The following is a 72,089-nucleotide window of genomic DNA, read 5'->3' as shown; positions in this document are numbered from 1 at the left end:
AGTAAGGTGTCACAGGTAAGTCTACAAACAGAATAGCAGTCCATAGATATCTTTCTAGAACTATATGTTTCGAACAATGTGTTTTCTATTTTTTGGTGTATAGTTTACTGACTGCTTGATAGTGTATATCATTTTGATCACTTTGTCTATGATTTTAGAGCAGTGTTTGATTTTGAACACAGGTAAAACTGTTTTGAGGTGAAAGCTTCATTTTGCAAGAGGAGTCAGAGGTTTTGTAAATAGTGCTTGAAGATGAGGTTTTGTGTTTAATGTTTTCAGAAAATGGAGCAAGGTTTCAGAAATTGTGTTTTAGCAATTTATTGAGAAAAACTGTAATACAAAATGAAATCGGAATAGTCTGAATAAATAATAATTCTCTATTCATTTCCCATATGCCCTTCCAGTGACATTCCAATACCATGACCATTCCAATTGAAGTTTTTTGCTATTTTTAGTTTTTTTTTATCCAGAGTAAAAGTTGTTATTATTTCATAAGGTATTGTGACGTGTAACATGATTTCTCTAAAATCATAATCTCTAAAAAAAACAAATTTGTTTTGAAGAGGCTCTTAAGAAGACTGCACAGATCAATTGGCAAGAAACTGAGAGGGAACTCTCAAAATAGTCTGGGACAAGAGATGGAGGAGGACAGTGTCTGGAATGCACAAATGACTGTCTGCAGTGTAAGCTGTACTGATGAATGTATAGTTGCTACTTCTTCTAACTGTCCCCAATTTTTTTCCTGTTCAAATGTTCAAAGCTTTCAGTAAAGACTGGGTCAAATACAGGTTCAAAATATGTATTTTAACTATTTTAACAATTAGGTATATAACTTTAAAGAGATTCTCTTTAATCTGACATAAATCTGCTTCTTTAATATTATATTTCAGAATATAGCATAATATGATTGGTAATTTCAATAAAATTGAAATTTGAAAAGATTTCAATCTCACTGTGTGCTCTAATGCTTTAAAACTTGTTTGTGTGGTGTTGCTACTCATTTAGATGGAACCCAGATGATCCCTAGATGGGCCAAATGATTCCTAGTTGGGCCCCACCTATAAAGCCCGGTGAAATTCTGCATAAAACCTAAATGAGTAAGTTGATGGGGCCAACATGGAACCCGTGGACGAACCCACTTATAGCCCGTATTTCAGCCCATAGTTCCCTTGTAGTACCCACAAAAAAACTAAAGCTGGGACCAAGATGGGTATTGTGCATGTTGCCCAGTTGGGGCCCACCTGTTTATAAGTGCCATCCTATATGCAATCCATGTGGGCAGTTGGCATGGGGCCATTATGTAACCCGTGGACAATCCCATACAGAGCCCATTTCAAACCCACATGGGCCCCGCCCCACACAGCGGCAATCCTAGCTCAGCCCCAGGGTTTTTCCTGGCTCAAAACAAGACAGAGGTGGTAAAATCCTGATCATGTATGTATTTTAATAATAAGATAATTGAATTAGTATTTTTCGTACCATCATATACTGTGTTTCCCACAGTATGTTTGTGAAATTTTTTTACATTTTAAAGGTAAATTCATTAATCTGGTGCATTTTGAGTCTCCCGAATCTGCTGTTGAAAATAAATAATCCACCCGCCAACCGCCCGAACCTATGATATTCTTTGATTTAGATATCTGCATCTGATCATCACATTACAATTATTCAAATGATCAGTGTTAAGCATGATAATATGGTAACATACTGTATCACACTGAAGTAGGCTGCTTTAAAATGAACATTTATTTAAAATAAAAGTTCTTCTTTTGGCAAAATTAAATTTCCTTAATAGTCTAAACAGAGGTTTTACTCCCTTCAAACTTTAATTCACCTTTGGCTAAGCCCCGCCCTCCTTAGTTACTGTTGCTACGTCCGACAACTTCATCTGGGCAACACGGTGGCGGTAACGTTAGTCACCTTAAAAACTACCACAACAGCGTGTCTGTAACATTAATGTTAGGTGTTTGTATCTTGAATAACAAAGTTAGCTAACATCCAGCCGCTAGTCAAAACATACAATCCTGACTTACGTGATAACTAAACTATCACTAAGCTTGCTTGCTAGCACCTTGATTCTTCATTAATTAGGGTAGAGAACCGAAATCATAACCTAAAACAGCATAAAGCTGTCTAACTAGTATAACCTCACAGTAAGGTTAAAAGCAAAATTTACCACAAAAGTGTACTTGTTGATCCTTGAGGGGTTTAGCTGACTGTGAGGACGTCCACACAGTTTAATCCAAAGACGACACTTGTCAGGATTTTACTTCGGTTTTGGGAAGGGAAAAAAACGAACACCCCCCTCCAACCTCTCTGGGAAATGCATATCTGTGTTACAAATGCCCCAGGCACAACGTTTAACCATATTTTTGATAAAACTACGACGGTAATAGCCTGCCGAGACCAAAAATATGAGACGCCTGTGTTAAAGTCAATGGAGCACTGTGAAAAAGTGTCGGACCTCTGTGGGAGCTCGTTCTTGGCTGCACTGTGATTGGTCAATCTACATTCTAGGGTGTGGCTTAGCCAAAGGCGAATTGTCAATGTTTCATTACACCACTGTTGGAAAACATTCATTTACCTTTATAAAGGACATTTTTCCCCTAATTTTATTAAATGTATGCTCCATCTTTCATTTCAAATTCTTAAATTTGATCAATACATTCAATTAGAATAATAAGACACAATATGGCTTTTACCAATCAAATTAAATCATTAACATTGAAAAATTACAACTGTATTAAATGAGATTATGAGATTGTTTTAAATATTTTTTGAATATACAAATAAGAAATGTTGAAAAGAATGATACTTTGAAACTAAACCACCAGTAGTTGGCGGGAGGCGACCTTCTTAATGAATGAGTCATTCATTCAAACGATTCGTTCAAACGGCTGATTTATTCAGAATGGTCAGTTCAAAACGCTGAATCATTCAGTAATGAAACACGGCTGAGTGTTCCTGTGAGATGCGTTATGGTTCTGCTGTGATCTTTGTTTGGAACTATTTTCGCTGCTGAAAAAGAACAAAAACAGTCATTGGGTCTAAAATGTAAGTGACTTAATTTTAACTATTTGTTTATTGAACTGTTGTGAAATTAGTGTCTGGTTTACAGTCATGATGGTATTCAGGAAAACAGCACTCTGGTCATGTGATGTTTCTTAACTGTATAGGCTAATATGGTATAATAAATGTGCAAGCCTCAACAGCGCAACTGTTACGGTAAGTAGACTACATTAGGTAGGCCTATATATTATTTATATTATTGATATAATATAAATATATATTATTGATAACTGCTGTGAAAGTCATCTTGTGTCTGTGTCTTCTTATTTTTCACTTTAAGTATATAAAATACATAAAAGTTTGCCTGATTATTTCTGTCACTGTCAGTCTAACATTTATGACCTAAAACAGCTGTCAAATATGAAATGTTTAGTTTAGCTACTTACATCTTATCTCACACTTGAGCATAAACTACTGAAGCGTCGAGTCACGCTACTAAAATTTGCGCTCTGCAAGCGTCTGTGAACATAAAGCTAAAGCCCCCCTAAAAAGGGCCTAGTGACGCCCATGGCCCCACATACAAATGTCGGCGGGGTTAAGCTGGGACCGAGATGGGTCTTGTGCATGTTGCCCACTTGGGTCTGGGCAATTAACATGGGGCCATTATGGAACCTGCGGACAATCCCATACAGAGCCCATTTCAAACCCACATGGGCCCAACATACAAATATTGGCAGCTGGGACCGAAATGGGTCTTGTGCATGTGCAATCCTACATGAAATTCATCTGGGCAATTAACATGGGGCCATAATGTAACGGTAACCTGCGGAAAATCATACAAGGGGTCCATTTTCCAGCCCATTTCATACCCATTTGGGCCCCACATACAAATGTTGGCTGATGTCATTAGTCCAAGTAAAGACCTTATTCTGAACATAAAACATTTTCTTATTTGTGGTGAGAAACTTAACTGTTTACAATACATGAAAAGGTGCTTTGTTTTTAATATGACATATTGTTTAGATATGTCTCTCATGGATGGTTTTGGAAAGTGGTTTAGGAAGAACATGCTATAACCAGTTCATGCTTGTGGTTTTGTTTGTCAAACGCCACGCTTCTGAAACGAAACCATAGGGAGTTTATTTTCAGCACTCTATGGGAAATGTCAGCGTTTTCTTTCTGATGAGTGGGCAAAACCAGATACACAAGACCACAGACAGAATATCAATATTAAAGTTTAAGTACATCAAGTAAACAATGATGATTTGCCAATCTAACCAAAAATAATTCATAATACTGATTTAAACAATAATTGTATTGTTTAGATGAACAATTGTGTCACAAAACAGGACGTTTTAATCTGAGATTCTACAATGTTATGTAAATCGTTCACATAGCAAACCTAATTCATATACCATCTATCTATAAAAACAAAATTACTTCAATAGTTGCTAGACTGCAATCTTCCATCTATCCATTCTCTAGACATCTTGTAATTTGTGGGGTCCGCATGTTGGAGAATATCTCAGTATCTCAGGTTAAAGACAGGGAAATCTCCTGAATGGATGTCAGTACATCACAGAGTTTAGACTGCCATCTTGTGGTTGTTAATATTTCACAAAGCCAAGATCAAACCCCTTAGGCTTTTAATTATTGTGATATTTACTGTTGGGATAATACTGTCACCTAGAGGTTATAAATAAAAATTATACAGGCTCTTGTCTCAAACACCATAAAAATCTGGACTGCACAACCTGTCACTCATATGAGATCACATCAAAAGCAAGCCACAATGATCCAATCAATTCCCAATGGACAAAATCAAGTCAATGTACGTCACAATAGGGAAGAAAAGAATATCGTTATCAGTTTAAAAATGCTGTAAAAGTATTATGGTGAATGGGACACTTTTTGCCATTGAGATGACTGGAAAAATGGAAAAAGTGTCCCAATCAACCTGAATTCACTTTCTCTCTCTCTATATATATATATATTATTTATTTATTTATTACTTACGTGACAAACTAGTAAAGTTCCAACTCATATGAAAAAGGTAAAAAGGGTTATTTTGCAGTTTGGTTTATTTATTTCCTTTGCCTTTTCATCAAGTTGTTTGTGGTTTTAAAATCAAATGCTCTCCCCTGCACACCTCTTGTCTATTATAGGGTCTGTGCCAAACTGATATCTGTAAAAATTTATTCTGGGACCTGGAATGGATTTAATCCAGTGATCAAAGTTTTTTTTTTTTTTTATTGTTCATGTGTTTTTCTGTCATAGACCTTAGTCAGGACAGCACTATATTTAATTTGAAAATAAGGCTGTGATGGATAGAAGTACAGTGTGTTCAATGGATCGAACTGTTGTTTAACAACATATATTATTCAGCTGACAAAACAAAACCAAAACCAAAAGTTAGTTAAATATACAAAAACTCCATTAAAACAGTTCTGAAAGTTCTGATTTTTGAAAATTACACATGATCTAGGAACTTTATAGTGTGGGCCATTGTAAAGACTAAAGGCGGGCATATAGCCTACACTGTGCGATTTTCGTCCGATTTTGAGCCGAATTCTGACTCGTGCGACTCTTTTTCGGGTCGGGCCGATTTTCAGCTTTGTCATGCGTCGTTTGTCGTGCAGTGTTCGTGCAGTGTAGGGTAGACGGAGTACAGTTGAGACACTTTTTGCGTTTTGATTTTTCACACAAAAATAGATACTGAAAATAAGTGAATTTCCACGTACATGACATGCCACATGACATTTAATTAGCTTATAGACTAAGATATTATCAATCAATAATACCCACAAGTAGTTTATATTTTCCACAATTAGCTCATAAAAATAAGGTGCTTTTTGTCTCAACCTTGTCTCAACTGTACCCATATGTGGTACAGTTGAGACACCCATTTCTAATGATATAAAGGTAACTAACAATTCATTTTAAATATAAAAAATAAAGACAAATAAAGAAAATAACAGTTGGGCAACATTTTTGTTTATTCAACCATTTATATTCATTCATTTTATTTAAATTAGCACTGGTTAAAATTTATAAAGCAGGAAGAAGATATTAAACCATATTTATTAATAATACACAGTTTAAATATCACAAATATCAAACTTTATTTTCATTTGCGTCCTATGCTAATTACGGCGCTTAACCTGTTATCACAACACTGAACAACTACACAGTGTGTTTCCTAATAGAACTATATCGGGGACCAGTTGGTACACGTGTGTCTCAACTATCCCCCGCTGACCACCTCGCACATTTCTCTAGATTTTGCAATTACCTTGCATGACACAATAGACAATACCATGAAATATGCCATTTTTTAGGGCACAGAATAACGTTTGTGGTAATACCAGTTACGTTTAACAGTCATACAGGGATAATAAGCTATTCATTGTGGAGAGTGCATGGTGAAGTGAATGTGAAGGTGAAGTCCTACTTTAGAAAAAAAAAACTCTTCCTGATATTTTCGGATCGGAGATGCGTCCACTGTTCAAATTTCCCACAAACAAAGATGACACTAATACGCATGTGCACAGCAAAAATCATAACTTGTGCTTGCTGCGAACGCAAGTTATTTAAGATGTCTCAACTGTACCTATGTCTCAACTGTACACAGTCTATACAGGGGGAAACGAGAGGCGATTAACCTCTCCCGACCGGCAAAAAAAAAGAGGGAGATCTTTAAGTTTTGTAGTTCAAACTAGCTACAAATTATTGTTGCTTACCTGCAGTTCGTGTTGCAAAATTGATTAACCGTTACCCACTTCTTCCAAGCCATCTGCGATGTAGCCTACATGTAGCCTACTTTGCCTCTTTTATTAATTTGTTAAACAATGTTTTTGAAATAAAGCTGTTTGTGTTCGGACATAAATGGTTAATAATTAATTATATAGGCTACCTATAATTCATTGTAATCGACCTAAATGTTTAAGACTATTTTCAATGAGGAGTAAGCTCCTGTGTGATATTTTATTATCCTCACAGCGCGTTGGTTCTCTTACGAGAGTTCTCTCGTACTGCGTCTTAGCTAAGACGCTGCGGGAAAAGTCTCTTTTCACGAATATTGAAGCAAAAAATTATCCTTAATTTTAATATTTGTAAAACGCATTTGCAGCAGTATGCAGCCATAGGCAAGACGGCTCGTTTGCTCATTGGCTGTTCTACTAGCAAATGCATAAGCCTATCGAGCGCAGGCTGATGCAACATCAGACCAATGAGGCCACTTCCCGCCGACGCGGGCGTGGCCTAGCCCTATAAAGGTAGCTCGAAAAGGCTGACTCACTTGATTTTTCATCTCTTCAGCGAAGCTCTCACATCGCTGGATCTCGAGTAGAAGCAAGCGTCGTCTGAGTGCAAGCACCTCAGCGGGACGAGCCATCTGAAGTCGCTGGCCTTCGCCGCCTTCCACTGCCGTATCTGCTGCGCTTTCGGCGCTCATATCCTTTTCTGTTCCTCTGTGTGTGTGTGTGTGTTCGCCCCGCGACACACACTCGTAAAAGAGCTCGCGTCTTTTTAAAGATGCCTTCCTGCGGCTCGTGCCGAGCCCCACTCAGCGAGGGAGACCGTCATGTCATCTGTGTCTCCTGCCTGGGTGAAGATCATGCAGCGCTCGCGCTCGCTGACGGCGGCTGCTCTCACTGCGAGCTTATGCCTATGGTGACTCTGAGGACTCGCCTGGCAGTATTCTCCGAGCCTGCACTCCCCGCCGCGTTGCCGCGCCGTAAAAAGCGCCGCTCCCAGCGGATTCCGGAGCCCTCTACAGCCCGACCGAGCTCGCCGGAGCGCCCGCTCGCTTCGCCGGCCTCGCCTGAATCACTTCCTGATGCTCAGCGCCCGCAGTCTGCCGCCGCTTCATCAGAGGAAGTCGATTTCAAAGCCGTGTCGGGGGATGAGGACACGTGCTCTCTGTTAGCTTCGGGCAGCGGCGATTGGTCGAGCTCTGAGGATCTCGCGCTCGCTGCTCGTAAGCCTAATAGACGAGCTAACATCGAGAAGGAGTTGATGCGAGTGCTCTCGCTGGCCGCGACGAGTCTCGGCCTCGAGTGGTCTGCACCAGCACCTCCCTCTCGTACCCGGCTGGATGGTAGCTTCCTTCCCGGTGAGCATGCTTCTCCTGAGTCTAAGCCCGCCCCCTTTCTTCCTGAGCTTCATGAAGAAGTGGCAAAGGCCTGGAACGCTCCCTTCTCAGCACGAACTCGTTCGTCTGTTTCTCCAGCATTCTCCGCCCTGGACGATGCTAAAAACAGAGGCTACCAGTCACTTCCGCCGGTGGAACAGGCGATAGTGACGCACCTTTGCCCGCCCTCTGCTGGACGGCGGACGAAACCAGTGTTGCCATCCAAAGCCTGCCGCACGACGTCATCGCTGCTCGCGCGAATCTTTTCCGCTGCTGGGCAGGCTGCGTCTGCACTACACACCATGGCCACGCTGCAGATTTTCCAGGGAGATCTCCTCCGTAAACTGGACGAGATGGGACCTGATGCAATCTGCCTCGCGGATTTGAGAAGCGCTTCGGATCTCACCCTTCGCGCTACTAAGTCTGCCGCTCAAGCTATGGGACGTGTTATGGCTTCCGCCACTGTGGCTGAAAGACATCTTTGGCTGACGTTTTCAGACATGGCCGAGTCTGAGCGCACCGCGTTCCTCGACGCCCCGCTGAATCCCGCTGGCCTCTTCGGATCCTCTGTCAATGAGTTCATAGAGAGATTCGAAGAGGACCAGAAAGCGTCGCAAGCCTTTAAGCACTTCTTGCCGAAGCGCTCCAGTTCTGCAGCGAGTCGTGCTAAGCCGACCCAGTGGAGCTCTCAGCCACAGCCCCCTCCTCCTGCTGCGTCATCACGACAGCAACGCAGCGCGAGACCTCGCTCTCGCTCTACCAGCCGTCGCCCCGCGCCGCGTGGTCCACGGCAGAGGATTGTGGTGAAACCGGAAGCCCCGAACACATCCTAGCACGCCTAGGAAAGCGCCGGTGTACGAGTCCCGCTGCGGCCGGGCTCCCACCCAAGCGCGCCGCTGTTTCAGTTCCAGGAATTGCGACGCGCAAGCCTGTACAGTTGCCCGCTTGCCTGCACACAAAAGCCGTTTTCACGGCTACCCAGATATATCCCATAAAGAGTGTATTTTCTGGTGTCCCGGCCACGGCCGATGGTGCTATAAATGTAATGCTGATGCCCACTATTCAGTGCCCATCCGTACACACAAGCACAGCCCTTCACACAGGGCTCACGCCCATAAAATCGACCCAAGTCGATCGCGCGCACTGCATAGTAGACGTGCCCACTCCTCAGTGCACACAAACACTATGTCACGCACGTCTGACGGTTTCTGTAAAAACGAAACCCGTGCACGTTCGTTCTGCTCAGACAGACAACGCGCCAAAAGTAGTAAAGGTGCGCGCTTCCAGCCCACACTTACTCACAGACGATACGAGTCCCACGGGACTCGCTCAGCCCTCCCTCACTCGGCTAAGCGCCATAGCGGGGTCGAGGACGAGCGCTCTGCCCGCTGTCATCAGCGCGCCCCATGCCTCGAATGCCACAGACATAACGCCTGTGTTACAGCACACCGAAGCGCTCCCGTTGCTCAGCCAACAGAGTGCGCTTCACATCCAACCCTTAGCCACTCATGCAGATGCATGGGCAGCGCTTCCAGGGGTTTCGTAATGGGTGCTGACCATTATAAAGAGAGGCTACTCGCTACAGTTTTATCGACGCCCTCCCCGCTTTATGGCGCGTGTCGAAACTACGGTGAATTCGGAAGTAGCACACCTACTCCGAGCCGAAATTTCAAAACTGATGAGCAAAGGGGCTATAGAGCCTGTATCTCATGCTCAAAGCGAACGCGGGCTGTACAGCAGATACTTTCTGGTTCCCAAAAAAGACGGGGGCTGCAGACCCATACTGGATCTGAGACAGCTGAACAAAGCATTAGTGAAACGCAGTTTCAGAATGCTTACGACCAGGAAAATCCTCGCGCATATTCGCAAAGGAGACTGGTTCATGTCAATAGATCTGAAGGACGCGTATTTTCAAATACAGATAGCGTCACGTCACAGGCAATACTTGAGATTCGCCTTCGACGGCCAGACATACCAGTATACAGTCCTGCCATTCGGCCTGTCCCTGGCACCTCGCACATTTACGAAGTGCATGGACGCAGCGCTCACCCCTCTCAGACTCAGAGGCATACGAGTGCTGAACTATTTGGACGACTGGCTGATTCTGGCTCAATCACGATCAGAGCTCGTGGAACACAGGACCATGTTACTCGATCACCTCGAGAAACTTGGTCTCAGAGTCAATTGGACGAAGAGTTCACTGAACCCCAGTCAAACGATTTCGTTTTTGGGCATAGTTCTGGACTCACAGTCTATGACGGCGCGGCTGTCGTCACAGCACGCGCTCGGCATTCAGCGCGCAGCGAGATCTCTCCGCTGCGACGCGTCCTTCCAGCTCAAGACGTTTCAGAAGATGCTAGGTCTCATGGCCTCAGCATCGCCAGTTCTTCAGCTGGGCCTGCTCCGCATGCGCCCCCTACAGTTCTGGCTGAAAGCGCGGGTACCACGCAGAGCGTGGACTTCTGGTCGACTGCGCCTCAAGGTCAACCAGAGCTGTGTTACAGCTCTAGAACCTTGGACAGTGAACGGCTGGTACCAAACAGGTGCAAGCCTGGGGACTTCCTCGAGAGTGAGAGTGGTGTCTACGGACGCCTCCACCTCGGGATGGGGAGCGCTGCTCGAGGGCAGACCGTTATGTGGCCTGTGGTCAGAACGAGAGAAGCTCAACTGTCTGGACACATCAGTTGACACATCAACTGTCTGGAAATGCTGGCAGTAGAAAACGCGCTGATACGTTTTCGTCCCCATATCAAGGGCCATCACGTCCTAGTCCGTTCGGACAACATGTCTGTGGTGTCCTACATAAATCGCCAGGGCGGTCTCAGATCCCGAGATCTGTACAGGTTGGCGGAACGCCTCCTGGTATGGGCTCAGCACAACTTGCGCTCGCTGAAAGCAGCTCATGTGCCTGGGATACAGAATGTGGGTCCAGACAGACTGTCCAGGAACAACATTCCCGCGGGCGAATGGTCTCTACACCCACAAACAGTCCAGCTGCTGTGGGAGAGATTTGGCAGAGCGGAAGTGGACCTCTTCGCGTCCATCGAAAACGCTCACTGCCCCGCGTTCTTTTCCAAGAGCGAAAGCGCGCTGTCCCAGAGGTGGCCGCGCTGCCCGCTCTATGCTTTTCCCCCCGTCTCCCTCCTTCCAGAGGTGATAGAACGAGTGAGGGAAACGAAATGCTCAGTGCTGCTTGTAGCACCACTCTGGAGGAACCAACCTTGGTTTCCAGAGCTGATGCAGTTAGCAGACACTGCCCCATGGCCGGTGCCATTGAGAAGGGACCTTCTCTCGCAGGCCAGGGGCTCGATTTGGCACCCTCAACCAAAGTTGTGGGCCCTACACGTGTGGGCTCTCAACGGTTACCCGCTGATTTCTCAGTAGGAGTGCTAAATACTATCACTCAGGCTAGAGCACCGTCGACTCGACGGCTCTATGCCTCAAAGTGGTCGGTATTCTCCAGCTGGTGTGTGGCTCGGGGATGCTCACCCTCGACTGTGAGGTAACGGAGGTTCTCTCCTTCCTTCAAGAGCTGTTGGATAAGGGCAGAGCCCCATCCACGCTCAAAGTATATGTGGCGGCTATCGCAGCGTTCGCTGAGACAACGCTCGGTCAGTCGATAGGAAGGAACGATTTGGTCATCCGCTTCCTCAGGGGAGCTAGGAGACTGAACCCTCCCAGACCCCCGTCGGTTCCTGTTTGGGACCTCTCTACGGTTCTGGAGGCCATGAAGGGTTCCCCTTTCGAGCCCATCCAGACGATCAGCCTCAAACATCTGTCATTTAAGACAGTGTTCTTGCTGGCCCTTGCTTCAGTGAAGCGCATAGGGGACCTGCACGCGCTCTCAGTGAGCCCGTCGTGTCTAGAGTTTGGGCCTAGTGACTCGAGAGTCATACTTAAACCTAGGCACGGCTATGTGCCGAAATCCCTCAACACACCGTTTCGGGCTCAGGTTATATCCTTGTCCGCCCTGCCGGTGTTAGAAGAGGAAGGAGACTTGAGCTCTCTCTGCCCTGTCAGGGCTCTAAGAGCATATGTGTCTCGCTCTGCTGTCTTTAGACAGACTGAGCAACTATTTGTCTCGTTCAGTGGACGTTCCAAGGGAATGGCTGTTTCGAAACAAAGCCTATCCAGATGGATAGTTGACGCCATAGCGTTAGCATACACCTCCAGAGGTCTTCAGTGCCCACTGGGTGTCAGAGCGCACTCCACGAGAGGCATTGCCTCTTCGTGGGCCTGGTCTAGTGGGATATCCTTACAGGATATATGTATGGCGGCAGGCTGGGCCTCGCCGTCTACATTTATCAGGTTTTATAACCTTGAGGTTCCTGCTTTGCAGGCTAAGCTGTTATCGGTGTAATTGAACACTGAGAATACAAGCGCAGTGCGTTACTACTATCTTACGGGCAGTATTACATAAGACCCATATCCCACTTTAGTCAAGGTCGTCTTGTCTAAGTGATGTCATATATTGCGTCTGCGGATGCAGCTACATATCAGAACGGAGAGTTCCTCCTCCTGTTCTAGGACTCTCTGTGAGTCCCTCTGGTGATTGTGCACTGTAAATCCTGGGTTCGCCTCCAGGTTTATGGTTGTTAATCCCTGCACGCACGGCGTCTTACATTGGGTTCCCGCAGCGTCTTAGCTAAGACGCAGTACGAGAGAACTCTCGTAAGAGAACGTACTCGGTTACTAACATAACCTCGGTTCTCTCTAGTAGAGGGAACGAGTACTGCGTTCCTTGCCGTGCGTACGATTCACTTTGGTTCGCTTCTTCGATGAAATAAATCAAGTGAGTCAGCCTTTTCGAGCTACCTTTATAGGGCTAGGCCACGCCCGCGTCGGCGGGAAGTGGCCTCATTGGTCTGATGTTGCATCAGCCTGCGCTCGATAGGCTTATGCATTTGCTAGTAGAACAGCCATTGAGCAAACGAGCCGTCTTGCCTATGGCAGCATACTGCTGCAAATGCGTTTTACAAATATTAAAATTAAGGATAATTTTTTGCTTCAATATTCGTGAAAAGAGACTTTTCCCGCAGCGTCTTAGCTAAGACGCAGTACTTGTTCCCTCTACTAGAGAGAACCGAGGTTCCGTTAGTAACCGAGTACGTTTTGCGGTGATGCGCTATGAAATTATTGCGTGGCAATTTAACAGCCTATCACTTTAATAATAAAATAGCCTAGGCCTTCCCTAATAATAATAATAATAATAATAATTTAATACATAAACTGGAAATGCTAAAGTCATCTTGATATTGATAGCTGATGCTTGTTTTGACAATCTCTCTGGATATGATATCGTCTATAGGCGCAACCCGGCACGGAGGTTTATCGCGCTGATTTGCGCATATTTCACACGTATATTGGCCCTCATTTATCATTCTTGCGTAGAAATGGGCGCATATATTGGCGTAAGATTATGCTTACACTACTCTCATCGCCTGATTTATGAAGCTGTGCGTACCTTTGAAATCCAGGTGTACGCAATACCTGCCCTTGATAAATGCCGCGGCTGAAAACGAGCGTCATTAGAATAACACGCCCCTATTTATTCAAGTCTCCGCTCCCCCCACGCCCTCATTTTACGCCATGGATACACGGAAGACGGCAAAGAAGAGAAAGAATAGTACAACGGCGAGCGCGTCGAGTATAAACGCCTCGTCCGTTTGGGGAGGCGTGCGCGCAGTATGTGCGGAGACTAGCGCTGCGGAGCCAGGCGAAAGTATAAACAAGGCTTGAAACGTCAGGTAAAGCGCACAGGCTCGCAACTTAAGGAATACATATGCCTACAATTCAAATGCTTTGGTAAAGTCACACAAATTAAACATTGAAGTCCATGTTGCACAAAAATAAACACTGAAGTTTATAATTACTATGTTGTTGTTTTTTTTTTTACAGTGGGTCAAAATATATCATATCTTTTAGTTTGTCAGTGCGTTTTGTGGTGTTAGGAATTGTTTTTCTGCGCATTCCCGCACTCAAAACGTGCGTACACCACCTCCTGAGCTGGCGTAGGATTTGAGCGTGCCGTACGCCAACGTCCATATTGATAAATCTCAAAGTCACCGTGGTTTTGGGTGTACGCCAGGTGTACGCTGGAAATTTGGTGTACGCACTTTTGATAAATGAGGGCCATTGTGTTTATGTGTGTTGGAGTAGACTACGTTTTTCTTGGCTTGTTTGCAGTCTTTTTTATCCTTATTTTTACTTCTTATATTATTTATTTATTTATTTGTATTATTCTGTGATGGTTCTAAGGAAGATGGGGATCATATTTTTGCTGCTTTTAATACTTTTACTCAACTTTGCCGCTGGAACATTACCAAACCGGATCCAATATGCACGAGATTTTCTCCTTGAACTGAATACAGGCAGCTTGGTGTCGAGGCAACGTGCAAATCCCACCCTGTTTAAGGACATTATGGCTTATAATAACTGCCAGCACTTTAGTTCTGAAGAAGATGGCAGGACTCGAAGGAAAATACGGAAAAGAGGCAAAAAGGGTGGTGTGAGGCAGTGCGTGAGAATCTTAACAAGGAAGAGACGTCTGCCTCTACCCTCAATAGTCATGGCTAATGTTCAAAGACTTCAGTCCATCTCACCTGATGCCCCATGTCTTGTTATGGGTGATTTTAACCGCATTAATTGCAACAAAACTTTTAGCCATTTTCATCAGTACAGTACATCACTTGTCACACTCGAGGAGATTGGGCTTTTCTGACCACAGTGTGGTGCACCTGTTCCCAACATACAGGACTGTGCTGTAAAGGAGAGGCACAGAATCATGGACTGCCCAGGTATGGAATGAGGATGGTATATTGGCCCTACAAGGATGCTTTGAGTGTATGGACTGGTCGGTTTTTCAAGCATCATCGGACAATATAAATGAGTGGACTGATGTGGTGTGTAGTTATATTTCATTCTGTGTTGATAATGTGATTGATACTAAGGTTATTAACAGGCATTCAAATAATAAGCCCTGGTTTAATGCAGAATTGAAAAATCTTCTTAAGGAAAAAAGTGTTGTTTTCAAAAGTGGTGACAAAGTTGCTTATTCTTGTATTAGGAAGGAAGTAAGAGCAGCTATTGTGAAGGCAAAACATAATTACAAAGAAAAAATAGAACAACTATTCTTAAATGCTGATCAAAAGGCGGTTTGGGATGGAATGAAATTAATGACAGGTTTACAGGAAAGTAATAGAACTATGATATCTTTAAATGGACATGCATCTAATGTGTGTTTAGCGAATGAACTTAACAAATTTTATTTAAGATTTAATGTGGATGATGATAATGTGAAGTATGATTCTTGGCAAGGTAATATGGTGTTTAATATCGATGCTCCCACAGTGGCTAGGATTTTTAAAAGGATAAAAGTAAAAAAAAGCCCTGGACCAGATAATATTAGGTGTTGAGAGCGTGTAATTTACAGTTAAGTGGCATATTTACACAGATTTTTAACATGTCTCTTAAAACGCAAATCGTCCCACAAATCTGGAAACATGCCACAATTGTTCCTGTGGCGAAATGTAGGAGTCCGAAGGTTTAGCGGTAGCCCTCACCTCTCTGGTGATGAAAACATTTGAGAAAATCGTGAGAGAGGAGGTATTGAAGTATGTAGAAGACAATTTAGATCCTCTCCATTTTGCGTATAGAGCAGGGAGGGGTGTTGAGGATGCCATAACTACTCTTGTACATTTAGTAGCTCAGCATCTGGAGACCCCAAAAACAAGGGCACGATTAGCTTTCATTGACTTTTCATCCGCATTTAACACAATTAGGCCACATGTGTTAGCCGATAAACTTGTCAGATTTTTTAACCTTGATCTGAATTTAGTAGGATGGATTGTCAATTTCTTATCGAACAGGACTCAGTGTGTGAGAGTCAATGGTTTGTTTTCTTCCAAGTTATGTTCTTCCACTGGTTCCCCTCAAGGGTGTGTTCTTTCCCCTCTGCTTTTTATTTTGTACACAAATGATTGTAGGAGCACATTTGACAATAGGTATATGTTAAAGGAGAACTCGGCAACTCTAGTGAACTCTAGTCACTTCTTCGCTGATTTTCCCTTTTGTTGTGCATGTTTTCCCCACGAGCTCCCCCTACAGCTGTGGGGGGGTGTATATTTCACAACACAGTCGTAAAAAACTCACTTGCGGCGGCCTCCTCCCCCTCTCCACCGCTGCTCATGTGCGTTTGTTATGATCGGAGCAAGCCAACTGTATCGTGTGGAGCTATGTCTACCGAGGTGGGTAATCTGGTAATACATCATACATGCGTGTGTGTTTATATTGAATTGCCGTAAAGCAATTCGTGTTTCGCGCTCGCTCTCGTTCTCGTTCTCGCCTCTCACGAGACTTCCAATTTCTATCTTACCGGGACGGTAGTACAGAAGTTGCAAGGTTGGTTTTCCGCCTGGGAACGCTGGGGGGAGCTGGAAAAGTCACCAATATCACCAGAACAGGTTGTTTAACCATCCAAATGATTTCTAGACAGTTTTATTAAGTTAAAAAAGTTGCCAAGTTCTCCTTTAAAGTTTGCAGATGATACTGTGATTGTGAGTCTCCTAGCAAATGAAGAGACATCTTATGGACCTGTGGTGGAGGATTTTGTCTCTTGGTGTGCAAATTGTAATCTAAATTTAAGGGGGGGGGGGGGACCCAAGAGGTTTAAAAACTCATTCATACCAACTGCTATTTTATTGTTGAATAGCCTGTAACCATTTGCCTTTTTTAATTTGTCTACTTGTGTGTTCTTGTGTTTGTGATGTGTGGCACCTGTGCAAAATTAATTTCCTAAGGGATAAATAAACTAAACTGAACTGAAAAAAACTGATTACTTTTCAGCTTTGATTGTCACGGTAGATGAGCAGTCTTGTGTGATTGAACTGAAGTCTTGTGACTGAAACATGATTGGGATTCTGTTTTAATGAGTGTATATTCCATAGGCTATATGACCAGTTTTATTTTTCAATAAATAAAAAATGAACATCCCACTTTCACTTTAGAATTATTACACTCATACTGTGACTCTTTATAAAACATATTAGCTTTTGAATTGAGCATCTGAATCATTAAATATGGTTTAAAATGTATTAAAATATAAATTTCCCAGAAAATTTGTGTCACAGTTAAAGACTTTTATATTCTATTTTGTTTATTTTAGTTCCTGGATAATCCTGTTACTGATTATCTCCTCGTTTGTTTCTGTTGTTACGTATAATTATTACCTGTCAGTCATTATGTTCGTCTTGTATTTAAACTCCCTGTTATGTCCAGTCCCTTGTCGGTTCTCGTATGTGCTTAGTGGTTTGTGGTTTTCTCCTATGTTTCTCTGAGTGTTAGGTTTAAATAAGGATTATTCTTCATATTCATATTTCATGTTCATATTTCATATTTCATATTTCGCCTCGTAGTGCGTGCAGACCAGACTGTTCCAATTCGATGCACAGGCATTATAAAAGTATTTACAGTTGTGGGAAACAATTAATGTTTTTCTTAGTGTTCTTAAGGTGTGCTTCTTGAGGAAACAACTAATTTAATGGTTTTATTTAAGTTAGAACTGTCATTTAATCTGACTATATTAACCTTAGAAATTAGTTTACATAAATAGAAGTAATCGTAATGGGTTAAGTCAAGTAACAACAGATCCTTGAAATAACAACTAATGCTGGTTAGACTCTGGCCAAACAGTGACTGTGTATTAACTTGATATGCTTTAAAATGTAAGGTTCAAAGTTCATATTAACAATCTGACATGCAAAAATAACCCACAATCGTAACACAGAACTGAGTGAGTTACTCACCCATACTAAAGCTCATTACTTTTTTTAGCAGTAAAAAAAAAACAAAAAAAAAACTGTAGTTTTGTATTTACACTTGAAGACTGAAGGAATCATGTTAGAAAACGTTTAGCAAGCTGCCTGACAGGTGAAAGAGGAAAACCTTTTATTCCTCCTAGATACAGTCATGTCACTCTGTGGGTCAAACTCTGAGTGGATGATGCAAAAGCCTTTACAGAGGAAATACCTGATTTTTCACCTGTTAAATATTTCTCTGACGTTTGCTCGACTCTCGTCTATCAAGATGGAGCTGTACATAACCATTCTCACCCTTGCTGTTGTTCTTTCAACCGATTCTGAATGTAAGTTAAAGTTTTATAATCAGGAAGTTGTAAAATGACTAAACTGATCATGTGTAACACCATTAGTCGTTCATTCAAAACCTGCTTGTGTTTTTGTTAAGGGTTTTTTGTGTTTCCTTTCACACAATTTGGTTTGTAAAATTTGTATTCTTGGTACTATTTTCCACAAGTAACAAGTAATGTTCAAAACTCTTGGTACAAGAACTATTTCATGTACATGTTTTAAATCACCCTTAGTGGTGCTAAGAAATGTTATAGTACTCCATCATAAAGCACAATGAACACTTAAAAATCAGCAATGATTAGAATGTCTATGCAATGTGTTATCAGAAGTTGTAGACAATGAAGACATGGCAAGACAAGTTTCTGTCAGATTTGAGAGTTGAATAGACTACACAGTTGCAGGTAATGCTCTCTAAACAATTAATAGCCTACAGTTATCTGAACACATCATTGTTGAATGTTCTTGTATTTTTTAAATGTTCTTGTATTCAATAAATTCCATACATATTTTTCTATATTATTTATTTAGGGTCACACTTTTTTCTGATCCAAGGTTCTTGCTTTTAAAATATTAACAGACAACTAATGTAAAGACATATTCTGAAATGTACATGTAAGGATGTGTACATGATTCCAGTCAGGATCGGCTAAAGATTTATTAAACTTATACACTGAATAGTTGAAGTTACTGATTACAATCAAACACTACATCTGCATAGGTTTTGCTCCCAACACTTTAAATCTATGACCCTCCAATGGTTTTGGAAAATGGATGGATAGACCTTAGAAGTTATAATTATGAAAACATAGCATTGGAAGAACATTCTGATAGGTAGCATATATTATTAGGTAACTCTACATGAAAACACAAGCAGTTGATTTCAAACCCCAGTGACATAAAAAAAAAAAAAAATAGCATGTATAATGCCAACAATACCGGCCAGCATCACACAGCCTGTACTGGGGTTTTTAAGTGGATAATTTGAAAAAAAGACCTTGCAGTCGTGAACTCAATAAAAACGTTCATTGATACAAAGTTGGCTTGAGTAAGCCTGATCAGAAAGTGTGAAAAGTTTGAAGGTTATCAGTTTGAAGAAGTTTGAAGTTTATAGTAGCTTCAAAGCTTAAAATTATAATGTGTTGAAGGCAACATTTAGATAGATAGATAGATAGATAGATAGATAGATAGATAGATAGATAGATAGATAGATAGATAGATAGATTAAAAATATTAGACAGGGTGTTGCTATGAATTGTATCCTGGGCGATTGCTAGTACTCGGGGTGGTTGCTAAGGTGTCGCTATGCAGCTGCTAGGGTATTCTGGGTGGTTACTTGGGTGTTGCTATGTGGTTGCTAGGGTATTATGGGTGGTTACTAGGGTGTTGCTATGCATTTGCTAAGGTATTCTGGGTGGTTGCTAGGGTGTTGCTATTCGGTTGCTAAGGTACTCTGTGTGGTTGTCTTGTGCTTGCTAGGGTACACGGTATTCTGTGTGGTTTTAGGGTACTCAGGGTTGTTGTATTAAAATATTCCTAGTTCATGCATGTTGCTTACTACACATGCCAGAATCACTGTAACTTTGCCCTTTCCTGAACTATTATTCCTGTTTACCCCTTTTAGCCTTTGTTAAGTTGTTAGCTGTGGAAGTCATTATCATCACGTGATAAATAAAAATAATTAATCAAAGTGAATGATTGTTTATTTATATATTTGTTTGTCATTATTCCATTACTCACATTGACTTCAAGTCCTCGCATTACCTATTGGTTTGTATACAGCTAGATTCTTCATTTGCCAATTATGCAGCTAAAATAGTTTTACAATGATTGTAGATGATTGAGATTTATTTCATTTCATGTATACTCAGATTATAACAGACACACAATGAGTTGATGAATAGCCTACATAAAGCAGTTGGATAGTTAATGCCTAATTTCACAGATATGAAAGGGACCCATGTCCTTAAATTCACAAAAGCACAATTCAGGTTTGTAACAGTTTATAACAAGGAATAGTTATTGATGGCTTCACACAAAAGTACATCACAGGTACAGAATGAGCATTTAAACCATAAAAATACATAATACATTACACTCAAATTGCCCAATTCTGCTTAAAACATCATGGGATGGCATCCCCATGTACTGTACCTCAAGGTGTAGAATGTGAGGAAACAAACAATGTACAATCATAACAAAGGAAAGAAAAAAACTCAGTCTTTTGACCCAATTACCAGCTCAAGCACCAGGACGGACAAGGGAAAAAAAAGAGCTCTGTAGAACTGATATAAAAACATACTGTAAAGAACACCTTTGGTTTATTATAGCATATACTGTATGTTAAATCAAACCTTTCGCAAAGATGCAAAAAAGAATGCAAATGTGAACCCCTCGAACACAAACAAAGTGATGTTTTGGAATTAGGAGGCTTGGGATGAGATGTGTAAAAAAAAAAATCCTACACAAAATATTGTTTTAAAGACAAAAACCTTACAAATGTCTTGAAATAAAACATCAACAATCATGTCTTGAGGGTGTGGTAACAGTAGAAGCAAAATAATTGACTCAGAGTCATGGCTATTTCATGTGTATAAATATTGACTTTATTATGCTCATTCTATTTCAGTATTCCATGAATATTTTGGAATTCATGGATGCTCTGATACCGATGGAGAGGATATGCATGGAATCGATGGAGAGGAAATGTGGCATGCCGACTTTAATCAGAAGAGAGGAGTAGTAACAATACCTGATTTTGGAAATCCTCTTGTATTTCCTCATTTTTATGAAACAAGTGTTGTTGAAATGAAAGGATGCAAAAGTGATGTAGCCTTTTTGACTAACATTTTCAATAGCCCACCACCAGAAATGGGTAAGGCATGAAAATGTGCTATTAAATCTTACATTTTTCAATGAACATCAATACTGCATATGCACATACAGGGATATGGTAACTCTTTATAAAGGGGATCATTACTAATTAATATCCCATCTACAAATGCTTTAAAAGTCAGTGGTATAGACAGTTATAACAACATAACAATTCAACTCTCGTTATGAATTCTTAATAATAATGCTACTTTTAACCTTATTTTATTCAAAGCCAAATTCATGATTTACACTATGATGCATGAAGTGATCTTTTAATCTGGAAACAGAAATTAAATTATAGTTACAAATATGCATCCAGTGTAATCAAGTTTTGCCTCAAAAGTTTACTGTGATATCTATATTTGTTTGAATTAATTAAAAATATATATTTTTTTGTTTCTAGATGCACCACAAACATCCATCTATCCAAGGGATGATGTACAACCAGGTGTGCAGAACACCCTCATCTGTCATATGACCGGCTTCTATCCTCCATCTATCAGCATATCATGGACTAAGAATAATGTTAATGTGACAGAGGGCATGAGTTTAAGCCAGTACCGCCCAAGGGCAGAGGGTACCTTCAGCGTCTTCTCTACTTTAAGGATTACACCTATTGAAGGAGACATTTACAGCTGCACTGTGATCCACATAGCCCTTCAGGGTCAACCTCAGATCAAAACATGGGGTGAGTGCCATCTTCAAATCCAAAGAATGGATATTAGATTTCAGTGCAGCTAAAAAAATAAATATAAATATATATAATATATAATGTTAATATTTTACGCAGCCTCCAATATCTTTTTCATGTTTTTTTCTTCTTCAGATGTTGATGTTGCCCTCCCAAGCATTGGTCCAGCTGTTTTCTGTGGAGTGGGTCTGACTCTTGGATTGTTGGGAGTCGCAGCTGGAACTTTCTTCCTCATTAAAGGAAACAACTGCAACTGACTTGGAAGCAAAGTTCTTCTGAAAGTGCATCTGATTAAAAGCCCATATGTAGAATTTTTCTAAGTTTATCAATGCCTTAACCAATCAGAATCATTCAACCTGAAATAATGGTGTATACAGTATAGTGACCCATGTTAGAGTATAATTGCTGCTGTATTAAATGTGTTCACAGAGCGGCCTACAAACTTCTTGCTGAGTTCTTCTTCTTGAGCTGACTTTTGCTGATGAAACGGCAAAACATTCTTCAGTAAAAATCTTCTACAATTGATTGCATCTCTAACTCCTGGTTTTTATTAATGATATTTTGTCCTCGGTTCTTATCTGTAGTGTGTGGTCATTGAAAATGTGTTCTGATATGTTCTTCACAGAAAATGAGCCAAGGCCAATGAGTCTGAGTTTGAAAAAAAAAAATTAATCGTATCATTTTTCTTTTGATAAAAAATTAAAACACCATACAAGGGTTAATAGACTTTTAATAGACTTTAATAGTCTACAAGCCTTTTATTGAAACAAAAATAAAAATATTTTCTTAAACATAGTATGTATAGTTCATATGCTAATTATGCAAAACCTCATTAATTATTATTATTTTTATTTTTTTAAAGGTGGCTAACAATAAACAGAACCAGGGCCTAATGCCCTAGTAACGGCCCTGTGCATTGGGGCCGGATTCAATTCCTGATATAATACAGATTTTTAGAATGAACTGAGCAATATTGCAACTGAACTCAACTGCCAGTGATCATTTTCGTGTATGGAAAAGAGCAGGGGCCTCATGTATAAAACTTTCTGCAGATTTCATCCTAAAAGTGTGCATACGCACAAAATCTAGCTATATCCCGAATAGACGTGCCTTCAGACCAACCTCTGCCTTTAGAAGAGCCAACAGCCCTCGTCGAATGAGCTCTGATGTTGAAATGGCGTTCCTTTCCCTGGCTCGCATAAGCCAAAGCGATAGCGTCCACTATCCAGTGAGAAAGCCTCTTCTTAGATACTACTCGTCCATGTAGCACACAAAGAGCTGGACAGAATGTCGAAAGACAGCCGAGCAGTCGATATAAACAGTCAATATAAACCTGCAAAGCCCTGACCGGCACACAGCACCCTGAGCGTTGGCGTCATGCGAGGTCGACTGCTCGGAAGGCAAAGCCGGCAAAGACATGACCTACGCTTTAAAGGCGGTAGAAAGAGCTCGGTCTCGGCCGGCGAGTGACACTGCAGTCACCAGGTCCAAAGCAAATACAATTGCCGATCACTGAGAATGCATGCAAATCTCCAATGCGTTTAGCTGAAGCAAGGGCAAGAAGCAGAGCATTCTTGAGAGAAGGCTCCCTTATAGCAATGGATGCCAAGGGCTCGAACGGGGGTAGAGAGCGAGCCTACTGTACCAGCGCTAGGTCCCATGGCAAGGTCCCATGGCAGTACCGAGGGTGGGCACTGGCGATGTAGTCTCCTCGGCCTCCTTAGAAATCTGACCAGTGCGTGCCTCCTGATCGATTGCCCGTCAACCGGGGAATGAAATAGCCCCCAATATCCAGGCAATAGCTCCCATTATCCAACCTGTGCTGCAGGAAACCTAAAACGTCAGACAAGGGAAGGCCCAGCTGTAAGACCCCGGAAGCAGCCATGCATGAAGGTCCACAACTCTGGGCTGGGGTGCCATATCGTGCCGGTCGCCTGAGACATGCGGCAACGGCAATGAAAATCATCGGCGCTCTCTCCTCCCTGATTTTGCATAACACCAGATGCAAAATCTTTACCGGAGGGAATGCGTAAAGTCTGGCTCTTGGACAGAGCAATGTCAGAGCGCTGAGAGTGAGAGCGAAAAGATCAACGGGCAGCACACTCGTCGTGAACAGATCGACCTCCGCCCTCCTGAAGCGGTCACAAATCATCCGAACCGAACAGGGATTAAGCCTCCACTCTCCGTGAGGAATTCTGTTCCTTATTTATCTCATATAAACATTTCAATTTATATGAATCGCATGTCATAGGGTGTCACAGGACAATTTTGAATGAATGTGAAGATCATTTGCTGCTCAAAACCTTATTTATCTGAGGGATTTATCTTAAGGGCCTTTTTATTTGTAGAATTTATTTCACTACATGTTGCCTCCTAACCATATTCTTCTAGTTTAACACAAATGTTTATTTTATTACTCATAATGTACCACAACAATAAATGTCTTTATGGAACTTTTTGAATATATTATCACTAAAAAGACATATAAAATTGTCTCTTAATTTCAAATGGAACGCATTGTATTTAATTGTGTCTGGCAACTTGAAAAATGTGTTTATTGGGGTACAACAAACATTTAATGATCTATATAAGCATTTCACAGATTTCTATGTACACTGTTTATGTAAAACTATTCTGTCAGTACACCATACACAAATGAACTACTGAGATCAACTCAACTCATATGGTTGAGTTGATATACTCAACTCAACCGTATTTACACGGTTTCAGAGTTATTATCTAAAATGTTAAACTGTTAAACTAAAATGTTAAACTGCTTTTCATGCATGTCATCTTGCGGCTGATTTTCATAAAATGTATACACATATTCATTTCACAAGATGTACAGGAAGGTACAGTTTAATGACATTTGTAAGTATATCAATTTACATTAAATAATAATCTGTTAATCATTATGTAATGTTTAACCCTTAAATGCATGAATGTTTCACCAATACCCGATAAAATCATGATATTAGAGTAACAATTACAGAATAATTAAATAAAGCATATTTTGCTACCTTTTGGAGCTTGCAAATGCAAATCGACATATTATAGCGCCACCTAGTGTCAGACGGATGTGTAGTGTAGTAATGTGTAATGTGTAGTAATATCCTGTCAATTTTGGGATTTATGGTATCTGACACCCTTTGGACTTCTGACACACTTTGGTGCTTGGACACCTGATTATATTTAAATTGGTCACTGAATAATATAATAATTCATCAGATTAATAACTTGACATTGTTTTTGTTGTAAAATGAAAGCAGTATGCTGCCTAGCAACACTTGACACTTATACCTGCACTAACAGTTATCTTAGACATCCATCTCACGAACATGAACAAAGCACTGGTAGCATTCAGCTGAGAATTAGTGTGAGTGAAAATGTCACTGCAAAAGCTCTTGTGTTATCATCTCATATGGATACTGGCTCTATTCCTTGTAGCAAAAAGTGGTAAGTAACATGAGCGGTATTGAATTAATATAATTATAACAATAATTGCACTATTATTGTTGTAAGTGTTATTAGTAGTTGTAGTAGTGGTAGTGGTGCAACATTATCTTAAGAAGGGTGACTCATTCTAATGGTGATGGACCTAAGGGAAATATTACTTGACAAGTACTTTTTGTACTGCAACTGACTGATGCATCCAAGTTCTTCTGTTTCTTTCTTCTTGACATTTATCTGACAGTTTGTTCTCTGTGTTCATTCTTTTTCAGCTAATGTATATTACCGATACCGTATGTCAAGATGCATCTACAGCTCCTCTAATATCAGTGACATGGTGTATTTTAACAGCTATTATTTCAATAAATATCTATTCATACAGTTTGACAGCACTCTGGGGAGATTTGTGGGGTTTAATGAGTATGGAATGAAACTTGCGGAGCTCTGGAACAGTGGCCCTGTAGTGCAGAGAGAAAGAGCTATTGTGGACTGGTTCTGCAAAGGTAATGCTCAAGTGTTTGACTCAGCTATCTGTGAGAAATCAGGTAAGTGGCACAAGACTCCTCTCTCATTTTTACTGTCAACATGTAGAGCATATGCTAGTAACTACAAAATAATTACTAAAAGGATGTTTTAATATCAGAAAATGTCAGAAAAACTTATTGTGAATAAAAATCATTCAAATGTATAGGTTTTCTTAAGTTGACCTTTAGTTTGTCAAATAAACTATCCCCACAAACACAGACACACACACACACACACACACACACACACACACACACACACACACACACACACACACACACACACAAATGTTTACTTAGCTATCTAAATGGGGACATTCCATAGATGTAATGGTTTTTATACTGTACAAACTGTATATTCCATCCCCTTACACTGACCGCAAACCTACCCATCATACAAACTTGAACACACACATGTTGGTTGGGTTTCCATGTTTTATGGGGACATATACATAATGATTTATATACTGTATACACGCTGTGTATTAAGGATGCTGCTCTTCTTAAAGGGCACCTATTATGCAAAATTCACTTTTACATGGTGTTTGAACATAAATGTGTGTTGGCAGTGTGTGGGCAAAACCACCCTAGAATGATAAAAATCCACCCAGTAGTTTTTTTACTATCTCAATAAATCATAAGCATTGTCTCAGAACGAGCTGTTCTAGATTTTCCTCATTGTGACGTAGAAATGAGCTAAGCCCCACCGACGCGGTTTGATTGACATCTGGTTTTGGCATAGACCCCGCCCTCGGTGATCTGTTCTGCACACCATCGCCATATTGTTTCAACGACAGCCGGTAATGTCTCCTAAGAAGTTTAGGTGTTCTGTTGTGGGATGTAAGAATAGACATACTAGTCTTCACTGACATTAGAGCCACTGAAAACGCAGCGGATGGATTTTATTTATGAAGAAAAGGCACCACTTAAACTTCATACGAGATTCATTTTCTGACTGACTGTAGTGAACGAGGGTCAAAGTTAATCCTCAAGTGTGGATCGTTTCCAACTGTTCGCGATCCAACGTCACCTCCAGAAGAAGTAAGTGTATTTTATCATTTTTGAGCAAATAGTCATTTCAATCGATGTCATGTCAGCCAGTTCAATAACAAATGCGTCTAAAGCTATTTATTGTCGTCGTCAAAGGATGTCTCAACAAACGTCAGACAGTTTTATGTCACGTACATAATTTTTTGCAGCAATAAAAAATGTCAAAAGAATACCTCTATCTCCATAGACAGTATAAACGTCTATCTCCCTGCAGCATTTGTTTTCTGGTTCTGTAACGTTAGCCATCTTCTCATATTTGCCACATAAGCGTGTGTATAAGTTAGTTTCAAAAAATTGCGCGAAAGTTATCACAATTTGTTTGTGTGTGTGTGTGTGTGTGTGTGTGTGTGTGTGTGTGTGTTGCACATCCATAATTGCAAAGGGGACGCGATTAAAACTCTATAAGTACATAAATGTATCAAATAACCTTTCCGAGACGTTTAGTCCATTCTCATTCGTGTTTATTCTGTGCCGGAGTCTCTTCATCATCTGGGTCCAGCAGGGCGGGGATATGCAGCTCATTTACATTTAAGGTGGTATAGACCAAAAACAGCTCTTTTTAAAACAGGCCCCAAAAATGACATTTTCAAATGGTTATAATAAATTAACTGTGGGGAATTTTGTGCTGAAACTTCACAAATACATTCTGGGGACACCCAAGACCAATATTACATCTTGTAAAAAGGGGCATAATAGGTGCCCTTTAATACAGTGAAACCAAATGTTAAGCTCAGTTCAGTGACGCGGGCTGGTGGAAATCATCCAGCTGTACTGATGTGCAGCGCATATGAATTTTATCCTCCACACATCAAAGTGTCCTGGCTGAGAGATGGTAAACTGATGACCACTGAAGTGACCTCAACAATGGAGATGGCTGATGGAGACTGGTACTACCAGATTCACTCTGAACTGGAATACACTCCTAAATCTGGAGAGAAGATCTCCTGTATGGTGGAGCATGCCAGCTTCAATAAACCCATGATTTATGACTGGGGTAAGAGGAGATACTTCCCTACTGTCATTTTAGTAATATGTTTGTGGGCAGCATAATTTAACACACCAGTGTACCCGACAGATCCGTCTCTCCCAAAGTCTGAGAGGAACAAAATTGCTATTGGATCCTCTGGTCTGGTGCTGGGAATCATCATAGCAGCTGCTGGATTCATTTACTACAAGAAGAAATCAACAGGTTAGTTAAAATGATTTTGAATAATTCAGTTTGATATTAGTATTTTTAAATCTATCCTGTATACATGCATTGTAAGGTTTTTTTGTTTTTGCTTTTTTGCTTTTTTGACAGGAAGGATCCTAGTACCTCATTGATGATGGTTGATTTCTCTATAAATGCTAATAACTTGTACAACATGATAAATAAGTAAACATATTTCATATTTCAGGTCCTCATTCTGACTGCAAGGGGGACTGATAATGAAGCTTTTATCCTTTATGACACAATTACAATACACAGTCTTATTTACACAATCCTTTAGTTGATGATCCTTTAGTTTCTAAAATTTAAAACAAGGAAATCAATAATGATATATAGCATCAAATATATAGAGAAATATAAAATATAGAGATAATAGAGATAATTGTTCTTGCTAAGTTTGTCTCTATTTGTACACAATAATGTACTTAAAGCAAAGAGTTTGTGAATGTTGAAACTAAGATATAAGTCTTTGTTGCTGTGCTGAATGCATGAAACAACTAAAGCATTCCTGATGAGCCTTTTTTAACTCTTCTTTCTTTGCTTTAAGAAAACTGATCAAGAATGTGTACATTGGTCTTAGGAAACTGTTTATTAGCAAACTGTCCCCTATAATGAGGCTGACTTTAAAATGTTGAGATTAACATTTTCTTAACTTTTCTTTTATTTATTTTTAACGCTTTCATACTCCCCTCTGACTGTTCTTGCAGCAAGCATTTGTTAACATCCAAGTCAAGGTTGAGTTTTTGAGTTTTGAGTATGTGGTTGTTGATTATCAAACGTTAAAATGCTGAGGTGTTATTAAATATTATGAAAAGTTGAACATTAGGAAGGTATATCCTCATCAAGATGACAGTAACTTTCACATGATTAAAGGAACTTCCATGAGCTCGAGCCTCCATGAATGCATGCAATTAGTATCACAAACCTAAATATCCAGTTTGGTTGTGTTTGTGACAGTCACGCATATCTGATATTTCAAAACTGGTTTACCATGATTGTTGTAAACATACAAACGGGTTCTTTTACAGGAGGACTGGTGCTTGTCATGGGGAAGTTTTGGGGGAACTATGAGGAAGTTTTGATCAGATTTGAACAATCTTCCCTATTGTTTCATAATATAGTAATACATTAACAAATATGAACCCCTTTCACAGACTGGACATTGCTTTCTTTCCATACAGATTACATAAACAGAGAATATTTGTTTTGAATGAGATCACTTAAAAGTAGACACTTACATGTTATAGATATATTGCTCAAGTATTCGCTGTGGTTTTTTCATTTTTGTGATGCACTCCAGATAAAAGTTCACATACTGTACTGAGATGGCTGAAAGCACACCCCGTTTGTTTTCTTTATTTTACAAAAGCACAATGTTTGTGTTTGACTGCAAGTTGACACAAATTCAAGTTATTTTAAATCAGTTTTGCTGCTATATGTGAAAAAAACCACACAATCCACTGATGTTTTTGTTGACCCCATAGGGTTAAACAAAATTAAACATGCTTGTTCAATGAACCTTAAACAATTATTGCACATGCACCTGCGGACTAACAGATTACAGGTGGTAGACAATTAAAGTCATGGCTACAGTAACTTTACCTTGCAGGGGCAAAACATATGTCACCACTGACAAGTGCCTTGGTGGAAAAGTGAAGTAACATCTCACAGATCTAGTGCAGTGCATGGATGAGATACACTGGTGGTTACACCAGATACTGACAACTTTTTTTCCAGGGAATCATTATTCCATTTCTGTTGACCAGATGTCTGTGAAACTTGTTCAGTTTATTTCTCAGTTGTTGAAATGTTTATACTAATATAAATAAAAGTAGTTGAATCTGAGAGAACATTTATTTTTTTGCTGAGTTTATCTTACTGAATATAATATTTCATGTATCTGTTGGGCCTTATCATGCCAAAAGACTGCTGGTATCACATTGTCCTGTACATCGGTGACCAGGACCACAGCTGATTTCACCAAAAAAGCTTTTTCAAAGCATTGAATACAAAACCAGAAGTCACTATTGGTGTTAGTTGTTAAGAAAAATATTTTTACAAACAAATTCTCTACACTAATGTCTTGACCATTTTAAGAGGGGACAGTCGGGTAAGATGAGCCATAGTAAAGACAATCTTAGCACAACACATCAGTGACAGCAGTGCTTGAGTGACATTACTTAAAACTTATGCTATCAAGAATGAATATCTAATTTTGTCAGCACATAATGTCACTGCAACCACATATACATGGTCTGAGATATTCTGCTAAAGAGAAAGTACATCATGATCTGTTTCTAGAATTGTGAAAATACAGTAAAAAAGTAATATTGTGAAATGTTATTACAATTTAAAGATACTGTTTTTCTATTTTAATATTTTAAAATGTCATTTTTATTAAAGCTGAATTTTCAGCATCATTAGTCTTTAGTGACACTGAAATCATTCTAAAATGCTGATTTGCTTTTCAATTATTACAGTTTTTCTCGATTGCTTAAACACATTTCTTGAAACTATGCCTCGTATTCTCAAAACTGTAAACACAAATCCATAACGTCTCACCCAGTTCCCCATACATCCTATTTTCAGGTCAAAATGAAGCTCTACACTCAAAACCATTCACTCTTGCTGAAAAACCAAACTTTGCCCTCAGACAGGACACACAAGCCCTCACAATCACACACACTAACATAGTCTAACACACTGGTGCAATAAATTCAAAACAACATTTCCAAAACTGGTAAGTTATGTTGATTGTGACAAACCTTTTCACATGATGAACACAGAAGACACAACCAATGGATACATTGGCACATTTTTATTCATCCATGTACTACACAGTACAACACACACACACACAACAACAACAACAAAAAAAAAATGTTTTTATTTTATTCTCTCCTCAAAATTTTTTTTTTATATTTACTTACAGTTTTTGCCCGTTGCTTGAACACTATAGACCCATGCTTAGACTAAAGTAACACAACTTGAAGCTTTTGTTACCATACCTCAAACACATGTACCCATACCTTAAACAAAAGCGCTGCTTTGCACTCTAGTTGCAATTCTGCAACACACTTGCTCCTTTATGCAACACACTTGGTCCTGCATACTACACTCTATTTCATACATAAGACACTTCGTTCAAAAATGAAATCTCAGGGTGCCATTTGGAAAACACATGTATCCAAAATACAAAACACATCGGGTAATTGCAACCACTCAAATACACACATTAAGACACTTACTTGCAAAACTGAACACCAATCAGCCAGCTACAAAAAGCCCTCAGTTTAGCCATTTCAAGAACTTTGCAAGCATGGATGGAGGGAGAGCAAGAGGAAGAGGAAGATGTGGAGGATGAGGAGGACGAGGATGATGAGGAGGATGAGAAGGACGAGGAGGACGTGGAGGACGAAGAGGACAAGGTCAAGGTCGAAGAGGCCATGCACCCACCCCTATTTCTGATGATATAAGAGCAACTTTGGTGGACCATGTCATCAACCATGGCCTGACTATGAGGCTGGGCAGAGAGTCCACCCACATCTAAGCCGCTTCACAGTGGCATCTGTAAGAACATTCTGACTAGAAAACAGGTATGTCTTCACCTCTCTGCCTTCTACTCTACTCAGATGGTATTTACAGCACTGTACTACAGTATATCACATTACCACATCATGTAAAACAACAGGGTATTGCAGGGTGCTAATGCTCCTTTTGCAGCCAAAGTGGTAGTTTTTGTGAAACATACTGTACCATGATTACTTATATTGACATGTTTCAGTACAGTGGATGATACAGTATTTATAGTAAAGTACTGTTAGAAAAAGAAGCAAACCGAGGACAATTTGTGGTTGTATTTCTCTAGAATGACTAAGACCTTCTGGGGGAGGACGCCAACGCCTGTACACACAACAGCAGGAACTTGCCGTTGTGGACCTAGTGAGGGCAGACAATGCCATCCGTCTCCACCAGCTACTACAGAAAATACTTGCAGACAGGCAAGTGTTCAACAACATAAACCATGTGAGCATCACCACCATCAGACGCATCTTGGGAAAACACAACATCACCATGAAGCAGCTCTACAGGGTCCCATTTGAGAGGAACAGTGTCAGGGTCAAAGGACTTCGAGCTGAATATGTATGGGTAAGTGTAACTGTCCTTTACATTTACAATACAGTATTGGTGAAATCCAGTAGCAGCTGAATATGTACCATATCAGTACTACATGGATCCATTCGGAGAGCTACACAGGTACCTGTGTGATGGGGTGAGGGTTCTGTATGTGTAGCACTGTAGTACAGTAATATGTTTTTTTTTTTTCGTACAGAGAATCTTGTCCATGGATGGAGCTGCACAGCCTCATGAATTCATTTTCATTGATAAAGCTGAATTCGACCTGAGCAAAACAAGACGACGGGGTCGTAATGTAATTGGCCAAAGGGCAATTGTGGACACATTTTTTTTTTTGCACAATTTTTGGTTGTTTGAAAATGTGCCTTCTGAAAATATGCCTTCTGAATAAACAGTGAAAATCAAAGACTGCAGTGTTTTATATAAAGTAGACTAGTGTGTTCCCCCTGATCTGAAAGTGTATGCATATGATGCAAGTATGTGTCATTTTGTCATCAGAGTTACATTTTGACAAATGAATGTTAGGTTTTGATAGTAGAGTTTCAATTTGACACAGATGTGAATGGTATATTTCCTAGTTGTGTCATGTTTACTTGTGTGTAGAGTTTTGGCACAATGAGCGAAGTTTTGCAAAATGTGTTCAAGCAACGGGCAAAAACTGTAAGATGTCTGTGACCATCATATGAGAGTAAAAGAGCACGCACAAACCTTATTCTAATATGGAATTGTATTGGAATGGTAAAGCGTGTTGGTCGTGACAGGAGGGCCTCCACTCAAGGAGACCATATGATGAACACGTCTAAGAATGTTCCACATATGGTTGAAATACCATAATTTGCCTAGAAAGATAACATTCTACACCACACCTCCCTGAAGGCTCTCGAGGCGACGGTAAAGCTACTCAAATTTGGTCTTACTCATAGCCCAGCCTCCCTCATAGTCATACCATTGACAAAGACATGGGTAACTAGAGTGGCTTGAATTTCATCTGAGACTGCTTGTCTTCTTGCCCTTGTCCTTCCTCCTCCTCCTCCTTATCCCTCCTCGGTCTCTTCCTTCATGTCTTTCTGGATACATTGTTCCAAAACGCAATAAACTGATTTGGGCCCTTTTATCTATCTATTGAAGGATCTGATTGATGTGTGTTAAATTTTGACTTTTAGTGTTTCCACTTGGGTAATTGTGTGCTAACTGAGCTGAAGCTGTGCTGACTTGAGTGAACAATATTGAATGCTAGTGCTTTCTAAATGACAACATGGTCTAGGCAATGAGAAATGAAGGGATTTGTGTGTAGAGTTTTGCAGTGACAGTTCAACAAATCTGACTCATGTGTCAAAACAGGGAATAGTGTTTATAGTTTAGGGAAATGGGTGTGATTTTTGATAAATGGCATTATGGTTTTGAAATTTTAGTTCAAAAGCCTGGTTTAAGTAATCGAGAAAAACTGTATTAGTGCTCAATTATCAATAGTGGTTATTATTATTATTATCAATATTGAAACCATTTTCTCTGCTTAATATTTTTGTGGATACCATGATAAAAAAAAAAATCAGGATTATTTGATGAACAGCATTTATATAAATCTTGTGTATCATAATAACAGTCTTTACTATTATTTTTGACTAATTGAATGCGTCCGAATAATTAATTTATTAACCATCATATCTATTTGTTTCCACAAAAAAATTAAGCAGCACAATTGTTTTCAACATTGATAAAAATGTTTCTTGAGCAGCAAATCAGCATATTAGAATGAGTTCTGAAGGATTGTGTGACACTGAAGACTGGAGTAATGATTTATATCATTATATTTAAACCTGTATATTTACAGGTATAAATTACATTTTAAAATATATTTACAACAGTTCAACACAATTGTGTGTTGTACTGTGTAGTACATTGTAACGCAAAGAAGATGGTCAGATTACCAGCTCTCTCTTAAATTACTGAAATTACCAACAAACGGACTCTGTCCTTCTTGAACTGTCTACAAACAACAGATGGCATCTATCAGCTCAAGTAACTCATTGATGGCTGTCTATAGACACCTCTTTTATGAGTTTACACGGGAAGCCACGAGCGCAAGGCGCCACGATGTCTGAGATTACGCAGATCCCCTAGGGATATTCTTAGACACTGATTTATACGTCAGAAAACAACAAGACTTTGTCCGGCCAGATGTGCTGGCTAATGATCTCATCAAACCAAACACACACACACATAGGCAAGAGAGCAAAAGTTCAGCGGCAGCATGAACTCTCAGTCCTGGTCACACACACACACGCACACACACACAGAAACACACATGGATCCTACCACGCGTGATCGAAATCATTTGGTACAATGTTTAAAATGTATTTTCTTGATGTGTGCATGATCCCTTGTCCCAAATATTATGCCTATATAACTTTATTGGTTTGTAATCAATGTGATGTGACTATAATCGTGTATCTGTGTGTAATTATGTCATAGCAGTGCCATTCATGGTATCGTCTTGTTCCAGATATCCCAACGGTCTCGAATGTTTAACGCAACATATCAGAGGATGCATTGTTTTATTAATACCAGTGATATTAATGTTACGAACGAATCTATCGTTCCAATTTCTAAGAGGAAGGGGGGTATAGATCTCGAAACGTCAGGAGGTGTGCCCGATCCGTTGTTAAAGACGGTTGGCCCACGTCCGTGAGAGGGCGTGAGTTTTGGCCCCTTCAAAATATCATGCTTCCCTTCTCTCTTACTCTTACTCTCTCTCTTCTCTCTTCGACCGCTCTGACCTCCTCCTCTCCTCCCCGGCAGCGCTTCTCCAAGGATCATCTGAAGAAGGCCTTAGTCTTCTCCTCGGACAACACATGTTGTTCTTTGCAACTAAGCTCATCCGTGCCTTTCCCCTCAAAAAGGGAAATGATCTAACTTTCTCGGTAACTTAAATTCAAGTAAGCCTTTACATCGTCTTGCGAAACGACCCAGAAGACGAAGCCAGACGCAAACCAGCCGGACACGCGCGCCTCTTCTACAGCCTCACCAGAAAGAGCACAGAATTCTGCAAGTAGGCCTATATTGAGTTGATAAAAGCTGTTTTCCGGGTGTCTATCTCTTAGGTCTGTGAATTAAGTTACCCTTCTTCCTCTTCTCTTCTCTTTCTTTCTTTTTTTCATTTCATTCTGATCACTTATGTTATTGTTTGGTTATCTGTTTGTTTGTTTATTGTTTGCATTTTTACGTACGTTTATATTCGTAGCTCATATAATCTATAGTTTTGCATTTATTAAAATTCATAAATAATTTTTAACCCACCATTCTAAAGTCAATGAAACAAAAGATCTTAAGCTACAAGCTCGATATTAGACTACATTCAGTAGTTTCAATTAATAAACTCAATAAAGTTTAATGTTCGTGGCCAGGACATGAAACTCTCTTGAAGTTTGGGAATACCTCTTCTTGACTGTAATGATTTTACATTTGTTTCGCTGGACGAATTAAATGTTGGTCAGATAGTTATAGAACAAGGTAATCTCGATAATTGATAAAATAAATGTACATGCGACTTATGAATTATGACCATGAGTCATAAATATTAATATTCCCAAGATTCCCCATATTCTTGAGCTAATTCACATTTACCCAGAGTCGTATTCGTTACAACACGAATTAATAAACATGTGCCAATGTATCCATTGGTTGTGTCTTTTGTGTTCATCATGTGAAAAGGTTTGTGAGGGGGGGAGCCACAATCAACATAACTTACCAGTTTTGGAAACGTTGTTTTGAATATATTGCACCAGTGTTGTAGTGTGTGTGATTATGAGGGCTTGTGTGTCCTATCTGAGGGCAAAGTTTGGTTTTTCAGCAAGAGTGAATGGTTTTGAGTGTAGAGCTTCATTTTGACCTGAAAATAGGATGTTTGGGGATTTGTGTTTACAGTTTTGAGAATACGAGGCATAGTTTCAAGAAATGTGTTTAAGCAATCGAGACAAACTGTAATAAAATAATTACAATAGGTTTATTATTATCTTGAGGCCTTCTGCGATATGTATTGGCATGCATTGTGAGTAGTAGTGAGGTAAATGTCTACTCTTATTTGTTCAGTGAAACTCATAATCAAGCTTAGATCAGTTATCAGCAGCAGCTCTCCTGCTGCATTGGTATGCAGTGCAAATGACCGAAACTATCTCACGACCAATTTATTTATCTAAACCCCAGTGATGGGTAGATTTAGGGGCGGGTCAGGGGAATTGAGCAAATCGTAAAATATCAAAAAGATAGGGTTGATATGACTTCTACCCCGAACAATTAAAAGTGTCCTGGCTGAGAGATGGTAAAGAGATGACCACTGATGCGAAGTTCCCTGAGGAACTGGCTGATGGAGACTTATACTACCAGATATATACTCCCAAATCTGGAGAGAAGATCATCTGTGTGGTTGAGCATGGCAGCTTAATTAAACCCATGATCATCGACTGGGATAAAATTGTCTAATTTTTTTAAAGCTTCTGCCAGTCAGTTTAGATTATTAAAATTGAAGTCATAAGTCATAATATGCACACATGTGAACTGACATTAACCACTTTTAAATGTTATGGTAATACTCCACACAGACCCTTCTATCTCTGAATCTGAGTAAAATCACCATTGGGGTGTCTGGTCTGGAGCTGGGAATCATCATAGCAGCTGCTGGACTCATTTACTACAAGAGGAAATCAGCATGTCAGTAAAGATATGAGCGAATATATTAGTAGTGTATTGTTATTATGACAATCAATTCCTCTTTTGTTTTGACAGGAATGATTCTGCTATCACATCAACAGGTCACCATGATTTTGCCAAGTAAGACATGTTCCTGGATCAACATATTTTGTTGATCCTGGAATAACATTCCAGTCCCAAAATTCAGTCCTTACCCTATTCCTACCCCTAAACCTAAAGGGCCGTACACACCGGGACGAATATCGGCGCGCGTTATTCGCCAGCGTTTTTCACCGCTTTTTTTGTGTTCACACCCAAACGATTTTCGCTGACGATGAGCCGAGTGAACATGCAAATTCATTCCCTGACATTAGATGGCGCTTAATGTAAAACAGAAATACCCCGGTACACAAGGTGGCCCATTTGCTCTGCAATACCACTCCATAACAGTTCTCTTTTATCAAGATTTTTGTAGTCGCTGTCGCGTTTGTCATATAGTTCTTTATGTTCCGACACCAATGAGACCAGCAGCTCTACATTCATCTTGCCTTGCATCTTCCTCATCTTATTTCTTCCCGGCAGTGTAGACGCTACTTGGTGTATATCTTCTTCGCCGTTACGTATGTGTGCTCGGCAAGACCGTTTTGTGTTTGAGCGCCCCCAAGTTGTGTTTTACTGTAACCTCAGAAGCTCCAGACACTTGAGCAAAAGCGCCAATCTCATTGGTCGGATGGTTTTTGACGCGGTGTGTCATACCAAAAAAATGAACCCGAGGCGTTTTAAAAAAAATGTTTTTTTTATAAACGCCCTTTTTTTAGTCACGAGGCGTTAAACGTCGTCCCGGTGTGAACAGGCCTTAACACTACCCATAACTTTTCCCTAAAATCAGAGGGAAATGATAGGTGAATAACACTGATGTTGAAGCACCTCACCATGGGTCTAAGCCTAAACTTTAAGACATTGGGCCCTATCTTGCACCCAGCACAATTGACTTTGTACACCGACGCATGTATCATTCCTATTTTGCACCCGCGCAAAGCTGACTTTTCCCTCCACAGACACACGTCGGTTAACTAAGAAATACACTTGCGCTCCCGGGGGCGGTTCAGCGCAAAGAGGAGGCGTGTTCCGGCGCAAACGTTCCCTCATGCTATTTTGCAGGTTTAGAAAACAATTGCGCCACTGACCAGGAAAAAATAGTTTAAAGTCAGTGGCGCGTTGCGCATGTTATTCATATGCTATTTTAAGGGCGCATGCTTGGCCATAATCAATGTAGCGTGTGCACAACGCGCACTTTGATTCTCTCATCTACACAGAAGCAGCAGTTTTCATCTTTGCAAATCATACATTATTACAATAGATAGATAGATAGATAGATAGATAGATAGATAGATACTGTAGATAGTAGATAGATAAATAGACAGACAGACAATTTATTATAAAAGCATACATCTAGCTTACACATTTACCCAAATTATCATACGCCTGTTTAACCAAAGTTAATTTGGGTGGGTTTCTCCATTTCTAATCTCTCCATTGTAACTTCTCTCTCTTTTACGGCCGTGACAAGAGCGTTGCTCTCCTCGGCTGTGAACCGCTCCTGGTGCGCGCCTGGCAAATCCGCCATTATAATAGCAATCCGCCATGGAACAAGCGCGCCTGCTCTTAAAGGGGATGTGAGATGACTCTCTGATTGGTTTATTTCACGTTACGCCCAAACCACACCTATGAATAATGAAGCTACTTCAGACCAACCCATTTTAGATTTGCGCCAGGCGCAAGAGTCATTTATCCCGCCGGGAAAATAGCAACAGCGCCCAAGACCCGCCCGCAAAGTTACTTGCGCTTTGCGCTTGACACTTGCGTTTCAGATCGTTAAAATAGGGCCCATAAACTGTAAATTTGACCCTCAAATCTGATTGGTTGATTGGAAAGTTGTTCCAGGATCAACAAAGATGTTGATCCAGGAACATGTGGTACTTGGTGAAATCATGTTCACCCACATCAACAATGTCTATAAAACTTTGTTAACTGACTGTCATATCATTACAGTTTTTCTGAATTGCTAACACATTTCTTGAAACATATAACTCAAAACCTTAAACACAAAATAAAATTTTCAAACCACATTCAGTGAATCTCTGACTCTTCTGGCAAAATAAAACGATTACCTCAAAACCATTTTATCTTTGGCCAAAATCAAACACTGCTTTCAATCATACACAAAGCGAGTCAATATTATAAACACTACAGATCACTCATTAGACATCAAAAATTGGAGAACTCAGAATCCAAAGCATGCAGTTACAGAAAAAAAGTATATGGTAACCAAGTAAACAAACTTTGCAATTGCGTAAAAAAGTAATGACAACTTACAGTAGTAAGGTGAATAAATTGTATGCTGTATGCGCTGCAAGTATAGTATTGTACTGAATATTGTATAGTATTGAATGTCTGTATATTCAGCACTGGCTGTGAAAATACAGTGACCCTACTGCAAAAGCCAAAAAGATTACAGTAAAAAACTCTAATGAAAAGCATGTTATAATCACTCAGAAGAGTTTTGCAACATACAAAATCAAGGTCAATGAGAGAGAATGATTCTGCTTCAGGATCATGTCTTCATGTTGGGTCCAGTCTGAGGACTTTGTTCACATAACAGACAATGTCATCTCTGCAGACAAAGGGGAAAACCCTAAAGCCACATTCAGCCTTGACAACATTCTCCACACCTTGCTCTTCCAAGGCAAGAGGATAAACCAGCTAACCAGGCTAAAGTCCAGGTGTCAGGCAAACAATATCCAAACGGCAAGACGAAAGAAGTAATCCAAGGCGAGCAAGAGTCCAGAGCAGGCAGGGAGAAGGCAGAACACAGGAAACCAGGCCAGGATTAAAGGGCACCTATTATGACTCTTTTCACAAGATGTAAAATAAGTCTCTGATGTCCCCAGAGGGGCATATGACGTGACGCATGTTTTTTCTGTAATTAAGTTTAAAAGTTTACTGAACTGCATTTCTCAACTAAAACAACACATGCCAGTGGGGCATAGCACATCATTTTATTTCAATATTATGATTTTGAGACGTAAAATGTATTTGGTGTTGTTCATATTTCAAGGTGAATAGCAAAATGTCCTGCGGTGTGACTGTAACATTGATGACTCATCAAATGTAAATATTAGTAAAATTAAGCACATATGTTTGGAGCAGCTAATAAATGCCTTGGCATTATTTTGTATGCATTTACTTAACTTAAGTTTTCAAAATGCTAAAAAGTACTAAAATAATATTTACAGTACATTTAGTTTTGAAACACAAATGCTGTCCTGCAGTGTGACATAGGATATTAGATTTTTGTACTAGCAGTTACATGGAGAGCCATTACATTAGTTACATTAGTCAAGCCCCCTACCAGGAAGTCCCCCAGATGTTTGGATGTGCTAAGGAGGTTAAAATGTGAGTGTTAATCTCTTATTAAATTGATATATTTCATAATTTCTGTCAGACCATGAATGTGTTCATTTTTGATAGTCCTGTGGTGTGACTGATCTAGACTGATCTAGTTCAAGAAAAAAGAAAAATATTTTAAAAAAAGAATCATATTCAGGTTTAAAACAATGAACTTATTCAGTTACTGTAATGCCCAAGGTCAGTCGTGTATAGCAATTACTCAAAATGGCTGCAAAGGTGAAAGAGTCCTGTGGTGTGACAGCCCGTCCTGTATAGTGTGACATAATTAAGTCCGATGTCTAGCTAGATTCTCGTCTGTTATGTTTGCAATATTAAACATAAATATAAATATATCTCTGTCTCTATAAATATATTAAACAAATATTGCAAATATTATATATAATATACCTATATTATACATATATTAAACATATATATATATATATATATATATATATATATATATATATATATATATATATATATATATATATCTGTCTTCATTTGTTTGTTGTATGTGTATGTTAACAGTCACTGATCATTGTTTTTAAGTGATTTGTCAGTTTTTAGGCATGAGCAAAGAAAGGACAAGGAGGTACAGGGAAAGGTTAGCACAGGATTAAGTCAAATTTCTCTTGTTCACTGGAATCTTTGTTCAAAGAGTTGAATTGATGATTTTAACATGATTTTAATTATTTTAGCATGATTTTAATGACTTTCTCCTGAGAAACAAGATATTTGTTTAGTCTTTTAAGTTAAAAATAGAAATGAATGGTCTTTATGACTGGGTCTGATTTGACGCCTCCAAAATGTTAATTATTCAGTATGTCTTGTTTACTATGTTTTTAGTTCAAATTCATACACTAAGTAATAAGATTGTACTGATATGTTGCGTTTTCATTAATGTTCAAATAGAGATGCAAATGAATTTGCTTGTTACAAAAGTATTCAATAAATTTCACCATAAATGTTCATACAGTGTCTCATTTCGTCCTCTGGTGTGACGGGATGTCCTGTGGTGTGACATCACTTCAAACACAATTAAACGACTTTTATGTTAACTAGCTTAAATGATTATATGCATTTGAAAACATTGCATAATATAACTATATAAAAAATAATAAACATTTTCAAATATTTTTTTCTCATTTTACACAATATTTCCACTGAAGTGAATGGTAAAAGATGGCACAAGCAAAGAATATAATAGAAAAACAGCTGTGAAAAAAAAATATATATATGCATAATTTTAATGATCATTCTTTAAGAATACTTAAAACATACCTGATTTGTATTTGAAATTAATAATATTTCAATATTTGAATTTTATAGTAATGTCAGGTCACACCGCAGGACATATTTTGCTTGGAGCTGTGAGAAAAGCTTAATTAATTACATAATGAGAAAAAAAATATGCTAACCTCTAACAGTTTCAAAAACAACAGTATTTGAACTTTAAAAATTCATACAATTCTCAATCAATTTAGAACTTTGTTTAAAAAAATGCTGTTTCACCCTTATTTGTCATCTACCCATGTGAAGTTTTAGCTCAAAATACCCAATAGATCATTTTTTACAGCATGTTTAAATTGTAATTTTTTGGGGCTCAGAAAAACGCGCTGTTTTAGTGTGTGCCCTTTAAATGCAAATGAACTGCTGCTGCACGCACAGGGGGCGGAGCCTCACGAGCTCGCGCTCAGAGTCAGGACAATCTCATCTGATAATATCAGAACAGAAACTCTCAGTTGCGGTGTTCATTTCGACTCGGAGTCGGACAATAATGCCCACAGAGCCAGAGAATATATGCTGTATAGACATAGAACAGGTAGTTTAGTTTAATTATGGTTATAACTTATTTGTCATCTGCTTTTATCCACTAATACAAGCCTGCTGTAGCAAAACCCGTCCGAATGATGACCAAAATATACTGACGAGTTCAGTGAAGTTTATTGTACATCACACAAAAGATGAACGTTAGTTTTACTCCAGAGAATCTCTGTAAGAGCTGAATAAACACTGTATAAGAAGTGCGCATTAAAGTCTTATCCATAATCTCTCTCTCTCTCTCTCTCTCTCTCTCTCTCTCTCTCTCTCTCTCTCTCTCTCTCTCTCTCTCTCTCTCTCTCTCCCCCTTTCATTATCAACAACATACACAGCGAAGTACACAAAACACTCAGTAAACAAATATACACACCTTTTCAGTGGGTGCTAAATAAACTAAACCTTATATCCGTAAAATGACTCGAAGAGCTGTCATAAAGAGCGTGCTCGCACTTTCATTTCTTCCGTGTCCAGTCACGTTAGGCCTGACGCTCCGGAGAGTGTAAGCTTTATCACAAACAGTACAGATCCATCCTTGAGTAACAACGGGAGTAAATGAAGACTGCTATGTGCATTCTTACATCCATCAACAACACACCTCAATCGCTAGGAGACATTCTTGTCTACAGCTGCTCAAGCGTCGAACAATGGCGGACTCTGTGTCCAGCTCACTCAGGGCGGGTCTAGGCTCAAACTGAAGTGTCACTCAACAGTCGTGGGAGGGGCCTGCTCAATTCTACGTCACATTGCGCCGAATCTGAGAACAGCTCATTCTGAGACAGTGCTTATGATTTATTGAGATTGTAAAAAAAACACTGGGTGGATTTTTATCATTCTAGGGTGGTTTTGCTCACACACTGCCAACACACATTTATGTTCAAACACCATGTAAAAGTGAATTTTGCATAATAGGTGCCCTTTAAAACACAGGGCAAAACAAGCTAGAGTAAGACAATGAACTCTAGGCTCCATAAAGATACTATCAGCTAGACAGCAGTATAGACTAACAATACTCAGCAATCGATGAGCTTGTGCATCAGTGTTTTATAGTCCCTGTGATTGACTACAGGTGTGGAAATAATTAAAGCCATGGAACATGGGAAATGTAGTCCAGGGTAACCTGTAACTTTGTGTGCAGTGAAAAAGTCTTAATGGTGAACAGGTGACCCCTGGTGGTGAATGGATGGAAACAATATGTGACACACACTCTTCCTCCTCTCCCTCTTATATTGTTTCCATGTTGGTATCAACATTCACTGCAACATTTTGTGTCAATTTTGGGACTCTGAACTGACTTGTATTATGTACAGTTGGTTTGGTTTCATCATTAGAAATAAGTGTGAACAATTTTAAGTTTGTGTGTGTAAACGATGACAACTGTTTATGTATTATTTGTGTTTAACTTTTGCCTGCCAGTGTATAGCGTTTAGAAACATAAGTGCATCACAGTGCGAAATGTGTTTTAGTGAGTGGGAATGTGTGTTTTGAGTTTTGCAAAAAGAGTGCATGGGATTTGCAAACAGTGTTTTAATACCTGAACTTGTTTAATATTTTACAGACAGAGTGATGGTTTATGGTTTAGACTATTGAGAATTTGGTTCAGAGAATGGGGTTTAGTGTTTGAGCAATTCAGAAAAACTGTATTGTATTTCAACTTTTAATCTTTCAACTTTCTTTGGTCAGAGTTTGGAAATTTTCGCTGATTTTCACAGATCTGAGATTTTAAAATGGCGCCACCGGAAATGCTTGCACCAGACATGCGCATTAGCATTCAACGCCTTTGTTATTGTTAAAGCTACACTGTGTAACTTTTTTAGTTGATTCTTAGCAAAAAACACTTATTTCTTTCAAAAATATATGTGCTCATTAATGTATATTTACTTCTTTCAAGTAATAAAGTATTCTCTTAAGTTTATAATCTGCCATTGAAAGTACATACAGGTGAGGGGTTCGTACATAGGGCAAAGAGTATAGAAGCCCAAGAGGCGAAACTCAATAGAACGCTCCATAGCAACAGTTGCCCCCATGACGTGACGGCGCGGCCGCCATTATGGACTGAAAACTGAAGGAAAACGCCGAAAAATAACGGGAGTCAATGGCACTGAAAAACTTAACATAACAAAAACTTAACATAACTTAATTTTTTCTGGCCGTCATATCTAAATATGAAAACAATTTAAAATACATTAATGAGGATGACCGACGTTAAATGACAATTAAATGACGTTAAATGACAGAAAATATATGTCTCTATGTGTTGGTTATGCATGGCCTAATTACCCTTAGGAAAATAGTATTTTGGGACAAAATATTACTATAGAAGACTACTATAGAAATACTATAGCGGCTCTAGGATATTATAGAGGTATTACAGAACATAACATACTTCTGTGATGTTCTGTAATACCTCTATAATATTTTTAAGCTGCTATAGTATTTATATAGTCTTATCGTACTTCTGTAGTATGTCCCAAATTACTATAGTATTAATATAAGATTACTATAATATTTTGTCCCAAAATACTATAAGATTCCTGTAGGCCTACTTTTTCGTAAGGGTATGTCCCCCACCGAATCGGCTTCATTAGCCTACCAATACGGTTTGCAAAAATACAATTATAAAATTACTGCAAACCTTTAATCTATCAATATTTATGTTCTATTATGCATTTTCCTTGTTATATGAATATCAGAAATTCATGAAATAATATATAGGCAGACACACAGTAATAATTTAAATGTTGATTTTGAAATTAGTGAACATCACCATATATATGATTTGGAAAAATAAATAAATAAATAAATAAATAACATTATAAATGAACATTTCTAAAGACTTTTCTTTTACATAGAATATCACAAAAATATTAACAATTTGTTTTTTCAACATCTTCAGTGAAAGTGCACACAGTGAACGTTTCAATGGCAAGAAAAAAACAATCTATGAATGTCCTATTACAGGCGGAAAGGTACAAAAAAGATGTGCAATCTAGCAAGTGCACACATGAACTATAAACACCTACTAAAATGGATTTTGCCATTGACTGGCGCTAACGATTTCAGCAGCTTTCAGTCCATAATGGCGGACGCGCCTCCGCAGCGCCATCTACAGACTGTTACCCATAACACAACAGAGTTTCGCCTCTTGGGCTTCTAAGTTCGGACTTGAGGCCTTTTTTTTTTATTTTTTTTTTATTGTTTTATTACAAACTCTCGTGGAGACAACAGCAAAAGAAAACAGGCAAGGCATCAACAAAATACAAAAGTAACAATGAAAAAAAAAAAAAAAAATAAATAAATAAATAAATAAGGCTTTGTTCTCAAATAAATAATATGTGTTACAGGATCAAAAACATTTCTGCAGCATAACAAATAGCTTCTACAGTTTGTTTGGAATCTTTAACAAGGTTCAAGGAGGAAAATAACATACGAAGTTCATTTTTAAAACAGTTTACATTTGGCAATTGTTTTTTCCATTTATTTTTGTGAATGTGGTATTTACCCATAATGATGATAAGGTTAATCAAAAGTGAAGTGTCTCCCGTCAGTTTAGAATTATAAATAAGAATATCTTCGATTGAAAATTGTTCAAGTTCCCTAATTTTATTATTCAACCAGCTATGGACATCTTGCCAAAAATTCCTACTAATTGAGCAAAGGAAGAATAAATGTTCTGTTCGTTCTGGATTTTCATGACACAAGTCACAAGGGTCAACTTCAAAGCCAAATCTACCCCTCAGTGTCTCAGCAGATGGATAGTAGTTGTTAAGAATTTTAAATTGCATTTCTTTTACTTTGGGTGCAATTGGCCATTTTATAAATTTCCAATGTTTTCCTAATTGTTGGATTATCTAATATTTTAAGTTTGATCTTCCTGTCATAATCATGATGTAAATATCTTTTGAAAGCTTTATTTAAATATTTGTTGTCACATTTTTTGTCCGTAATGTTTAATTCTCCTATCGTTAAGTTTGGAAGTTTAATTTGGACCTTAGAAAAAATAATTGTATTTTTTATCAGCTGTATCAAATTCACTGGGATAGATTTACAGATTTTCCTATATTCTTTAAGAGAATATTGAATATTATTAAATTTGTTTTTAAAATCTTGTAACTGTAAGATTTCACCATTTATATCTAAAATGTCATGTACAAAGATAATGTCTTGATCAAACCAAAGTTGGTTGAACAGAGACTTTTTGTTTGAAACAATTACTCTATTATTCCATAAGGTGGCACAATGAGGGGTAAAGTTATGGGTAAATACCATCTTCCAATGATACAAAACTTGTTTATGAAAGTCAGATAATTTAAAAGGTATTTTAGAAATTTCAAAGTCACATTTTAAAAAAAAGTTTAACCCACCGAACCTCTTGAAAATACTTTTTGGAATGTGAAACCATATTGAATCCGGCTTCAATAAAAACTCCTTCAACCACTTTATTTTAAATGTTCCTAACATTGCCTCAAAATCCACTGTTTTGATACCCCCCCTATTATATTCTTTAACCAACTGAGATTTTTTAACATAGTAGGTCTTATTTCTCCAGATAAATTTATATATAATGGAATTAATTTTTTTCACATTTTTTGGAGCAATGTAAAGAGATTGGCATGGATAGATCAGTTTGGACCCTCAGCCTTGGACAATAGGTTACGCCCAAAAATGGAAAGATCTCTACTAAGCCAGTGGTTTAAGGATCCTTGTATTTGATCAATTTTTTCTTTCATATTAATTTCCTCTCTTTGTTTTTCATCTTTAATCATCTTAACTCCAAGATATTTAACTTCTTTTTTAACAGGAATTGACATTATTTCTGTATCTATACAGTCATATAACGCAAGTAATTCACACTTTTTCATATTTAAACGAAGCCCTGAAGCTTTGGAAAAAATAGAAATTATTTGCAATGCATTACTAACCATAGATTTATCCCTAAGGAAGAAGACAGTGTCGTCTGCAAACTGACTGAGGCGAAATTCGTAATCAAAAAAAATGTATACCCTGAAAATTTTGATGATTTAATATCAGATATGCTAGTAGCTGTGTACATAAGATGAACAACTTGGGACTAATTGGACATCCTTGTCTTATACCGCAAGTTATATTTATTCTAGGTGTTAGTCCTGGGTTTAAGGAGACATAACTGTAAATATCAGTATATAACATTTTGATCACTGAACAAAATTTTTTGTCAAATCCAAAATTTTCTAATGTAGAAAATAAAAAATCGTGTTCTAAAGAATCGAAAGCTTTAAAATAATCTATAAATAAAATCAGGCTTTCCGATTCCAAAATAGACCGATAGTCCATCATGTCCAATATTAATCTCACATTATTATGTATACTTCTGCCTTTTATAAATGCAGATTGAGTTTCATCTACTATTTTATCAATTACTGTTTTCAATCTCTCTGCATATATTAACGCTAATAACTTATAATCGTTGCAGAGCAACGTAATAGGCCTCCAATTGTCTAAGTTTGTTATATCTTTTTTTGGTTTGGGAAGTAGGGTTATTATACCAGTTCTCATTGTTGGAGTAAGACATCCTTCTTCTATACACTCGATAAATGCATTTAATAACAATTCTTTAATATCTTCCCAAAAAAACGTAAAAAATTCCGAGGTCAACCCATCAATTCCAGGTGACTTTCCATTTTTCATTTTTTTCAGGGCATTTTCAATTTCCTGCAGATTTATTTTTCCTTCTAACCTTTTTTTGTCATTCTCCCCAATCCTTTTAATATTATTCTTAATCAGAGTAAAAAAGGATTCACAGTCCTCCTCTTGGAAATTTGAGCTATACAGGTCAGAGTAAAAGAGTTGAACTTCCTCCTGTATTTGGCTAGGGTCTTCTATGACTGTGTCATTTCTTGTTAATTTGCAGATTCTTTTTTTAGACTGCCTAGATTTTTCTAAGCCATAGAAATATGTTGTGCTTTTCTCACCTTCTTCGATCCATCTAGCCCTGGATCGTACAAAGGCTCCACTTGCTTTTTCTAGATAAATTTCATCAAGCTGTTTTTGGAGGGAGTTCAACTCAGTTAGTTCTTCCTCTGAAGCATTAGTTTTACCACAAAGTATGTTAATCCTTTTCAATATTTCTTTCTGTTTTGATTTACTTGTTTTTGACATGCTTTTCCCCGTTTCAATTGTCAACCTCTTTGTTTCAAATTTAAACCATTCCCACTTCCCTTTATTTGACATATCCATTCCTTTTACTTTTAAACAAAGTGATTTTATTTGTTTGCAAAAACCATCATTTGATAATAGTCTATTATTTAGTTTCCATATATTGCCTGAAGAGCGTGATTGTTTTGTTACAATCAAGGATAAACTTATTAAACAATGGTCGGTGAGCGGAGATGTAATAATCTCACATTTCTGAACATTGTTACTTATTGAATGTGAGATTAACCAGTAATCTAGCCTTGACCGTTGGTTCCCGTTTGAAGCACTAATCCATGTATATTCTAAATTTGTAGGGTTATTCAATCGCCAATAATCAAAAGTATTCGTTTCAATACAAAAATTGTGTAGTACTTCGTTGTTTTCGGGTTGTTGGCCTCTAGGAGGTAGCCTATCCAACCAAGAATTTGGAGCAATGTTAAAATCACCTCCTATAATAACATTATCTGTCACATGAACAGCTTTCCACTCTGTCACTAGCCTACCCAGTTTCTCTAACATACTTCTGTTGTTCACTTTGTTATTATATCCGTATATTGAAAGCACAATAATTTTTTGGTCACATATTTCAATAGCTGCAATCAGCCAGTGGCCATCATTATCTCCTACGTGACTAATTACTTTTCCTGTAAACCTGTTACAAAGTATCATAACACCTGCCGAATAATTAGTACCATGAGAATATAAAACATTATCCCCCCACTGCTGTTTCCAAAATTTTTCATCTGCTGTACCCGAATGTGTTTCCTGTAAAAAAATTAAATTTGCCTTAAGTTCTTTACAAAATAAAAAAAGTGCCTTGCGCTTTGTAATATTTTTCAAACCCCTAACATTTAAAGAAGTAAACAAAACTGACATTGAACACTAAAACACAAATAAAGATAATGCCTAATGCAAACGCTCTTGAAATAACAAAAGAGCAGGAATGAGCAATACTGTCCAAAGTATATTAGGGCTCAACCAAACCTCCAAATGTTTCAGTCAAAAACTTGGGCTATTTACTCATATCAATGAGTCATTTTTTAGTCTATTCAACAGCCCATAAAACAGAAGAACGTCAACTTGGAAAACGCGTGATTCATTTTTAAATCAAAGTTGTGAACCGTACCATGCATCAAGGATAAACCTTTTTCCCATCGATGATCGCATATCCTTCCTTCAAAAAAGCCTTCTTTCCGCGGCGCCTAGCTTCATCCACCTGTGGCCAAAGCTTCACCCTCGCCTCCCGATCTTCTTTGGAGAAGTCCTGTTTAAAGATAATCTTCTTTTCTTTGCATACTCTGGCCTCCCTTGACATCTTCCACACGTCTTCCTTCACCGTTCGCGAAACAAACTGCATAATTATGGGTCTTGGCATGTTGTTGTACATTGCACCTTTTATCCCCAAACGGTGAACGGTGTCAACATTTCGGCGGAGCTCATCAACAGCCATGGGGACCACTCTCGTAAGGATACCTATGACTTCATCTCTGGTCTTCTCATCTTCCTTCTCAGGTAACCCCAAAAGCCTGAGGTTCCATCTCCTCTTGTATCTCTCAGCTTCCACAACCTTCTCCTTCAGGGATTTATTTTCTGCAACCAGGAACTCAACTTGTCTTTGCGTCTTCTCGATGTTATCTTTATTTTTTTCCGTGGCTCGTTTAATGTCGTCAGTGCGTTCTTCGATGTTCTGAAGTTTGACTTCTAGGGCATCAAACTTTTTCAAAGCTTCTTGAACATTATTCATCCTCGCTTCAATGTTTTCCAGCTTCCCATCTAGACCGTCAAATCTTTTCATCACTGACTCAATAGCTAGCGTAAAGCTATTTGCATTCTCCTCCCTTGCCTTCGCGCATCTCTTTCTCAACTTTTTCGGTTGCGGACTGTTTACAGGAGTTTGGTCGTCCTCGAGATTAACAGACGATTGCTCCATTTCCTGGATTTCATTTTCACTCGATTCACTCATATCTCTCATCGCAGTGTTGCCGTGGTCATGGTCGACGATATTAGCTTCACCAAGTTTTTCCATCATTTCCGATAGTCAGTAATTTCGGTGCAATTTATTCTTCCAAAGCTTACTAGTTTGTTAAAAACGAATAAAAGTCACTTCTGTCACAATCTGGTTTGGTTGATTTTTCCTTTAAGCAAAGTTTGGACTAGAAAAACGAAGTTTTCTTCAGAGCCTGCTTGAGACTAAACCGCTCACTCCGCCATCTTGATTTGTCTCCCCGGACTTGAGGCCTTGGTAGTTCGGACTTGACAAGTTCGACTCAGGAGAATGAACTCCCGAGGACGGGAGGACGCAAGTCCGATAGTTCTGAAATGGAACAGCGGCGTACTTGATAGCGTCATCAGCTCGCTCTGGCTACTCCGGTTATCTCTTTATGTAGGCTATATCTAGGCTACAAATAAAACAATATATGTTATAAACCACCACTCTGCCTCTTTTCATTTTCATTTAAAAAAATCTTAAACATAATGGCCACACAAATGTGGTTCAGGCAACGCAATTGATTCACTGCATATTTATAACAACACGAAATATAAAGCACACTGACTCTTTTTGTTTTCATTTAAAAAATATGATAAATAAAAAACATTATAATATTGATCATTAAAACTAACATTTAGCAAAAAGAGACAGGGTTGTGTCATTTTATTTTATTATATATGTACATACAGTGAAGAGAATGTAGGCAACATGTATAATAAAATATTTTATGTTTTAAATATATAAAATAAAATGACATAACCTTTTTTGTTAAATGTCAGTTTTAATGATCAATAATAGCCATTATAAAAATATAAGTAGCCTAAAAGGTATAAGAAGCTATACAATAATAAAGCAAACGATTCAGTCAAACATAAGTCAGCTCTCTAGGCTACAACGTTAGTTAAATAGACTAAATAAAGCTATGAAACTTCACTTTGCCCTCAGCTTAACGTTTTGCCAGGGAACAAATTATAGATTAATGAGACAAATAAAATAAATAAATAAATAAATCGTCCGTTAGATATACACAAGACGATTTATATCTCATGTTAAAACACTAGACTAGAGACATCCGAGCCAGCGGCAAACATCAGCTGCACTAACCGAGGAAAGGCTGTTCTTGGCGGGGTACATGAGCGCCGAGTGTCCGACTGCCTGGTTCTCACAACTCCGAAAACCAGATCAAATCAGATCAGATTCAGGTCAGATCAAATTTTCAAATAGGCGCTATCTTTATAAATAAACCAAAGATTTGAGCTTTAAACAACTACATTCTCGCCTGAAATACTCTTAAAACTACATTTCGTGACACAATTACAGATACGAATCCGTGAGCTAGTGTCTGTGTGAGAGTGGTGGTGACGTTTCAAACGCGTCGAAAGCAGCGAAGAGTTGTAGTCCACAAAGTGCTCTCACACAAAGTCTAACCGTATCAAACTTCTACCCACTAAATTGTAGCATTCTTTACACGAAAAGTTATTAAAAAAATTCACAGACAACATATGTTCACATTCATGGCAAAATTCAAACGGGACCAGAAAATAATTATTTTCTCCCATTCACTTGCATTGACGATTTTTCAACCTAGAGGTCCAGTGGGGTTAGCGGAAGAGGCGGGACTTACCAGCTCTATAGACCTTATGTAGCCCCGCCCCTTTTCAGCGCTGCGCTCGTTGTCTTTTGACTTCCGGTTTTATTTTCACAGCGATCTTGCGTATTTATGAATGAACGGCTCGTTTTAAAATCTTCCCGGTCTACTGACATTTGTTAAGACATCTGGTTTAAACATTACAATCCTCATGATAACTTTCGTTAACTTTATATTAAGTAAATACACTTCAAAAGCTAATTACTCCTGGACAGCAATGCCATAGAAATATATACAGAGCGACTGCAAAAACGGAAGTTCAAAGACAATATTCTAAAGATGGCGGCGCCCTTGTTTCTCTGGCGCATAAGGTCTATTGACGCTTGCTGGTTGGTGTGAGATGCATTCTGGGATACCTGGCTGTCACAAGTCACTTCTCGATGCATCCTCGGTAAAAGGGGCGGATCAAGAACACATCCGGGGATTTGAACTGGACTTGGCTAGATGTGAACTTTGAATTGGAACAGTACTTGGGCAGCGACTGATGACGTTTCACAAGTCCACAAGAACACAAGTACAGACAAGAGCGCATATTGAGAAATGGCTATACACTATCTAAACATTTATTTGCTAGCCTTCTGTGTATCATACATACCTCAGTGGGCATGGCTCCGTGCTTCACCGGGTTCTTTGAAAACAAATGCACATGACCAGCGGGAGAAGATGGGAGGGGGGAGAGTCGCCAACGAGTTTTGACGACAGTGTTGTCTAATATCTATTCCAGGGGTGGGGAACGTCGGTCCTGGAGAGCCACTGTCCTGCAGAGTTTAGCTCCAACCCTGATAAAAACTCATCTGATTGTAGCCTTAATGATCCTAAAGACATTGATTAGCTGGTTCAGGTGTGTTTGATTAGGGTTGGAACTAAACTCTGCAGGACAGTGGCTCTCCAGGACCGACGTTCCCCACCCCTGATCTATTCCGAAGCTGTAGGGGGAGCTCTATAGAGAAACCCGCGAGCAAAATGCGAGAAAACAGCGAAGAAATCGGCAAAGCTGCATTGTGCTGCTTTAAACGATTGATGCAAGTAAAATAACTAACAATAATGATACCTAGCAGAACACCATTGCAATGACAATATAATTATTTTGTGTTTCTGCAACTACGGGCACTTTTGACTATACCAATTTAAAAAAAAACAACCTCTATGAATTTTAATTTTAACCATCACAGTCTGTAATACATATAAAAATGTACACAAAATAGAATGTAGTCGTTAAGATTTTAATCTGGAACATGTTTATTTTTTATGTTTTTCGGGTCATCTTCTTAAAAAGTGTCCTTACCGCAACGTTACAATAACGTTCATTTTATACATTTTTCTTTAGTAATTTATATAAAATGTTTTATATATTTAAATAGCTTTTTCAAATTTGATGTAGTTTTGTAAATACTGATATAAAAAATAATAATATACAAAATAGGAAATTTCATGTTTTTTTCAATGCCATGTAAAAAATTTACAGTAACCTTAGATGTCAATTGTTTCCATACGCACAAAGGATAACATAATTAACTTTTTATGACAGATGTTGCAATTTCAATGTGTTAATCATCTCAAAAAAATGAAAATAGAGCAATGATGCGGTAATGACATCTTGTGTCGGTAAGGACAAAAATATTTTTTTATGTAAAAAATGGCATGTTTATATATATATACTAATATATATACTAATATATACTTCAGTACTAATAATATACTGAATATTTGTAATTTAATATACAGTAAATCTTGAATTTGTCTCTACCGCAACACAAGGTCTTTACCGCAACATCTGAATTTGCTGCGTTAAAGACATGTTGCGGAAATGACAATATTTTAGCTAACTGGCAGCTAGCAAGGCCTACCACATAAGTTTTGACTCTTAGCATCTTAATATACATGAATTCAACAGAAATATACATTTATTTTAAAATGTAGTTCAAAAATACACAATTATTAAGCTGAATGGTAAGGATGCACAATAAATACTAGAGTAGAAAAGATGATGTTTACCTTATTTTTTTGGTATCTTGTGAGTGAGGTAGTGTGGTGGCCCAGTTTGTCAGCAATGTGCTCAAGTAATAATTTCTGTTTCCATAGAATCTTGACTTGTTTTTGTTCGATAAAATTTCAAAATAAAAGCTTTTTTTCATTGTTGCGGTAAGGACTCAAAAGTGTGGGACAGGCACATTTAGTTAAAAAAAATCATAAAAATCATCAGTAAATAATACAAAGAATTTTAAGATGCTGTAAATTAATCTGTATATTAAAAAATTCCCAATTGAAACAATGTAATATTGTAAAATAATGAGCTAATTTTAAGTATCTCAACATTGAAACCACGAGTGTGGGACATGAGCAAAAATGGTGTTTGGACCTATAAATCCTTCATAATTTTACATTAAATCATATTATTTATTCATTATTTTTTATGTCAAGGTGTGTATTGACACTACGTTTATATTTATGAAACATCAAATGACAAATTTTAACATAAATCTAAAATTTCACTCCTGGTACTTAAAAGTGCCCATAGTTGCAGAAACACCCAGAGTATTGTGACATTCATTTTTTTCTACACTTCATCTGAATAGTAGAGACATTATACAGCACTGTTTATAAACACAATTTGTATAACAAATAACACAGTAATTTATTATTTATTTAACCTAACTAAGCAAAACACCAAAAACGTTAAAAAGCTGTCAAGTCTGTATGTCCCACCAGTGTGTCCCTCCATAAACTCTTCCAATGAAATCTACACCACTGGTCTGTGTTACTGAAAGTTTTAAAGCACTTTGTTTACTGCAGTATAAAGAAGCTGTTTAGTTTTGTCATCATTATGGAAGAAATACCAAAGGAAATATCTAAACATATATAGGGGGTCTTCAAATATTTTGGGCCTTGAAAAGTAGAAGGCTGCTATGAGAGGACCTTCCTTCTCCTCCAGTCATCATTGCCTAGATTGCTTTCTTTTGATTTTAGACCATTAATAACTACCAATATTCCTCCTCTTCATGCCTTGCTGTCCTTATATAAATAAAAGAAATCCAAACTGAAACATTTGATTTGAATAAACCACGTGACTGATTAAAGAAATTTGAGCAAAAAATGTTTCAAACATGACCAAGGGAGGTCACTGTCATTATAAAACCATGAAGAAAATGTTTAACCATTTAACACATTGTGTTCATATTCTGGGTTCATCTGCTCACCTATACATAGTAGCCTACGCATCATCAATAAGGTGTAAACTAAGTTTGATCTTTTAATACCACTGTTTTATTATTTATTATTTATTGAATTTGAGGCACTAAGGGAGAGATCTTTCAAACCTCAATTTCATAGAAAATGCTCACTCTTTCTAAAGAAATGTGACAAAAATATGACATTTTATCAATATTTTTCTAAATTTGTAAGCCTTTGGACTTAAAAGCCTTAAAGTTATTTTGTGACACTGACGTGACAGTGAAAAAGTGGCTAATGTGAAAGTAAGCCTTCAGAAGGAACAGGGCACAGGCATGATCACTCTTGAATGGAACTGGACATGGAACTTGTTCTGGATCAAATGTCAGGTTGCACACATTGGACCTCATTCATGAAACTTAATAATACATTTAATAAATCCATTTGCAGATAATTCCATAAAACAGACCTTCCTGAAAAGACTCTCCAGACTCTTCTCCTGATTCACAAATACGTCATAAACCTCAAATTTGATAGTTAAATGTGTGTGTATAGTAATGCATTACAATAATTCATAAAGGGCAATTGTTTACAAATAAGCAAAGGGTCTATGAATTCCAATTACGCAAATTAAGTGTCCAGGAATGATGTGGAATCTTCTAGACCCACTTGTTCAAAAGTAATCTGATCGGATTTTGGCAAATTTTGAAAATGGGTTGTTCAAAAGAAAAAGAAAAAAAGGATTTTGAAATTGGATTACACCACAAAATCCAATCTTGGTCTTGATCTGGATCAAATCTTCAGTTTGTGTTGTTCAAAACCTTTTAGTAAGATTGGAATACTTTTGATCCAAAAAATTGGAATGATCCTGATCTCAGTAGATGGGTGGATTTCAAGAACAAAAATGTTTAAAACTGGTATAAAATACAACATTAAAATCATGTAATATATAGACACATTTATATTGTTTGCTCTTGATTAGTCTAACCATTAAAGGAATAAAGTAGAAGTAGACATTAGACTACCTATTAAGCCTTTCAGTACAGTAAAGTTAAAAAAGATGAGATTTTGGAACCATAAAAACAATCCCCCAAACAGCTGTAAATATCAAACAAAAAATATATATTTCATTTTAAGTTTTTTTTTTTTTTTTTGTAATTAATGTATCTAATCTACATTGGCATGATCATCAGAGACGAACCAGTCAAAAGTAGTTTCCAACAATTGCATCCCTTATATATATTTTGTTTGTTTTTGTTGTGGATCACGCGAGGGGCTGCAAAAAATGTTTTGCATTCGGAAACTTTGCATTCACTCTCAAAACTTTTGAGTTCTTCACAAACGAACACAAAGTTTCTTGGGGAACGCAAAACTTTTGCAAGAGAATGCAAAACCATTCAAATATATAATTTTACTCCCACATGACCCAACATTGACTCTTTTAACTGTTGTTATTTACATAGCAGCCTACATTGTGAAATCTGACCCCAATTAGAGAATCCAGATTTGGTATAAATCATAAAATAAATGTATCTGATAAAGTATGTATCAGCATCAGGGTTATCCAATCCTATTTTGCTCTGAAAAAGTGGCACAAAGTAAGATGGATTACCTGATCCTGGATAGCAAACCATTAGATTTCCGAATCTAGATCATTCTGATCCAGATTAAACTTTTTGAACAACTGAGCCCAGTATATTGCAGAAATGCAAAAGAAAGTAATTGGCCATATGCCTAACAAAATGCCAGGCGCTCCTCTGAAAACAAACAGCTGGGGGCACTCGAGAGCGCTTTGTAGGTGCAACGTTTTCCAGCTGAGACGCTTCGGTGGCAATGATATGGCACATCCCTGGCAGAATCATTTTAAAGTATATGATTTTGCAGATAGTATAATATGTTTTATAAACAATTACTGAATATAAAAATGATAATAATACCAGCAATATTCTCCATTCTTGTTTAGTGACTGTACAATTAGGATGTGATGGTTTAAATAGTGTTATAAAAATGTAGTGTCATCAGTTTACCTAAAAACTCACAAAACATTTGGATGTTTTATACTGGATATTTTTCAATAGCAGTTTCTGACAGATGTTAAAAGAACCTCAAAAAATATAGTCAGCTCTGCCCTCTCCTGTTTATGAGTCAGTGCTTTCAGACCAGTCCAGTTTAGCATCAAGCAGAAGTCCCAGGTATTTATAGGTACTAGGCTACTCACCACCTCAATATCGACCCCCATCATGGAGATTGGTTGCGGGTGTGGACTAGGCCTCCGAAAGTCCACCACCATCTCTTTGGTCTTGGAGGTGTTCAGATATCATTAAATTGTTCAGATGGTTAGCCATTCACCAAGTCACAAAGCCCTCCACCAAGCTCTTGTACTCCCCCTCCTGAGTATTCCTAATAGACACCACAACTGCAGTATCATATGAGAAATTTTGCAAGTGGCAGGACTGTGGCAGGAAGTGTAGAGGGTGAACAAAAAAGTAGAAAGTTCAACCCCTTGTGGTGCACCAGTGCTGCTGACCACAGTCTCTGAGGAGCAGTTACTGAGTCTAACATACTGGGGTCTCCCTGAGGTAGTCCGTTATCCAGTTCACCAATTTCTTTTTCGTACCAAATAACATTTTGAAAATGCAAACACTTTCATGAATCTGAACATTTATGTTAGAGTCGCTTTACGAACTATAAAAAAAAAAAAATTGAATTGTAGAAGATGTAGAAGATCCTCCGGGTATTCCATGCATACAAAACTATTGTATACTATGTAAATAGAACACTCACATACTTTGTAAAGTATAGCTTACATATTGTGCTTACTAAAAAAGTTTTTTTAATGATTTTTAAACGATTGCCAGTGCAATGTTAAGTTAATAGTGTTTTTACTTTCAGTTAATCACATTTTTTTTATGAGTTTAATTACAAGTTCCAAGTTAGTTTGCAGTTCAACAACAGTTTGTTGCTGCAGTTTTGAAAGAGAAAAAAAAAATAAAGCTTTAGAGTAAGTTCTGCAGGGAAGACTCACTTGTTAAGTCACTTATTACCTTCTCATTTATCCAATCGTGTTCACAGATGCTGATGCTTTCATTCAGCTCCATCCTCCCCACCACCACCAGGATGGTCCCTTCCCATACCTCCCAGGGGGTCGGCTGCGCCCCTGCCTTTGTCTTCAGGCAGGAAATGCAGATCCCGTACCCTCGGATTACGAGATACACCAAAGAACTTTATATCATAATATTTCCTGGCTGGGCTGTTAATTAATACTTGGTATTTTGCTTCCCGAGTCTTTCTGGTAGGACTTATATTCTTCCTAGATACAGCGATGTCACTGTGCAAGTCAAACTCTGAGTGGATGATGCAAAAGCTCTAACAAAGGAAAAAATACCTGCTTGTTTCACCTCAGTTAAACATTTATCTGATGACAGTTCAACTCTCATCTATCAAGATGGAGGTGTATATAATCATTCTCACCCTAACCATTGTACTTTCAACTAGTGCTGAATGTAAGTTTAAGTTTTCAAATTGCTTAGGTACTATTCATAACTGGTAAAATAGAAAACTTGTAACTAATAATTTGTAACACCTATAGTTATTCATTCAAAACCCGCGTTTGTGCTTTCATTAGGGTTGAATGCTTCAATAAATGTTTCTGTTACACAGCCATTGTCTACATATTGTGTAAAGTAATCAAAAGATTGTTTATATTTTTTTCATTGCTTTGGTATTATCAACAAGTAGTAATTTTCAAAACTCAGTACAAAATGTCTATGAGAACTAATGAGAACATTTGACTTAATAAGCAAAACAAAATTTACAACAATCCAAATTAACTAAAAAGCAATGCAGTAACAATGCAACATGTTTATATCAGCTTTAGAGCTGCTAATAAGTCATTTTAACAGTCCAATTAACAATTAACACAACTTTCTGAATCCATCATAATTTTAAATCATGGACTGTAAATTATGGATAAACTATTTTAAATCCATTCTCCAAACCACAATATAGCTTTGTTCCAGTTGTTCCTACAATTATTATTATTATTATTATTATTATTATTATTTAAACTGATAACAGAAGCATTTTGAAAGTGCTTTCTTTGAGGATGTATTACAGTTTTTCTCAATTGCTAAAACACTAAAACCCATTGGCTGAACAAAGTTCTCAGTTGCCTGAACTCATTTAGCTAATTGTGCAGTCTGTTGTCAATACCTTAAACCATTTCACATGGTAAAACACAATTTGCAGATCTCACTTAGACTTTTCAGCAAAACTCTAAACACATTCTCATTCTCAAAACACATTCTGCACACTAATGCACATGTCATCCATACTGGTAAACACAAGTGGCAACAATCAAATACAAATAGAGAACACACGTCATTGATTGAACACAACTGCTCAAAATTGATTTAACCTGTTTCAAATTATGCCCAAAGACAAGAAGAAGCACACTGATCACATGTTTACTCCTTTGATGTTTGTCCATTTTAGTATTGTATACTGTAGTACAGTGCATTGTAGGCTGTATACTGTACAATGAACACATTGTATGGCCCTGAACATTGTGCTTTCCATTTGTTAACAGCACTGACTGCTCAATAGATTTTGACTGGTTGCAGGTTCATATCAACAAAGAACAAGAATTACAGTATCACAGAGACAAAGGACAAGTTTGTGAGATGCAGGGTACAGTACTGTAAAAATAGGGGTACAAGGAGGAAGAAGAACAAAAAAAAAATTGCAAAGAGCAAAGCAGAGAAGTAATTTCTGATCAATTTTGAGCTACTATGATGGAACATGTTTTCATTCATCAAAAGACAATGACGGAAACATATGAAATTTGTTTTGAGATTAAAAATGTACTTCTCCCTGAACTTTTTGATGGTACAGTAAGGTGTCACAGGTAAGTCTAAACAGAATAGCAGTCCAGAGATATCTTTCGAGAACTATATGTTTTGAACAATGTGTTTTCTATTTTTTGGTGTATTGTTTACTGACTGCTTGATAGTGTACAGTATATCATTTTGATCACTTTGATTTTGAACACAGGTAAAACTGTTTTGAGGCGAAAGTTTCATTTTGCAAGAGGAGTCAGAGGTTTTGTGAATAGTGCTTGAAGATGAGGTTTTGTGTTTAATGTTTTCAGAAAATGGAGCAAGGTTTCAGAAATTGTGTTTTAGCAATTGAGAAAAACTGTAAGCCAGGTCATATATGCACTAGCATGTTATTTATAGTCCACATTTTCTGTAGCGTATGGTTGTGGTGTGAACAATGAAAGATTTATCAATTAAAGTTTTTTTTTTTTTTTTTTTTTTACAATTCACTTGTACTCTGTTGGCTGCATTCAATTTCTTGGAGAGAGTCAACGTAGTTTTTTTTTTTTTTTTTTTTTTTTTTTTTTGCTGTTGTTGTTGTTGTTGTTTTAGATGATTGAGGAAAAACTGTATAAATGAATAAGGTCAGCTAGCACCCACAAAAGAAAATATTAATGTGAATTACAGTTTTTTTCAATTGTTTACACGCAATTTTGAAAACTGGGTTCTTTTTTTCAAAACATAATCACAATTATCCAAACACCACACTCAATTTGCATAATTCCTAGATTGTTTGCAAAATGACACACTTCAGTCAAAACATACACACTTCAGTCAAAACATATACACAAATTTGTGAAAATGCTATTAGTTTTCATTTAACCAACACAGTCCTCAATGATCAGACACTATTGCAGCCAGTTACACACAGCTGTGATAATTATAAAACACATTTGTAAAAAAACTAATTTTAGGAAATAGCATGTGCTAGATTTTTGGCCAGACATTGTTATGTAAGGGATAATTTAGATGACAAAAAAAAAAAAAAAAAAAATAGTGACAAACCCACAACATTCTTCATGATTAGTTTGAGATATAGGGAGAATGTACACAAATAGGCCTACTATAAACTTATCAAGCACTGCACAACACTGATGCTGCAGACTGAATATTTCAAGTATTTATTTCAATACTTACAGTATTTCTTACCATAATCAGTTACAGTAATCAACCAACAATGAAATCAGTGAAACAAATTAAATCTGTAGACAAATAAAAATTACTGCATGAAGTACATACACTTTGACTCTGAAGAAAAACTACTGTAAAAGCAACAAGAATACTGTAACTATTCTTCATCTCTCCGTCTGGCTGGATCAGGCCATAAGATTTCATCCACATCACAGGCTATGTCTTCAATGGCATAAGTCCTTGCCTACCTCTTCCTTTACCTAGGCCTCTTCCTCTACCTCCTTCTCCTCTTCCTCTACCTAGGCCTCTTCCTCTATCTCCTCCTTCTCCTCTTCCTCTACCTAGGCCTCTTCCTCTATCTCCTTCTTCTCCTCTTCCTCTATCTCCTTCTTCTCCTCTTCCTCTACCTAGGCCTCTTCCTCTATCTCCTTCTTCTCCTCTTCCTCTATCTCCTTCTTCTCCTCTTCCTCTACCTAGGCCTCTTCCTCTATCTCCTTCTTCTCCTCTTCCTCTATCTCCTTCTTCTCCTCTTCCTCTACCTAGGCCTCTTCCTCTACCTCCTTCTCCTCTTCCTCTACCTCCTTCATCTCCTCTTTGAGCTCCCCCTCTCATTCTCACTCTTCTTCTTTTTCTTCTAGCTCCTTCCATCTTTGTTGAAGACAGGTGAACTCACCTGCTGCCTTTTACAGCACACCTGAGTGCTGCGTTTTCAAATTAGCACATGTGTGCTTCCACACCTGGTGGTTGTGTTTATCCAATTCGTTCATTAGTGTTGTCATTGGCAATCGTGGGCTTTGCAATGACAAGGAAGTAACCTCACAATCCTTAACTGTGTCTAAGGTGTGAAAATGTGTGTAGAGTTTTACAAATCACTGTGTGTAATGTTTTGCAAAAAGGGTGAAGCAGACATTGTGTGTAATGTTGTGCAAATCTGTGGAGGTGTTTTGCTCCTTGGAGTAGAATTTTGCAAATTGTGTGGAAATTTTTATTTTAGTGTGTAAACAATCGTAAAAAACTGTAATACATTACATTATTTGAATTGCAAGGCTATATTCAGTGCCAAAGTGGGGCCCTGTCAAGAAGTCAAGATGCTTAGGGCCCTATCATACACCCGGTGCAATGCAGCGCCAGGTGAGACGCAAGTGTTTTTTGCTAGTTTCAGCCTGACGCAGTTATAATTTTCACATTCTGCGCCAGTGTTGTTTTAATAGCAAATGCATTTGCGCTCATGTGCGTGCTACTTCGAAAATGAGGTGTGTTCAGGCACATTGTTGGCGCGTTGCTATTTTCAGGCAAATGAAATAGACTGCGCCGTTGACCGACTGAAACCTGATAAGTCAATGGCACAATATTTTTTTTTAGTTATTTAAAGAGCGCGTGTTAATGCGCCTATAGTAGCCTAGTGTTAATTTTGACAGCAAATTTTTATTTAGTTTTATTCATAGTCTTTTGACTAAAATGCCATTTAGTTTTAGTTATATTTTAGTCATCTGAATTGTTTTAGTTTTAGTTTTAGATAATAATTTTTACATAATTTTTTTTACCATTTTACAAATTGTTCCTCCATGAGGAATATCTTAGGTTTGACATCGGCTACGGTTGGATGTAACCGATCGAGATTTTCCGCATATAGGAGACTAAGACGTGAAGTTGGACACTTTCTGCTTCCCGTAGTGACGCTCGTAGTTTTCCCATTTCCAGAAAATAAATTTTGTAAAATGCAATAAAATTCACAATCTGTGATTTGTTCATTCTCTTCAACCATATTTTATCAGCTATCCAATGTAACTAAATTGTCATCCTCAAATTAAGCTTATTGTGTTAATATGTTTTATGATGCTCAATCTTTTTCAGTTGAACATGAAGCTTTGGAATATGTTGCATGCTCTGATGTGGAAGAAGAGTTTTACATTGGATTTGATGAAGAGGAGGTGGGGCATGTCGACCTTAAACAGAAGAGAGGAGTAATGACATTACCTGATTTTATGGGATCCACAACATTTCCCGGATTATATGATATCGGTGATGATCAAATAAAGAGATGCAAAGTTAACTTACAAATATTTACTAAAGGTTTAAAGAGCCTACAATTAGAAATGGGTAAGACATGATAATGTGTTATAAGCTTTTACATTTTTACAGTTTTAAACTTTATGCTTTAAAGTTCCCTTTGTTAAGGGTTTATAAAGGGTTTCCTTAAATAAGTAACATCACATAGCAACCATGTGTTAATGCTATATCAACAGTGTTAAAAAAAAATTATGTATGCCAAACTACATTCTTACACCACAGGTTCAGGATTTTTTTATGCTATTTCGATAAAAGTGTTCAAACCTCTGTCACTAATTTGAAAATGAGAACTAGCAACAATGGATTAGGTTGTTTCTGAGAAGTAACAGAAAGCAGAATATGTGCATGTTGCATCAGATATATGACAAATTCAAATTCAATTCAATTACTGAATACAGTAGAAGACAATTGTTTCATTATACACCTCAATTCAATTCAGTGTTGCTTCAGTTCTGTTCAATAACTGTCTGAACTGTAAAGTTCATTGATAATGAAATGAGTTCAATTCAGGTATACTGTAAGTAGCTGTATAGAAAACAATAGTGTCGTTATTTACTTTAAGTCGATTCAAGACAGATTAATTTCAGTTTATAACATTTAAATTCATGCAAAGTGTATACAAAAACGAGATAGTTCGTGATGTCCACATATGTTAGTGGAGAAAGTGCTTCGAGGTCTGTTATCCAGTCATATGTTAGTCTTTAATGGTAACATTTAGAATAATGGTCCGTCATTAGTAAGTAACTCTAAGAAATGCAGGAGTAATGAGTATTACTACAAATAACACTTCAGCTACTTCTATTACCTAATAGAAACAAGCTTAACTAATCAGTAAGTAATATCAAATTTAGGAGATAGTTCCTACAGGTAATCAATAATTACTTATGAGATTAGCCTCATTAATAGCTATTAACCAACTGACAATTATAATTAAAGAACATTATTGTGTGTCTGAGACGTAATCATCATATTTACTCTGATTATAGTCATAAAATGCATGTGTTTTTCACTTTGAAATAATGGTCAAGATCACTAGTGATGTTGACTACTTATGTTCTTTTAAAACAATGGTCCAGATCACTAGTAGTCCTTGAAGAGTGATTACCTGACTAATTAGTGCATGCATTTTATGACCATGTTCTGAGTAAAAAAGACAATCTTCAAGAACTTCCTGAACTAGTGATCTGGACGAATATTTTATAGTGAAAAAGAGGCATTTAAATTGCTACATCACAGGCGAGGATACACATGATTTATGCGTGTGTTTTTTTGGGATCGAAGAATGCATAGTTAGATTTCGAGGTGGCTTACTGTATAGGCAATACGAGACATTACCGCTTCACACACTCCGCTCCTGCCACCCACTCTTCAAGGAGGGTGATCAAGCTTGCGTTCCGGCCTCGCGGCTACCGAGGCAACGTGGGGGTTGAGCACAAATGGATGTCGTGGAGGGTTTGGAGATGGGCTCCTGGCTTTTCTCTGCCTTCACCCTTGGTATCTAGTGCTTCTCTGTGGTCTCGGAAGCCCGCGCTGCGATTACGGAATTTGTCCACACAGGGCATGTTCCGGGATTGATCCTGGAAATGTTACTAGGTCCCCATTCCTGGATCAATTCTGGAATCAATTCCGGGACGCATTTGCGTTCACACAGAAGGCACTCTGGCAATTCTCTGGCAATTCTATGGCAATTTTCCAGGATCAACGAATTGTGTGAAAGGGGCTTAGCTCTGAGGAGGCAGATATACTGAGCATCGATTCAGGGAACTGAGGACTCACCATCATCATCCCCTGCGTACAAGGAGCATGCACGTTCAGCTCTCGAGGGGGCTGGCTGTATTCATCAATTAAATTTGCCGACGTGTATAGGAATGCATTATTGGGAGTTTTAGCGCCGACCCTGTTGACATATGTTCTCGAGGGAAGAAAGTCTTATGCAATAAAGAATCTTAGGCTCAGATCTTGCGTTTGCCGAGGCAACATACAGACTGTAGAGAGAAGTGTATTTTCAAGCTATGAATTTATGATTTTTTTTTATTGTACATTGAAACTATCCATCCTTTCATCCAGACCGTGCTTACTTGATTACTTGACTTTGATAAGTCAGATTCATGTTTTAGTTCAGCCTTTCATCCAGACTGTGTTATTTGTCTGGTTGTTCTTTGGCTAGATTTCATTTTGAGGAATGAAATGGTATAATATGGTGCTGCAGCTGTCCAGCTCAGAGGAGGTGGACGTGCTAAGCATCGAGTCACAATCACCTGCGTATGAGGAGCTTGTGGAGGTTTTAACTCAGGCCATGGCCAAGTTAAACATTGAGTGGATGGCTGAAAGACAGGGTGCTTAGCAAAATAGCAAATTATACAAGCATTTCCTGTCGGCAAAATGACAACCTCCTTGCCTGGGCCTTCCATCCTTTCCCAATCTCCACTATGAGATTTCGAGATCATGGATTAAACCCTTTTTAGCTTGGCTTTCAGTCCCCAATTAAAATATATGCAAATATAAGTGTGCTTAAAGAGCATGGGTATGAGACGATGCTGTAGGTAAGACAGACACTTTCGATATATGGCTGCATTTACACTGGCACAAAAATTCCGATCTTTTACTCACATCTGACACAGATCGGAATTTGTCCCATGGCATAGCATTTGTCCTCTGGCATACCCCTGGCAGGGGAATTTGTCCCCTGAAGCCTATCTGTCCTCTAGTATAGCGTCGTCCCTTCAGGCCCAAATATTACCCTCCGGGCCGATTAAAACTACTTTGACGCTGGTGGGAAAGGTGTATATGGCGCAGACCCATTGTGACACATTTGGCAGAAGTTTCCACGCTGCCAGATGGTCTACTAAGGGAACCAGCCTCTCGAGACAGGGCCTCTGGCGTTTTTCGAGTAGTCAGCTTGGTGCCCTGAAGAAAATTGGCAGGGAACGACCCAGCTAATTCCTCTATTGTCCTCCTCAGATGTTGCAAGCATTCCGAAGCACAGAGGGTGGCAGGGTTGGAAGAACGGCCTCTTGAGGGCACAGCGGAGGAATGGACCCCGTATAATGAGGTGGGAATCACTCTTCCACGAAAAAGCCTGCCCTCTGCAGTCCAGCACTTCTGGTGTCAGGACTTCTCTTTGGCCGAAGCCAAATAGGATCGACTCAGAAACGAGTCAATGAATGCATGTGTGTCACCTGATCCACAAATGCACATCTTGTTGCATGCACAAATTCTGATCTACATTTACAACTATGTACAAAATGCTGCACATTTATGTGATTCGGGATTTTGCACACACAAGTTTTATTGTATTAGTTTCAATGTAGAGACGCACATTTGTGAATTTGTCAAATAGATGGCTAGTTGTGCACACATTGATAATTAGCACCAGGACTATTCATTTGTTTGTGTGTGGGTTGTGAAATGCTTAAAAAACATGAAAAGAAAGTCTCAAAATCCAGAAGAATCAAATGGGATTAATTTAGAAAAGACGTCAATGAATGCAAGTGTGTCACCTGATCCCCACATGCACATCTTCTTTATTGCATGCGCAAATTATGATACACTAATACAAAAGAAAATGTTTGTATTCAAAGAAATGTTTCTATTTGTAAAAATTGCTACACATTCATTCAATTTTGAATTTTGCACACACAAGTTGAAAGGCATTTGGTTGCGGATAGTTAAACAAACATATCTGCAACATTTATCAAGTTCATGGATAATTGTGCTTGCACGGGTTAATAATTTTGATTCGAAGATAATGGCAAATGTTTTTTTAAGCGTTAAATTATAACATTGTGCTAACCATATAGTCCAGGCAAAATAGCGTTTTACGACAGACAAATTGTAAAAGAATTTTTTTCAGCTTAGATAATTTCTATGAGGTGTCCAGAACAACATACTAAAAGTCCTAAGAAATCCTAGTTGAGGAAATATGTTAAATTCTCATCAATCCGAGATGTGTGCCAATAAGGCCAGGCAACAATACAACCCAATGGGGCTATTTTTTTCCTTTACTCCTATCAAAATGAAACTTTGCACAATGAAAGTACCCATGAAAAGTAACATTTTTTGTATTACAAGTTTCTTTGAAAATGTATTTGAATATGCAAATGAGCTATACACTAATCGAATATGCCCAAAATACACCCAAATAGGCTTAATTTTTTCCTTTACTCCTACCACAGTAAAAATTTACATAGTAAAACTATACATAAAAAGTAACTTTTTTTGTATTACAAGTTTCTTTTGAAATGAATTTGAATATGCACATGAGCGCCACACTTATTGAATATGTCCTAATTTGCATATAGGCAGAAACACCATTCATATCTATGACAAATACATCTGCTCAATCTTCATCCAATCATCCTACTGCCAATGGGTGATGGCAATGCTGCTTTTAGACTGGCCTCTAACCTGAAAACTGCCTGGCTTGGTAGTAACTAAACATATCCTATTCAATGCGATCACAGTCTCTTTCACGGACATCATTTGTAGTAGCCTATTCACAAACTGTTTGCTCAAGCATAGCGTTTTCTTAAATATATCGGTAAAAGAAGCACTTAGAAGGTTGTGGTTTAAAAATAAACATTCTGACATAAACACTCTGTCAGCTATCCTGTTTACTTCTGAATTTTATATTTTATTCACGGCCATCAATTGTAGTAACCTAGCCTGCTCCCTGAATTCAATGCGTTCACAGTCTCTTTCACGGGCACCAAACCAACAATTACTAAAAACACACACAGAACTGATTTTGCACGGGCATTTTGCACTAGTAGTTATTAAAGACATCGTTAAAATAGTCCAAGTGACTACAGTGGCTCAACCATATGTTTATCAAGCGACGAGAATACTTTTTGTGCGCAAAAAACAAACAAAACTAACGACTTTATTCCACTGTTTATTTTCTTCTCCGTGGGCCTGAGTGACTTCGCGTAGTGTTTTAGCATAGCGCTTCTGTGTTGTACGTCACACGCATCACACACATGACCAGCGTCGGCCAATAGTGAGCCTACGCGTTGACGTGCAACAGACGCGCTGCGCTAAAACACTAGGTGAATTCACTCAAGGCCCAGAGAGAAGGAAATGAATAGTGGAATAAAGTCGTTAGTTTTGTTTGTTTTTTGCGCACAAAAAGTATTCTCCTCGCTTGATAAGCATATGGTTGAGCCTCTGTAGTCACTTGGACTATTTTAACGTCTTTAATAACTATTCTAGGCCAGCAAGTGAGACAGCTCTCAGATTTAATCAAAAATATCTTAATTTGTGTTCCGAAGATGAACGAAAGTCTTACGGGGTTGGAACAACATGATGGTAAGTAATTAAAGACAGAATTTTCATTTTTGGGTGAACTAACCCTTTAAGATCAATAAAAGTGTTTTTGTGGCAAGTGACCCAGGTAAGTGTGGCAAGTGACTTCAAATTGATCGTGTTTATGCATAGGTTAACTTACTGAATGGACATGAATGTGTTAGTTATTTGGCCCCTTTTTTTCTACTTGTGACTTTATGGTTTCTTAGTCTGATGCCATGTTGAATTCCATAGATATAAACAAACTGCTTCGTTGTGTAGCATAGACGTCATCGTCTTGCTGCTCCCTCCCCGTTCTGTGATTGGTTCCCTTTTTGAGGGGAAAATCTGGTCCATGGTATCCAGGCTGCCTACCAGCGTGAATAAAATCGCGCTGCGCTCAAGGCAGCAGGAGGAAACCCAGGCTACCATTAGGGTGTATTTTGGGCATATTCGATTAGTATATTGCTCATTTGCATATTCAGATTCATTTCAAAAGAAACTTGTAATACAAAAAAAGTTACTTTTCATGTATACTTTTACTATGTAAAGTTTTATTGTGGTAGGAGTAAAGGAAAAAATTAAGCCTATTTGGGTGTATTTTGGGCATATTCGATTAGTGTAGCTCATTTGCATATTCAAATAAATTTTCAAAGAAACTTGTAATACAAAATTTTTTACTTTTCATGGGTACTTTAATTGTGTGAAGTTTCATTTTGATAGGAGTAAAGGAAAAAAATAGCCCCATTGGGTTGTATTGTTGCCTGGCCTTATTGGCACACATCTCGGATTGATGAGAATTTAACATATTTCCTCAACTAGGATTTCTTAGGACTTTTAGTATGTTGTTCTGGACACCTCATAGAAATTATCTAAACTGAAAAAAATTCTTTTACAATTAGTTCTATTTTTGGCTCCAAAATGAGTTACTTTGCCTGGACTAATAAGGCAAAACCTAGAATGTTTGGTATTGTTAGACTCGGCAAGGATTCAGGAATATAAGGAGAAGACTCCTGTGAAAATAAGTCAACCAAAGTTATGAGCATGTAAATTATTTTGCCGAAACTTCTCAGACTCTTTCAGAGCATCGTGCCGATGACCCATACCAAGTTTTATAACAATACATTCATGCGTTCATAGAATACAGTATTTTAGTACAAAATTCTAAATAGCCGATGACCAAAATGGCTGATATGGAAAAATTGGATATCAGACAACTCGGCATGACGAAAAGTTCTGAAAAAGGTCTGAAGATGATCTAGTTCAATTTTCATGAAAATCGGAGCAACGGTCTAGGATGAGTTAAAAAAAAAAGTAGCTTTTGAAAAAAATTCTAAATGGCGGAAGGATTTTCATGACGGGACATCACAGGAAAATTACGTCATATGATGCCGTCGAATTGGCTTGAACCAAGTAATCAGAAGAAACAAGATTTTTGTTTCTAGCCTTTACGGTTCAAAAGTTATTAGCATAAACATGAGTGAAAATTTGGACAGTTGGTGGCGCTAGAGGGATTGAGTTTGAGACTCCAAATTTGCTATGGTGACTGTTCAGACTGCTGCCATAGACTTCCATATGGAGGAAGAAGAAGAAGAAAAAGAAGAATAGGAATGCCAACGGTTTCAATAGGTGTCTCCATACCTTCGGTGCTTGGCCCCTAATAAGAGCGCCAACGATTTCAATAGGTGCCTACGCACTTTCAGTGATTGGCCCCTTTCAAATCTGATAATGCTTATTTTTGAGTCATGAACAATGTGTTTAAACAAGTTTCAGTTGTTACATAACATTTCAAAGAGTTTAATTTCATTTTTTGATTGTTTTTTTTTTATGTCAGTACACCTGATATGGAAAGTGTTTCAACCTAGCCATACTTAAAATTAGCAGTTTTTACCAGTATTTGAGAAAGACCTACAAACCTTTTCACTCTGCCACAATGGATCAGTTGGAGTACTCTGGATGATGCATGATCATGTTTACTGTTATGACCACTCTGACATAAAAATTGCTGGACAAAAGTTTTTTCAATTATTTCACCAGCTTTAAAACTACTGATATTTATACATTTTTTGTATGAAAGGCTTCAAACCTAAAATGATGACATAGTATGTAGTTGTTCCCTTTCAAGGGAACTTGAGCTGCATCGAAATGCTGTGAGAACACCTCTGCGTGATTGCGTCCTTAAGCACTTATGAAATTAGTCCAAATGGTGATGGAACGTCATGTGACATCATAGACCAAGAAACTATAAAGCACACCTGAACCAAACAGCATCAGCTTCTGTGTCTTCAGAAAGAACTCTGTGTGAATGGTGCTTTTTGTCTGTCTTAGAATTTGCTAGGCAGGAGTTTTCATATATATACAAAAAAAAAAACCTTTATAATGGTGAGCGAACAAAAGTTCCCTTTTGTTCAGTCACTACTAGTTAAGTCAGTGAATGATGAAATAGGGGTTTCGCTTAGAAGCCTATCACCATCGAGTTCTACAAAGCGAGCCAATGGCAATGGAAATGCCATGGGTCTGAAAAATTTGCATAGCGCAACTCCGCCCCACCATGTGGGTATAAAAGGAGGACGTTGGCAATCTTGCATCATGTTTTTGCTTCGAAGCCTAGAGCTTCTCTTCACTCCTCTGCAAGCCTGTTTCTGAGTTAATCGAGAGACTATGAGACGAGCGGCTCTCCAGCACACTGTTGAGCTTTCCTCTTCTCACAAAAGAGCTTGTGCGTTGCACGTCTTTTTGAAGATGTCTCACCCGTGCACTTCTGGATGCGGTCGACTTGTTTTGTCATCTGATGGGCACAATCGCAGCCTGGTGTGTTTGGGCTTAGATCATGCTCAGGCAGCATTTGTGGATGAATTGTGGTGCTGCGGTCGACTCAATGACCTCCGTGGAGGTAGAGTCCCCTTTGCCACACCCAGATCTATGCAAGAGGTGATACTTCGGCTGGTGGCCAGGGTGACCTGAGGATTACGGTGTGGAATAAAGCCCCGACGATACTTCCTCGGGCCACACCCCCCTCTTGCACTCCGCAACCCGCGAGCGTTCAGAGTGAGATTGTGGGACCGTCTTCATTCTCATTCGAATCGCTCTCATTCGGCGCTCCAGATGGTGAGGCGATGTCCATCCCGGAGATGAACATTGCCCGAGTCTGCTCCAGAATTGACAGCCATGCTCTCCTGGGCAGCCACAAGCATAGGGCTGGAATGGAACCCTCCACCCTGTCCCGAGCGCTCGCGGCTGGATGATTGGTTTTTGGGGGTGGCGAGTGCTGACGATTGTCAGTGCCCGCCCCCAATACCTTTCTTCCTGGGGGTGCATGAGGAGGTCATTAGGACCTGGAAGTCACCATTGTCTTCCCGTGATTGCTCGCGGCCTCCTCCGCTTTCTCTTCCCTCGATGGGGCCACGGCCAAAGGGTACGCTGGATCCCCCTGTTGCAATGCAGATGTGTCCTTAGAGCGCTTCTACCTGGTGTGGTGATCCTAAGCACCCCTCCAAAGCCTGTAGATTTTCGTCTACCTTGGTGACGAAATCTTATCGAGCTGCGGGGCAGCCCGCCGCCTCGCTGCATGCC

At 38.5% G+C, this 72,089-nt stretch overlaps 2 protein-coding genes across 2 annotated transcripts; both read left to right on the top strand.

Moving 5' to 3' along the window:
- Positions 1–18,184: 18,184 nt before the first annotated feature.
- On the top strand, positions 18,185–24,352 carry LOC307173592 (H-2 class II histocompatibility antigen, A-D alpha chain-like). Its single transcript, XM_079896817.1, has 4 exons — positions 18,185–18,281; positions 20,912–21,157; positions 21,560–21,844; positions 21,983–24,352. The coding sequence occupies exons 1-4, from the start codon at positions 18,224–18,226 to the stop codon at positions 22,102–22,104; spliced, it is 711 nt and encodes a 236-aa protein (XP_079752943.1). The 5' UTR covers positions 18,185–18,223; the 3' UTR covers positions 22,105–24,352.
- An 835-nt stretch (positions 24,353–25,187) lies between these two features.
- On the top strand, positions 25,188–28,745 carry LOC307173588 (H-2 class II histocompatibility antigen, E-S beta chain-like). The gene is made up of 5 exons (XM_079896813.1): positions 25,188–25,303; positions 25,570–25,842; positions 27,584–27,865; positions 27,947–28,060; positions 28,172–28,745. The coding sequence occupies exons 1-5, from the start codon at positions 25,234–25,236 to the stop codon at positions 28,192–28,194; spliced, it is 762 nt and encodes a 253-aa protein (XP_079752939.1). The 5' UTR covers positions 25,188–25,233; the 3' UTR covers positions 28,195–28,745.
- The last annotated feature ends 43,344 nt before the right edge of the window (positions 28,746–72,089 follow it).

Source organism: Squalius cephalus (genome assembly GCF_949319135.1).
Source record: "Squalius cephalus genome assembly, chromosome: 16".
In the NCBI taxonomy this organism is placed as follows: domain Eukaryota; kingdom Metazoa; phylum Chordata; class Actinopteri; order Cypriniformes; family Leuciscidae; genus Squalius; species Squalius cephalus.
Note: the sequence above shows the minus strand (reverse complement) of the source record. Positions and strands in the feature narration are given on the sequence as shown.

Coding starts and splice junctions, on each gene's coding strand:
- LOC307173592 (XM_079896817.1), top strand. CDS start 18,224: ATGGAGCTGTACATAACCATTCTCACCCTTGCTGTTGTTCTTTCAACC. Junction 21,158..21,559: donor TAGCCCACCACCAGAAATGG/GTAAGGCATGAA, acceptor TTTTGTTTCTAG/ATGCACCACAAACATCCATC. Junction 21,845..21,982: donor ACCTCAGATCAAAACATGGG/GTGAGTGCCATC, acceptor TTTCTTCTTCAG/ATGTTGATGTTGCCCTCCCA.
- LOC307173588 (XM_079896813.1), top strand. CDS start 25,234: ATGTCACTGCAAAAGCTCTTGTGTTATCATCTCATATGGATACTGGCT. Junction 27,866..27,946: donor ACCCATGATTTATGACTGGG/GTAAGAGGAGAT, acceptor TGTACCCGACAG/ATCCGTCTCTCCCAAAGTCT. Junction 28,061..28,171: donor CTACAAGAAGAAATCAACAG/GTTAGTTAAAAT, acceptor CTTTTTTGACAG/GAAGGATCCTAGTACCTCAT.